Raw genomic sequence first — 72,089 nt, 5'->3', positions numbered from 1 at the left:
AAGCTAAATGACATGCTCACAGGTGCCATGACAGTTCCAAGACCAACCATAAGGATCAAAAAGTGGGCGGTGGCCCAATTCCTGGAAATCCCCGCCCCTTCCTAAAATAGCTGGAATACTCCTCCCACTCATTAGCCTATGAAATTACCCACTCCTATAAAAACTGACAACCCCATCCCTAGTGCCTTTCTTACCTTCCGAGATGGCCCACACTCTGTCTGTGGAGTGTGTTTTGCTCTAAATAAATCAACTTCTTACCTATCACTTTGTCTCTCACTGAATTCTTTTTGTGATGAGACATCAAGAACCTGAGCTTCATTAAGTCCTGAAACCAGGTGTGTGATCTCAGTTGGAAGACTGTGGCTTTTGGCCAGGTTCAAGCCCCAGCTGTGTGGGTTCAAGTTCCAACCAGGGTTTTGGCTGGGTTCAAGTCCCAGCATATGGGTTCAAGTCCCAAACAGAGGTGCACGGTTTCAATAGGAAAGGTGGCTTAGTTTAGAAAAGATAATTGTTTGCACTCATAAGAGGTCTTTTATATTTAGCCTTGAAGTACTTTACTGGCAAGATCTCATTAATCCCTATTTAACTTCTAAGGAAGTTCTACCTTCCTTATTTTGAAGAAGGAGGCACCAAATTCTCCAGATTCAATAGGGTACAAATGTTCTCCTGAAGGTCATCTGTAGAATCAGTGGAAGAAACGGAACAGACCCACTGATTCTTCTGTTGTAACATTCTGTCATTTGGTGGGTAGACATGTCACACATGTCAACGGGAGAGTGGACATGGCTGACAATGTGAAGTGAAAGTCATTGCTCTATGGTAGCCATCACTTTGCAATTCTAAAACAATCTCCTCATATTTTATTCATAGGCCACTATGAAAAGTAGAATTATTGAAGTATAAAAGAGAATTTCTTTTTTTAATTTTAGTTTGGCCCTATTTTTACTAGGAGAAACAAAGAATCTCACAGGAAATCTTCAATTCCCAGTTATTATCAATTCTCAATTATCCAAAATCTGAGGCTTGAATTGGTATAATATCAAGGGATTTTTTACATAGGAAAGTTTAGCCTTAATGTGAGAAATGCAATCAGGTATTTTCTGTGGTCTGGAACTGAAAGTACAGAGTATGGAAATACTAGTTGGGCTTTTGGTCAAAATATTTCTTTCTTCATCTTCTAGCATACAACTCAGCAAAATATCAGAATGAAAGTTTTTAGGCAACTTGAAATGATAGTCAACCTTCTCAATTTATGAGAGAGCCATTGCATAGTGAAATAGAATATTGTTAAGAAAAAGATCATATTTACTGATAACAAGTCAATAGGAAGGCACTGGGTTTAACATATAGACAAATAACACATTTTAACATGCAAAATTAATTTTAGTTTTTAAAACGTAGGTTTAAAAGCATATAAAAGCATAGATGGTGTTTATAAGAGCTCATATAAGCTGAGGGATTTAGAGTAACTCAATCTAAGTAGAACTATGCCTCCTGTGGTTTGTGGTTTGACCTAGTGGGGTGAAAAGAGACACATATGATCCAATTGCATAAGATCATAAAACTGAGCATGTGAGGACTATGTGGAGAACAAGCTAATAAGAAATGGCCACACCATAATGGCCAACATGCACATGAAAAGATGCTCAACATTGCTAGTTATTAGAGAAATGCAAATCAAAGCTATAATGAGGTCCCACCTCACACTGGTCAGAATGGCCATCATTAAAAAGTCTACAAATAACAAATGCTGGAGAGGGTGTAGAGAAAAGGGAGCCCTCCTACACTGTTGGTGGGAATGCAAATTGGTACACCCACTATGGAGAACAGTGTGAAGGTTCCTTAAAAAACTAAAAATAGAGCTGCCATATGATCGAGCAATCTCACTCCTGGGCATATATCTGTACAAAACTATAATTCAAAAAGACACATGCACCCCTATGTTCATAGCAGCACTATTCACAATAGCCAAGACATGGAAACAACCTAAATGTCCATCAATAGATGAATGGATAAGGAAGATGTGGTACATATACACGATGTAATACTACTCAGCCATAAAAAAGAATGAAATAATGCCGTTTGCGGCAACATGGTTGCTGGAGATGATCATTCTAAGTGAAGTAAGTCAGAAAGAGGAAGAAAAATACTATATAATATCACTTATATACGGAATCTAAAATATGACACAAATGAACCTATCTACGAAACAGAAACAGATTCACAGACATAGAGAACAGACTTGTGGTTGCCCAAAGGGAGGGGGAATGGGGGAGAGATGGAGTGGGAGTTTGGGGTTAGCAGATGCAAACTATTACATATAGTATGGATAAACAACAAGGTCCTACTGCATAGCACAGGGAATTATATTCAATGTCCCGAGATAAACCATAACGGAAAAGAATATGAAAAACAATGTGTGTATATGTATAACTGAATCACTTTGCTGTACAGCAGAAATAAACACAACATTGTAAATCAACTATACTTCAGTAAAAAAAGAAAAAAAAAAGATTAAAAAAAAGAACTGGCCACACTGTAGACTTTGCTATACGTATGTTGGTGGATTAAAGGACTAGAATTCTAATCCATGTGTGTGTCCTAAAGAAATCTGGCAATTTCTTTCTTACAGATTCTTGATGGCTTTCAAGAATGTAATGCTTGTTATTGTATATTATGGTATTTTAAAAGCACAAAGTGGATACAAACAAGGATGATACCATGACCAACTAACCTCTTTACAGCATTATAGAGTCAAGCTTAAACCAGAAGCTAATAGACACCTTCCCAAAGAGTCAAGTATTGCCCATTTCTTTGGGCAACCTCTAATTTCTATTAAAATTTCAATGCTCAGTGTAAACTTTGAAACACTCTACATATTGCCAAAAATTAATTTATGTTTGCATTTGCTCAAATCAATGTGTCTTTGAAACATGAAAATCTCTGATTAACACTGATATTTTTTAATATTTTCTAAAATCTTAATGTGTTCACTATATGTGAATATGTAAGAAAGAAGTGTTCACTTGATGAAGAGGGAAGTTTGAAAAAAAAAGGAGTCAGACTTATTAGGGATGTTTATAAATAGAAAATCAACTCAAAAGGACAGATATCTGTTGAAATTGGATACGTTTTATTTCTTCCCTTAGGGGGAAAAGAAGTAAATATAACAGTAACAGATCCCATCTGTAATTTTAGCAGCAACTCTGCTGGACAGTTCCGTGCAAACCTGAGACCAGGATTGTAGGATCCCTGTAACAAGAAAACCTTGCCTTTTCAATTTTTGCCCCAGCATCTTTTCCAAATTAAGGCATTTAATCTTCATAACAACTGTGGAGAAGGAACTAACATTATCCGTTTTATATAAGTAAGAAATGAAAGGCTAAGTACCTTACTAAACATTGGTAGAACAAGTATATAATAAAGCTGGAATTTCTATCCAGTAAATGATAGACCTGGGATTTTGACTTATCTCTAGAGATTGTCTGACAATAGAACCTCTACTCTTAATTCAGTGTGTATAATTCTTCCTACAGATAGACAAACCATCTTATTTTTCCAAAAGATATTTAAACAAAACACTTAGATTTTGTCATAATGATGTGTCATAATAACTTCTCTCTCATAGTGCCTACTACACTACATCTTGGTGGGGTTATAATCCATACAATACTTCTTGATGTTGAATTAGTATCGAAAAATACTCACATATATACAATGTTTCCACAGAAGGTCCTAAGATTCACAGTAATAATTTCCATTGTGAAGCAGTTCAGTGATTGATAATGATGCATAAAAGTCAATTTACAAACTATGTTTTGTGGGAACTGTCTCAATATACATAACGAGTCAGGGTTCTCAGCCTTCAGATATATGTATATTCTGGAAGAATGGTAACTGATTGTGCCAAGGGATTGACTGAGGGAGAATCTGGAAAAGAACTTGTCTTAAGATACATAGTAGAAACCTTGCAACTATTGCTCAATAAAATTAATCATGCCCCAGTTGTCAGCACAGACATAAGTTTTGCTATTTGGATTTGTCTTCCAGCCTAGAATGTAAGAATTTGTATTCAAGTCCTAGGAAAAGAGATTCCGAAGGAAAAAAAAAAAACAAAACTGAAAGGAATAATGCACACACACATTTAAGCAGAGGGATTCAGAGAAGAGCTACTATGTGAACAATGTTCTGGAGCACAACGCAAGGCTGGAGAAGGGGACTCTTTCCTCTCTCCAAGGGGACAGTGGGGCACAGGATGCTGAGAGCCCTTGAGCTCAATATATGACTGATAGACATACTAATAGTTTTGACACAACTGGAATCTGATCTCTTGACGGTAGACACTAGTAGTAAAGGCAGTGGTGGAGAGATTTCCCACAGATTCTCAAGCACATTTGCTTTAATGGGGCCCATTAATACAGAGCTTAAATTAGAGGAGGAATAGAGGAAGAGGGAAACCACAGATGCTAAATGTCAGGCCCTGACTTGGAATCAGTTCCTGACAAAGTTCTTACTGATTTCTTAAAAATGTGAAAAATGCAAAGAGTGAGTTTTTCATAAAGTCAATACATCTCAAGGTTTCCTTCAGTTTGAGATTGTCTTTCCTATTTTTTAAGTTTATTAAAATTCATAAAATGTTAATGATTACAGCTGATAGAGTGTTTAACTTTTTAATATACTTATACTGGAAATTTTGTAAAGTTCTTAACCATATAATAAGTACTCTTTTCAAAAGAAATATCAACTATGATGCTAGTATTTTAATAAATACCAGATTTTGGTATTTTAATAAACACTAAATTTTAATAAATAGACGTCACAGATGCTTTTCTTACATGAACTGAATTTCTACCTAAAAATATTTTCAGATTTTTTTTACATACATATTCGGCCGTTTATTTTTAAAAGATTTATTTCACCACAATCAGAATTCTTATTGGAATATTTCGGAGCCCAATATCCAGCATAAATACCTTAAAATGTAATTTAGTAAATTATCTTTAAAATATGAAAACAATTATTTATAATTCTTCTAATATAAATTATATAAATTAATATAGTTTTACCTAGGCAAAATATCAGCTTATACCTTACTCAGTAAATGTATATTTTTCAAAGACAAAATGTGAAAATAGGTATCAAGAACAGAAATAGCCACAAAATACAGTGTTCTAGGGTTATTTTCTTTTCTGAAGACTAACATTTTCAAGTAAAACCAATTCCTAACTTCAGAAATACTATCGTGTACTGAAACATATTAGATATATTTTTAAAATATAATTTTAAAGGTATATTCCCCAAGAGAGATTCTTTGAAAATGTATTTAGATAGTGTAACTTTTGTCTCTTTCAATAAGTCAATTCTTCCTCGCAATCTATTTAGATTTCAAATCATTGATATCTAAAAAATATATATATATGTATTACCTTTTACACGTTCTGTTTTCTGAATATATTCCCTTCTTCATTCATGAATTGTCTTTCTCTAACGCTTTTACATTAGCAGGAAATTAAACATGCTTATTATTATTTTTATTGTTGCTTACCAGTTTACCATAAGTAGACAGAATTGCATATATTAAAAATGAGAGAGTTAGATATGTTTATTGATTTTAGCTCCATTCTTCCATGGCTGTCATCAAAATTTCTTTATTATGAGAAATCAGCCTTAAAATAATAAGAGACATAGGTATATGGAAACTTAAAAATTCATTTTTAATCTTCTATTTTTGACTTTCCTTCAGCTTTTGCAAGACATGGAAAGAAAAGCAGTCTTTGTAGTGACAAAGCTGACCAATGTACCATTGGGGAAAAGACTCATTTTCTTCAAGACTGAAAAAGGCAGATTCTGACACTTTAACTGTAGGTGCAAAATTTATAATTAACCTCTAAAAATGAGCTTTACTCTCTTATTAGTGATAGTGAGATACACTGCACAATATTGACTATGGCATAGCTATATATACCAACACATCCATCCTTTTTTTAATTTGATATGTAAATCAAAAGGGACTTAAGTAATATGTAAGGGCTAATTACTTAGAGCTGAAAATGTGTAATTCAATAATGACAGAGAGTAGTTTTCACTTTTAGCTTAAATCTACAAATAAATGCTCTTTGCTAATTCAGACATTAAAAACATCCCTTTGTGGAATTCTTCAAAAACGTATTTGAAAGTTAAAAAGTTCAGGGGAAAACATATTATAAATGAACCATAGATTTCAGAATATCATGGAAAGATTATTTTCATTCAGGTCAGAGTTATTTCAGTTCAAAGTGATATTTGGAATTATTATCTACATTAAAAAAAAATCCAATGAATATATAGTTCCAATGCTTGAGAAAAATCTCCTTACAATATTGCAGCACTGAACTATCAGGTTAAATGGATTTCAGTTGGAAATCCAAAAATTGTAGAATAATATATACGTAAAAGAAAATTTCCAAGCATAACAAATTCAGCAATGCATTGAAAAGCTAATGTATCATGATCAAAAGGAAATTTAAGGGTGGTTCACTATTCATCTTTTGGATTTAGCTTATTTATATCTCTAGCTCCTTTTTCTCTGCTCTTTCTAATAACTTGATGTGTATTCTTGGAGTATTACTGTTTAGATAAATTAAATTAGATAGTTATATATTGTATATGAACAGGTCATTCACAAAAGAAAAAAAATCAATTTGAATAATAAACACAAAAGAATGATTACCTTCTCTAGTAATAAAAATGTGAAAATAATGCAACAATGAGAAACCACTAGGTTAGGGAAAATGAAAACGAAGGATGATACCAATTTCTCAGGAGGATGCATGAAAGCAGTTTTATCATGTACTGCTGATCAGAATGTGAATTGCTACACCCTTCCCAAGAATTTAGACAATTGTTATTAAAATGTAAAATACATATGTTCAATCCAATAGAAAAATTTTTTAAATTAATCAGCATTTCACAAAAGGGAAACATTGAATACTAAATAAACTTGGGAAATAGTGCTGGGAATATAAAGAGGAAAAATCACTTTAGAGAACAATCTGACAATATCTATTAAAGATGAGTGTGTACATACAAGTCCACTTTTATGTATATACTAGAGAAATTTGAACAAAATCACAAAGGGGTGTGTGATGGTTAATTTTATGTCAACTTGACTGGTCCATAGGGTGCCCAGATATTTGGTCAAACATTATTCTGGTGTGTCTGTGAGGGTGCTTTTAGATGAAATTAGCATTTAGTTTGTTAGATTGAGCAAAACAGACTGCCCTTCCTTATGTGGGTGGCACTCATCGGCTGAAGGCCTGAATAAAACAAAAATGCTGGCCCTCCCATTGGTAAGGGGGAACTCTTCCTGCCTAACTACATGAGCTGGGAAATCAGTCCTTCCATGCCTTCAGACTCAAATGGAAACATTGGCTCTTCTGGAGTCTTGAGCCTGCTGGCTTTCAGCCTGGAACATACACCATCAACTCCCCTGATTTTCAGGCTACAGAATTCAGAGTGGAACGACATCCTTGGCTCTCCTGGGTCTTTAGTTTGCTGACTGCAGATCTTGGAACATCTCAGCCTCCGTAATTGCATAAGCCAAGTCCTTATAATAAATCTCTCTCTCTCTCTCTCTCTCTCTCTCTCTTTCTCTCTCTCTCTCTCACACACACACACACACACACACACACACACCCTTCCAGTTCTCTCATACCTGCTTCAATCAGGTTGTCTCCAACTATTCCATCCATGCAAAATGCTCTTGTCGAGTCCCTAATGACCTCTGCATCATAAAATCCAACGCAGAATGTATTTCTTTTTTAATAGTGATACTTCGTTTGTCATTCCCTACTTTAGATATGCTCTCTGCACTTGGCCTAGTAAAAATCTTAAATGGAACAGATAGAAAACTAAACTTCTAATCATTTACCTCCCTCCCCACTCTACATGTTCTACCTACAGTCTTCTTTCCAGCTTGGTTTATGGCAACTCCATCCTTCCCATAGCTCAGATCCCAAATCTTGGAATTATCTTTTATTATTCTGTCTCTGTCAGAGCCTACATCTGTTAGTCCAAAAATACCAGAATCCAAACCTTTCTTTTTACCATCAACACCAAGCTGCTATTATTTCTTACTTGGATTATTGTAAGACTCCTAAACAGTCTTCCTGGTTCTATCCCTGCTCCTCATTAGATGACTATCTACACATCACCCACAGGGCCTTTTTAAAAGTAGACTTTATTTTTTAGAGTGGTTTTAGGTTCATAGCAACACGAACAGAAGGTGCAGAGATTTCCCATAAACCTCCTGCCTCCACACACGCACAGCCTCTCCTGTTATCAGCATCCCCCCAGAGCAGGACACTTTTTACATTTGATGAACCTGCATTGACACGTCATCACCCCTAGTCCATAGTTTACATTAGGGTTCACTCTTGGTTGAGTACATTCTATGGGTTTGGACAAGTATATAATTACATGTATTTTCATTGCCCTAGAAATCCTCTGTTCTGTGCCTATTCATCCCTTTCCCCAACCCCAGAACCCCTGCCACCCAGTGAGCTTTTTACTGTCTTTATAGCTTTGCTTTTTCTAGCATGTCATACAGTTGGAATCATAGAGTATGTAGCCTTTTCTGGTTGGCTTCTTTCAATTAATAATATGCATTTAAGATTCCTCCAGGTTTTTTCATGGCTTGAATAATAATTTCTTTTGATGCCCATGTCTTTTCATTAGTGCTGAATAATAATATTCCATTGTTAGATGTACTAGAATTTATTTATTCATTAATCTACTAAACAACACCTTGGTTGGTTCCAAGTTTTGGCAATTATGAATTGAGGTTTGTTTTTTCATTCTCTCAACAGTGTCTTTTATCAAAAGCAGAAATCTTTAATTTTAATGAAGTCCAGCTTATCAATTCTTTCTTTCATGGATCATGTCTTTGGTGTTGCATCTAAAAAGCCATCCTCATACTCAAGGTCATCTGGATTTTCTCTTATGCTATCTTGTAGGAGTTGTATAGTTTTGAATTTTACAGTTAAAGATTCAAAAGTATACAACTATTGAATGGTATGAGATCCATTTTGAGTTAATTTGGGGTGGAATGTATAAGGTCCGCGTCTAGATTCACTTTTTTTTGCACACAGATGTCCAGCTGTTTCAGCACCAAGTGTTTGAAAGATGATCTCTTCTCCATTGTATAACCTTTACTCCCATGTCAAAGGTCAATTAACTACATTTATGCGGATATTTTCCTGGGCTTTCTTCTGCTTCATTGGTCTATTCTTTTTTTTTTTTTTTTTTTGCGGTACGCGGGCTTCTCACTGTTGTGGCCACTCCCATTGCGGAGCACAGGCTCCAGAGGCGCAGGCTCAGCGGCCATGGCTCACGGGCCCAGCTGCTCCGTGGCATGTGGGATCTTCCCGGATCGGGGCACGAACCCGTGTCCCCTGCATCGGCAGGCGGACTCTCAACCACTGCGCCACCAGCGAAGCCCTATTTGTCTACTCTTTTACCAATGCTAAATGTATTTTAAAAACATAAATCAGATCATGCTTTTCCTGTGTTCAAAACCCTCCAGTGGCTCCCATTTGACTCAGAATGAAAACTGAAATCATTACACTGAATTACAAGGGTCAACATGATCTGAGTCTCTTCATCTTCTGAGGAATGTTATCCGATACTACTCTCTTCCCTCGCTCCCAACACTTCAGTCATATTGGCCTTCTTCAGTTTCTCAAACATGACTTAAGGCCTTTCACTGACTATTACCTTCACCTTGAGCTCTCTTCCCCCAGATATCAATTGTGTGATTCCCCCATGACCCTCTGGTGAGACCTCTCTCACCACCTTACCTGAAGTTGCAGGCCAGCTCATCCCCTGCCAGCATTCCCAATCCACCTTACTCTGATGTCTTCTTTTCTTTCTTTCATAGAACTTATTGCTTGCTAACGTACAATTACGTATTGTCTATTTCTCTTCACTGGTTTGTAAGCTCCGTGAAGAGATGGAATTTTGTTTTATTTTTTCCTTTCCAGGGGGTCATATCTTTAACATGATAAAAATAGCAATGAATAGAACTCCGTATTAAGTAAAACTAACTTTTCAGAATAAGGGCACAATAAAGGATCTTTCAGACATACAATAACTGATATAGTTGACTACTGTATTTGTTTTTTAGGGCCAGTGTAACAAAGATACACAGACTGGGTGGCTTTTTGAATAACTGTGTTTCTACCTTTTTCTCCAAGTGGGAAATAAGCCATGGACACTGTCTATGACAGGAAAGAACATGAAGCAATGATGCCAGGGTCTCTAAAGAATCTTCACATGCACTGATTGGACAATAAAATACCTAAGTCCTTCTTCTCTATGCAGTATTCTAGACCTTCCTCCATAAATTACCATACCTCTCATAGGCTCATGAATTTTGCAATACACTTTTCCATTAAAATTATTTAATAGGTAAGACCCCAAATCCTGCACTTTCTAGGATTCTTCAAAGCTCTACTGAAGCCATCCCAAGCCCCTTGAATCACTATCTACTCAACCACATCATTTGGCTGGAGTAGGAGAATTATCATTTTCATATTTGAAATGTGGGAACTGAAGCAGAATACTTAGCGACTTGTCCAAAATCATGATAGCCAATCTGGCCATGAAACAAATTTTGTTAATATTTGAATGTTTCTTCTATTTTCAGATAGTGAAATGGCATTAAAGTAACCTTTTATCTCAGACATAGCTAACAGAAAAGAGTAGAGCATATTTTAGTGAAATGGGATGAACTCTTAGTGATGTATTTGTAAGATTCACTCTCTGGCAATTTGAATGCACAACTGGGACTATATAATCCTGAGTGTAAGTGCAGTTGGAAGGCAGAAGCTATGGTGTGGGAAGAATTGCATCAAGTCTGAGATGCATTGGAGTGTGTGAAGGGGAGCCATGCCATCCTTTCTTCCTTTCTTTGTTGTGTAGGGTGACGAGGCTCCTCTATACTCTTAAGGCCTTCCACTTGCAGTCTTGAAGAAACTTCCTGGAAAATATCAATGTTTGATAGCTTTCTTCATGTGAACCTCTTACGCCCTTTAAGACAATTCACTGGAATCAACTTACACCCGCAAGAACTCAGATAAAATAGATGGCAATGACTATGGAGAAGAGTATGGAGGTTCCTTAAAAAACTAAAAATAGAGCTACCATATGACCCTGCAATCCCACTCCTGGGCATACATCCAGAGAAAAACATGGTCCAAAAGGATGCATGCACCCCAATGTTCATTGCAGCACTGTTTACAATAGCCAAGACATGGAAGCAACCTAAATGTCCATCAACAGAGGAGTGGATAAAGAAGACGTGGTACATATATACAATGGAATATTACTCAGCCATAAAAAAGAATGAAATAATGACATTTGCAGCAACATGGATGGACCTAGAGATTTTCATACTGAGTGAAGTAAGTCAGAGAAAGAGAAATATTGTATGATATCGCTTATATGCCGAATCTAAAAAGAAATGATACAAATGAACGTACTTACAAAACAGAAACAGACTCACAGACTTAGACAATGAACTTATGGCTACTGGGGGGGGAAGGGTGGAGGGAAGGGATAGTTAGGGAGTTTGGGATTGACATGTACACACTGTTATCTTTAAAAAAGATAACCAACAAGGACCTACTGTATAGAGCAGGGAACTCTGCTCAATGTTATGTGGCAGCCTGGATGGGAGGGGAGTCTGGGGGAGAATGGATACATGTATATGTATGGCTGAGTCACTTTGCTGTGCACCTGAAACTATCACAACATTGTTAATCGGCTATACTCCACTATAAAATAAAAAGTTTAAAAAAATATAATAGTTGGCATAGCGTTACAGTAAAATAACCATTGGTTTTAGAGTCAGAAAAGTCTAGGTTTGAATCCTGGCTTCAGGTGCTGGTGAGCTGTAAGATCTTGAATAACTTATCTAACTAAGTACCTTTTGCTAGGTACTTAGTTATACATGTGAAATAATAAAGTAACACAAGACAGAAAATGTAAGCAAAGCATGCAGCATAAGCAGTTGTTCAATACAAGATAGTTATGACTATTATCTCACTATATTGGTCCTTTGCTGATGCAGGTCATTATAATTAATAACGATTATTTTTAGTGTTCTTGAATTTAGGTAGAATAAAACGATGGATGTTTGGAAGAGAATTTGATAAATAGTTCACCACTTTTATTCCATGGTATAGTAATGACCTGAAAAAGTTCACATGCTTGCAAAGAGGCTAAATTAACTGAGTGGATTGGGGAATGCAAATGAGACAGAGAAATAGATTATAGTCTATCTAAGGTTGAAAAGACTTTCAACCATTTCTGCATAATGTTAAAAACTATACTTGGATGCTCACAGTCAAATTTTAGTGATAAAAAGGTAATCAAAACAGATGTTAGATTAAATTGGCTGGTAAACTTAAAGAAACTGATTAATTCATCAAAATCACTTGAATAAGCAGGCGGCCACAAGTACACATGTGGAAAATCTTCTTACAATATTCTCTTTTTTCCCTCACTAACATCAATTCTCTGCATTTCAAACTTTTAAATATCTTTTTATCCAAAGCAACCACCCAGCCTCAAATCGTATAACCACAGGATGACTTCTTACATCACGGGAAGGAAAACTAATAATCAGCTTCATCCATAATATATTTATTATAACAATGTTGACTGACGAGAGAAAGTTTATAAAAAATATTAATAGTATCTGGAGAATAATTGCTCCCTGGTATTATTGTACATATTATAGTCTCCACTGCTTCATTATTTTTAACATAATGTCCCAATATCTTTTTTGCAATATAAATGCCTTATCTTTTAATATTGTTGGTTATTTACCCGGAAAACATCATGAAATCATCACTGCATTCATGTTATTTCCTTCTGCTGCTAGTTATCATTTAGGAGTGTAAAAATGGAAGAAAATGACTTGAATATTTGTTGTTCATTCTAGTCTATGCCATATAGCTTTTTATTTGTGAGTTCATCTGCCTGGAAGGTGAACAATCATAACAGGGTTTCCACTTGTGGCTATAACTGAGTTATTGAAAGTGGCCCTGACTTCCCACTGTGGACAATTAAAAAACTGGGCAAAACATACTAAACAATAGTTTTTCAGACTGTAATCTCAAAGAGAAGAGAATCACAAGAGTTAGTTCTAAGCTTTCTGCCTTTAGGCACCAAAAAGACTGTGGCACAGGGAGGGCAACCTCAGGCAGAGTCAAGTTGAAGAGACAGATTGAAGTTCAAGGAGCCAGAAATGTCTGGACATCGTGGGGCAGAGCACCGAGAGAGTGGAGAGACATCGAAAAAGCTCCAGACATCTGCACTGGGGGCTTCTCGAGTCTTCCGCTGCTCGTGTGTAGAGTGAGACTTAATGCCAAGAAAGAGACCACTACTGAGAAAAAGAACTTAAAAACTAAACTATAACTTAAAAACTAAAACTATAAAAAACTAAACTAAAAACTAAAACCACAAAATGTATAGGTGAAGAAAATAAAAGAAAATCTTTGCTACCTTGGGATAGCAGTTTTTGTAGAAGGACACAGAAAGCACTAACCATAAAAGGAAAAAGTGGACATATGGATTGGACTTCTAAAAATTAACATCTCTTTAAAAAGACACCTTTATGAAAGTAAAAAGGCGTGCTATAGACAAGAAGGTCCTATTAACAACACATGTATCTGATAAAAGACTTGTATCCAGAATACCTGCGAAGACATCTTCCAGCTCAGTAAGAACCTAGGCAACTCAGTTTTTAAAAAGTGCAAAAGATTTGAAGAGACACCACCAAGAAAGGATATATCAATGGCTGGTAAGCACATAACATGATGCCAAATATTATTAATCATCAGTAGTCATTAGGGAAATGTAAGTTGAAACCTCAGTGATTAATCACTGAACACACTAGGAAGATTGAAATTTAAAATACTGATAATAACAAGTATTGGCAAGGATGGAGAGCACCGAGAAGTCTTGTGTATTACTGTTGGGAATATAAAATGGTACACACGCCTTAGAAAACAGATTGGTGTTCCTTAGAAAGTTTAACACCCACTTACCATATGACCCAACAATATTACTGTTAGGAATTTAACAGAAATAAAACCATTTGTCCACACAAAGACTTGTTCACAGATGTCTACTGCAATTTTACTTACAATAGCCATATTTGGAAGAACACAAATGTCCCTCATCAATGGATTGCTTCAGCAACACAGATGAGTCTCAGAAGCATTATGCCGAACAAAAAGAGTCAAAAACAAAAAGGATACATACTGTATAATGCCACTTACATGAAATTCTAGATCAGAAAACTAATCTACAGTGACAGAACGTAGACCAGTGAGTGGTTTCTCGGGGTGGGAGGGAGTGTGGTTGACAGAAAATTGGCCTAAGATAAATTTTGAAGGTAAAAATTGTTCCATATCCTACTCTGTTGTGGTGACAACAGAGGTGTACACATCTGTAAGAACTCTTTTCTCTCTATTCTTAAATTATACTTTATTAAATTTGTATTAAAAAGTAACAAGGAACTGTAAAACATAACTGCATTTACAGAACATGGTATTATATAAGAATATAATTTTTAAACATAGCTAAACTCTTCAGTGTATCAATTTCTTCATATTCATATATATACTCTATTTAATGAGATTTGAGCTTTTTTGCACTTTCATATTATGTAGAATGGACTTACTTTGTTGCTTGCATTAAAACTCTTTATCCTGAATGAATGCCTCTTCCCTGTAGGGAAAACAATGTCGTTATCAAATGTACAGACTAATCACCCTGAATTAAGCATTTTCTTTTGGATGATACAATTTAAACCATCTTGAATATTATACAGACTATTGGTAGAAGTAATTAAGGACTAGAAAAAAAGGTAATTATAATTTCTGATGGATGAATTGATAGGGATAAAGTAAGAACTGACCTGAACCCTAATCTAAAACTAGAACTAAATTAAACAAAATCCTAAAACTTTAGTTGTGTTTTTAATTGATTTTCACACATCAGTGCACTTCCAAGTACCCTATTTTTACTGAGGACTGTAAAGCAGGAAAGATATTATGGTACTTGTGACAAGGAAGGAGGCTTCCAGAAATATCTCCCAAAATATATATGACATGGTGGTCTTTTCTAAGAACTTGATTTCCAAACGAAATTTCTAAAGTTGTTGTTTATATGGATCGAGGAGAAAACAAATCTTTCTGGTATACTGGTTAAATAATAATGAAGGATCGATTCCCAATTGGGATTTATTAGGACTGGTTCAGGCAGTCTGATTTGCACAGTACCACGTTAATGAACTCATGTATGTTGGAACTGTGTATCTGCCTTGCACAAGTCCATGGTAACTGATGTGCAAAGCATGGACATGATTCAGATATGCACAAGTTTCAGTTAACAGTACTGTGTCTTTGATATTTCCCTGCTAGTGGAAATTCCGTCAGTGAAACTTAGTTCTCTTGATTAGAAATAGCTATGTGGATTTAGACATTAATTATTTTTGTTTTATTTTTTGTGTGTCAAAGTAATACACGTGTCTATTTTAAAACGTCATAAAATACTACAAGTCTTATTGTGAAAAATAGCATCTTTTCCTGCACTTCATGCCACTCTCATTCAATAGAGGCTATCATTTCTCACACTCTTTTAGCCACACCTTCTGGTATTTACCTCCATAATTCTAAATAATATAACATTATTTATAAATAATGTAGCCATTTATAATGGTATAACTTTATTTGTAAATAACATAATTTCTAACTTTATTTCTTGATTTAGTAAATTTTGGCCTCACCCCTGCTGGAGCTCTCTGTCCTCTCTTTTTATTTGGGGATTAGCTGTTTTGTCCACACAGCACTTATTCTAGGACTTCCCTCCTATTCTCTCCTGTGTGGGATCTTTTCTTTCCTGGACCTGATGTCTCCCTTTTCCTTGGTTTGCTCTCTCATGTTTTAGCTCATGCTGTAATAGCTTCCTGAGAGTTTGTGGGAAATATTCTTTTAGACATCTATCTAAAATGTCTTATTGTTCTCTGGTCACATTTTGTAGTTTGGTTGGGTCCAGAACAATATAAAACAAAAATTTCCGGGCTTCCCTGGTGGCGCAGTGGTTGAAAGTCCGCCTGCCGATGCAGGGGACACGGGTTCGTGCCCCGGTCCGGGAAGATCCCACATGCCGCGGAGCGGCTGGGCCCGCGAGCCATGGCCGCTGAGCTTGCGCGTCCGGAGCCTGTGCTCCGCAACGGGAGAGGCCACAACAGTGAGAGGCCCGCGTACGGCAAAAAAAAAAAAAAAAAAAAAAAATTTCCTTTAGAGTTGTGTTGGCATCATTTCCAGTGTTGCAATTAAGAACTCCTATCCCATCTTGGTCTTCATTCTCCCTATGGCCCATCTCCCCACTCCACAAGCTTGAAGGGCTTTCTTTGTTTAATTTCGATTATACTGCAAGTTTATGGTGCTATGCCTCGGCTTGTGTGTAGGCGTATGCCTTTCATTTATGTTTTGAACATTTGGCAATCTCTTTCCAGGAAAAGTCATGTTCTAGAGTTCTGAGAACTTTCCTTGTGTTATTTCCTTGGTATTTTTTTACATTTGCTCTGTTCTCTCCTCCAGTGAGTCACATGACACGTACCTGGTGAGATGCTTTAACTATCTCTTTCATTTATGTGTACGTCCTGGGAAATTTCTTTAACTATATCTAACCATCCTTCCATTGATTCTTCATTTCATCCAGCATATTTCCAACAGCTCTTTCTTTTTTTTTCACACACACACACATTGTATTTTATTTTTACAAGAGATAAACCCAAAAGCTCCTTCTTGCTTTCTGAGTGTTCTTTACTCTTTTTCATAGTCTCACGGTTTTCTGGCTATACCTTTCCTTTTCTCCTTGAGTCAGTTAACAATATGTTTTTGGAAGTCTCCTTTTTCTTCCAGGAACATCCCTATTTCCTTTGAGTTCTTTGTTTATTTGTTGGATTCTTTGTCTTTCTTTGGAGACTTTCCTCAAGTTACTGGGAATTCTTGGGTATGCATTCATATTAATAGTAAGACACTAAAATAGGTGTTCATGTGTCTGACTTATCAGATGATTACTATTGGTTAAGTAATAGGTAAGGAGTCAGTCATTTGCATTTAAATGATAAATGTTTAACAAGTGGCTCTCAAGGGGAGGAACCCTGATAGGTAGTGTGTGCTGATTTCCATGGTGTAATATTCCCACCATAGCTGATTTCAAGTTATCAATTTGACTTCAAATGGCTGTAAAATTCCTGAAAATCTAACAATTGGTCCTCGCAAAGCAGTAATAGCTGGCTCTCACACACCACAGGAGCAGTTATTTCATTGGTAGATGTCTCAGTATCAATTTCTGCTGGCCCTGTTTTCAGTTTCTCCAGAGAAATACTCAACAATCTACTGCTTCAGGGTAAGAGGCAGGAGTGATTATGCATGATTGTTGGTGTTCATAAACTCTGAGAGAAACAGTGTTTCATATGTAGGTTTTGACAGTCTCTCCTTGTTTTTGTACAGAGCTTCTGTCCTCCAATGTGCTTGGTATCTCTGATTTTGGGGATACCTTGGTTCAAACTTGCCATGGAATAATCCTTCTTTGGGGCTGGAGGAAAGGTAATCATGGGGACACAGGGGATGAGAAACGTTTCCTGTGAATCTATCTGCTTCTAATATAGATGGTTTAAACCAATCTTTTATTGATGCATCATGCTTCTAAGTCCCACAGTATTTAAGTACCACATCCCTGTTTTCTACCACAATTGGTATCTCTAATTCTGGAGGCTTTCCTAGGTACACTGGCATGATTTTGCATGTTTCCTGGAAAAAGTGGTTTTCAGATTATCCATCAGTATGATTTATTCAATCCATAATACTTGTCCAAAAAATGTATTGCATCTCTCCTCTGCCCTCTCCTCTCTCCCGATCCTTTTTGCACATGTAGGTTTTGACCAGTTTTTATAAGTTTGATTTTAGGAAGAGTTAGGGAAGGGGCAAAGATAGATACATGTGTATTCTCATATAATTCTTACTAACCAGAAGTTGTGTTTACAAATTTCATATCTGAATTATATAATTTCAGATGACCCATTGCAAATTCAAAATTATGACACAAAAATAACTTTACTCTTGAATTTTCTATTTTTATCATTACTTTAAGCCACATGAGCAGAATATACTGATTTTAAAAAACTAAAAAAGACAGAAGCATAAAAAAGCAGAATGTAAAAAGATCTCCTGAATCCTTATTTCATGCTTTTCTGTACTCTCTCAGGAAAACCACATTTACAGTGTGGTATATTTCTATCAATTTCCCTTCTGTTTATTACATATGTATGTATATATACATATATATACACACACGATATGCATATATACTACATTCAGGTATAACATATGTACTATATTTTTACATGCTATATATACCCTATCACTCTATCCACTATATGTATTTATATGATAGAGTCATAGATGAATTCTAAATTTACTTGCATTTACTAATTTTTCTTTTTAAAATTTATTTATTTATTTATTTAATTTTCTGCTGCATTGGGTCTTGTTGCTGTGCGCAGGCTTTCTCTAGTTGCGGCGAGTGGGGGCTACTCTTCGTTGCGGTGCGTGGGCTTCTCCTTGCAGTGCCTTTTCTTGTTGTGGAGCCCGGGCTCTAGGCACGCGGGCTTCGGTAGTTGTGGTGCACAGGCTCAGTAGTTGTGGCTCGCGGGCTCTACAGCCCAGGCTCAGTAGTTGTGACATACGGGCTTAGTTGCTCCGCGTCATGTTGGATCTTCCCAGACCAGGGATCGAACCCGTGTCCCCTGCATTGGCAGGAGGATTCTTAACCACTGCACCACAGGAAAGTCCCACTAATTTTTCTTGAAAATGAAAATGCACATGTAATATTCTTATAGGTAAAAATTTGTTGCATCCCATAAAGTTTCATTATTATCTAAATACTCTGGAGTATTTATAGTCTCTCTGTAGATTAATAGTGCTTTAAAATTTGCAGCTGTTGGAATATGTATTTTTAAAAATCAATGCATTAAACCAATCAAATTATCTATTAGTTGTGATGTACAAACTTTTCATGTTAAGGCATTTTCCTTCTAAAAATAATTTTAAAGCTTATTTTTAAAATAATGAATTGGTATTGAATTTTATCAATTATGATTTTAGTGTCAATTTTAAAAATCACATGGAGACATATATTAATGAGTTTCCAAAAATAAAATTTAAAAGAACCTAGCAAATTCCTACAATAAGCCTAGGTTGATAGAGTTTTATGTTTTCATGCTGGGCTAATTTTTAAATATTTTTGTAGATTTTTTGCATCAATATTGCAAGTGAGATTGGTCTTTTTCTGTGTTTTGGGATGTTTCTGCTAGGTTTTATTGTCAATGTTATGATGACTACAGAAAATGAATTGATGCATGTTCATTTCTTATTTCTGTCTCATAACAGGTTTACTAGCATAAGAATTCTTTGTTCCTTAAATCCTTGAAATGAAATGAATTGATAAAAATATCTAAATCTAGTAGTTTTATTAAGACTGGTTCTTGCAAAACTTTCTCAACATACTTTATGGTTATCTATCCACTTAAACTGTTTCTTAGAATTAAGTTTCCTAAAATATATGTACATACTATATACATATGTATATAATATATATTTACAATATGTAGCTTTCATATTTATCTGTGAAGAACTATGTTTTCTCATAGTTCTTTTAATTCTCACTGTACCTGTGCTTATGTTCTCTTTTCCTATTGCAAAATATTTACCTTATGTATGTAAGTAATTTTTTATTGTTAAATTTAACTATGCTTTATCTATGTATCTACATATCATCTATGTATGTATCTATGTATCTATTTATCATCTATCTTGTCACCATTGCTGAGTCCAGATCAGTTTTCAGGGCAATTATCCAACTTATAATTTTAATTCCAATCTTAAAATTCTTACGTTTAATTTATTCTTTTCTAGCTTTTTGAATTAAATGGTAAGTTTATTTACTTTTATTAATTTTGTTTAGAAATAAAAGTGCATATGGAATTTTCCCTTTAGTAAAATTATTTCTAAACCCCATAGTTAAAATTTTTTTTAACCTAGGCCTAATATACATGACATAAAAATCACCTATTGTAAGTTTATAATATATTTATATATATATGTGTGTATAAATTTATATATATAAATTTATAAATTTATATATATATGTGTGTGTGTGTATATATATATATATTTTTTTTTTTCTGACTGGCTTCTTTCACTCAATATTATGTTTGTGAGATTCAGCCATGTTATTGCATATGGAAAGAGTTCCTCCATTTCATTACTTTGTCCTGTTCCATTGTATGAATATATTTATTCTACTGTGGGGGGACATCTGGTTCTCTCCAGTTTTCTCTTACCAGCTATACTGCTGTGAATATTTTTGTACCTGTCTCTCAGTAAACATTTGCAGACATTGCTGTTACATATTTAACAAGGGTTGGATTTGCTGAGTTCTAAGGTATGCACACATTAAACTTGAATGGATAGATTCAAAAGGTTTTCCAAAGTTATTGTATCAGTTCATATTTCCACTACCAGTGTATAAGAGCAACAATTGCTCCACATCTTCAACTAACGTTTTCTAGTATTACCTTTTTAATTCTAACTATTTTGGTAGATGTATAGTAGTATCTCATTTTAGTCTTAATTTATATTTCCCTGATGGCAAGTGTGGTTGAAAGCTTCTCATATATCAATTAATTGGTCATTTGGATAGCCTCTTTTGTGAAGTACCAGTTTAAGTCTTTTGCATATTATTTTCTTGTGTGATCTTTTTTATTAATAACTTGAAGAGATCCTTTATCTTAGATATCCTTTATCTTAGATATATAACTATCTTATTAGTTATATGTGTGAAAATGTCTTCTACTTTGTGATTTATCTTTTCACTCTCTTTTGAAGAACAGACATTCTTAATTTTAATTTAATTGCATTTATATAGTTTTTCTTTTATGAATAATGTTCTATTTAGGAATTTGTTTCTACTTCAGATTATGATCATATACGTCATGTTCAAGACACTTCATTGTTTTGACTTTCATGTATAGATGTACAGTCCAACTGCAATTAATTTTTACATATAGTGTGAGGCAGGGATCAGAATTAATGCTTATTCCATATGGAAATTTAATTGGTCCTGTATCATTGAAAAGATCACCACACTACATCACGGTACTGTCTCAGTGCTACATCAGATAGATATTTACCCCTATGTATTTAAAATATTGATAATATTTTAAGTGTTATTGTTCCTTAAATTTTGTTTCTTAGTTTTGTCTTGTATTTAAAAATGCAATTTATTTTTTAACCTAAATGATATCCAGAATCTTGCTAATTATAACAAATGTTAGTTCTGGAGAAGTTTCAATTGATTGATTATTTTCCTTATTATAGGCTGTGTTTTTGTGTTTATTTGTATGCCTGGTAATCTTCAATTGAATGACAAACATTGTGAATTTTACATTGTTGTTTATTTTGTATCTTAATTTTCTTTGTACATATATCTAAATTGCTATAAGTTTCTCTCATTCTTTCTTTATATTGTCTACTAAATCCTGCTTTTCATTTCTGTTTCCAAAATGGCCTGTTTTCAATTCTGTGAATTTTCATTCATTCCTTTATCACCACTTGTTTAGGTTTCTTCAGTTTCTGTGTGTTTCCTGCCTCAGTCTCTTGTCTTCCTAACCACCTTATGTATAGCTGCTAGAACACATGCATATGTATTATATATAATGTGCTTATACACAGGATTACTAGGAGTAATCATCATAGTCAAAATTAGCAACTATGCACTTAGCACATATTATATGCCAGGTGCTAAAAATGTAGTGTTTCTAGTATTCAAAAAATCTCTTTGAATTGGATAATTGGATAATTCTATTCTCATTTTATAGGTGAGAAGGCTGAGTGTCAAAACCTTTCATTTATAGAAGGTCTCAGGCCTCAATAAGGAAAGAATGAATCTGACTTACACCTGCTTAGCCCCAAAGATTATAGTCTCTTAAGGTGCCACAGCTCACTTTTACAGGATGTGGTTTATATTATGAACGCTGTTATTTTTAACGTCTTTTCAAATGGACTGTGAGGCTTTGTGAGGTCTTAGAGTTCTTTTGTATCATCCAAGCACACATTGCCTCAGCAGACAATAAATATTGATCAACTGGTTGAAGTTTTGTGACAGAATTCCTCAAAATAAATAGGCAGGTAGCAGAAGTGTGTTCAACCTGGAGAGGCTGTAAGGCTCTTTGGCTCCAAAATTATACTCACTGGACAATGGTCCCTTGATGAGAGAAAATAGCTCTAGAAAAATGAGTTAGTAAAAATGAGCTCATTTTCTCCTTGAAAAAATGGCTTCAGTTCAATAATACCTGGACATTATATTTTACTAATATCCTCTGAAAAGTCAGGAAATAGGAGGCCATCTCTAAGGTTGTTTCAAAACTCATTCAGTGAGCTTTCAGCCTTCACTTTAGTCAAGGCTGCAGTCACGAAATGGAAGCATCCGTCAAATTATTGGACAATACAGACTGGAAGGACTTTTCCAACCCTATACACATCCCCTCAGAAGAAGAAAAAAATGAAAACTCTGATTAAAGTAAAAGATCTGTGACCTAGTTCATTCTCTCTATTCAGTATAGTTCCCATATATTCACTGCATAATTTTTCAAATCTTTCCTTTACTTTGGTTAAGGTAATGTGATAGCTTCATTATGAAGTGTAAGCTTTTTCATCTCTGGTTATTACTGGATTAAAGAAATTAGATAAAAATACAAGTAAAATGGACATAAATCCAGAAAAGGAATCGCTAACCTGAGGAAACCTATGTATTTTCCTGAATCTGGCAATGGACGTGGGGATTTATAAATAACTATTATTAAGCTATAAGTGGTCGTGAAGACAGTTGTTTGTAGGTTACGGGCATGTAACCACCTGAAATATAAAAGCAATGACTTTTGACTACAGTCAGATTATTTAGTCAAGACTTTACTAATGAGTAAAACTTGTCAAACTATGGCTTTCTGAACACTCATCCTATGAATAAAATAGGATTAGATTGGATATTTTAAGCTTTAGCTACTGTGACTATTTAATTGTATGCAATATATTCAAGTAAGCCAATTCCAAGTGGAACTGAATGATCTCTTAATGTTAACTGTGGTTTTTATTGACTCATTTCCCTCTATGTTCCTTAAATATTTTATCATTCTGTTTCCCTGTTGCTTTCTATGCATATTTTCAAATAGTTCAATAGTTGTCTTGCCCTATAATCTTTTAAATTAGACCATCATGTTACTGTACCTATCAATATTGGAAGTAAACACTATTATCCCTGTTAATATAAATCGATCATTTCATTTATGGTATAAAATTCTATTAACTGTCCATTAAACTCCCTAAACAAGAAGACCTTAATCTGAGACATCTTTCTTTTATATGTAGCTAGAAAATACTGCCAAATTCTCTTAGCACTTTAGCTCTGTGTTTAGAACCTGGATGTGATGAAAGAAAAACACTAAATGGATAGGATTTGTCATATCAATTGACAGAGCTTTAGAAAACACTCATAAAATGGTATATAATGAAATTCTCAAATAAAAGAAAGATATATTTTTTAAAAAGACTAATGCTAATTATTTTTAACTATTATAGAATAGTTTATAATCAAGAAATTTCTTATTTTATGATATTTTTAAGCTGAAATCTGAGGACAGTTTTTAAAAACTATGTGGGCATTTTTCTGGCATTTATATAACCTATAACTCAAATTATTTGAAAGTTCCTGTTACCTAGATTGATTCTGATCTGCATAATACTGATCCCTTGTTTTTTATTAAGTTCATTTTATTTTTTCAGATATAGAAGTCACTGTACAGCTCTTCTTACATGGCTTTGCTCTTGTAAGGAACATGAAATTAAGAGACTCTCTGGATAAACTCAGGTGTGATAGGAAACTGATTTCTGTATCAGAGTGGCTTATTGGATCTGTTTCCATGTTTGGTTTTCGGATTCAGTGGCTAATTTGGTTTCTAATCATGCTTTTGACCCCATTTCCAGACTGTTTGTGGTATGGGTAAAAGAAAGGCCCTGCAGTAGGTAATTAAGTCAGCAGCAAAGGCAGGGCTGCTTACTTTTCATTGCAGTAGATAATCAGAGTGCTGTTACTCAAGTGTAAAATGCAGAAATTCATGATCCTATATAATACAGATTAGGGCTTTCATTTTAAAAACTATCAGTGCAGAAGAACAAAGGTAGGAAGAACAGCATTATAGTTAGAATTCCAATATATAGTAAAGCTTGCAAATTTTGAAAGAGGTTTCTAAGCATGGGACTAATCAAAATTCGCCTTGTGTCCTAAGGTGATTGATTAGTTCAGAACTCACATATATGACTGACCCATTGCATCTTTGAAAAGGCACAGTTAGACATATTTGTCCATGTCTTTTCACTTGTAAACATGCCCTATTGTTCACTCAGATCAAAGGGCATATGTGAAAGCATTTAGCATGCTGAGTGCCACATAGTAGGTACTCAACAAATACAGCAGTGTTTGAATAAAAAAAATTCCATAAAGCGGTAACAAAGCGATATCCAAGAGCCATGAAAATAACATGTACACTTGTAAAGAACACATACTCTCAGAAAAACGTTTATGTACTATTATTTACCCAGATATTTCCACCGTTAGGGCTCAATAGATTGCAAAATTACTCCTGCTGTAGAAGGGTATCAGTTTACAGTGTACCCTTCATAGAAGGAAAACTGACTCTTCCAACGAAACCCCAACTGCTCCCCCCAAAAATGCATACATGGTACCACATGATCCAAAGATTCCATCCTCAGGGAGTATAAACATACTGACGTATTTCAGCAACATGATCAATTTAGTCAATGATTAAATCAATAGGTTTTCCATGTTCTTTTCCTAAATCGTTAGATCATTTGGATAATACATTTCCCCACGTTTTTCACTATTAGTCATTTTCTCAATGATTTTTTCCTACGAAGTTATTTCTCATTTGTCGTTGGTAATAATCTGGTTAATCTGGTAAATACTTCATTAAGGTAATGAGAATGATGCTATATTCTTCGTATTACATACGGAGACACTTAGACACAGAGTGAAAATAATAATACAATTGTCATTTATAGGAACGGTCCACATCAATTAAGAATGTATCATTTTGTTCTCTAATTTATACAAGTTCTCTTCAGGTCACGCTCAGTGACTCTTGGATCAGAGAATACAGTCACAGTGCCTCTGAAATATTACTTTAAAAGGTAAAGTTAAGATGAGACTTCCAAACTAAGTGATTCAGAATGAGACAGCATCGCTCGCTCCCTCTCAGCAGTTGGGAAAACAGTTGGTGTGTTGATCTGGCACAGTTCTAAGCTTGTATTAGAAAAATCATGAACACATGAAGAGCAGCATTTGTTGCATATTGGTAGCCATTCTAATCTATTTATAAAATATGCTAGGAAGCATTGTTTTCTAAACAGAGAAAAGTGGATCTTTGGCATGCCTTCTGCATCTGATTTTAAGTGACAAGAACATGGTTTGAAGCAACCCCAGAAGTTACAATAATGAACTCTCCGGTCAAGCACTTGTGCTTTGCAGTTCAATTTTCACATTGGCCAGGACCCACTCAAGGGTTTAGTGTTTATTCATCGTGACCAATAAATACAGTACATTTCAATACAATCTTGCCTTCCAAGTTATGTTCAGTAACTGCAATGCTGTCACCACTGACAACAGGAGGAACCAGAATCTCATCACACCGACACTGCAAGATCACGCAGATGTTTACAGCCAGCTGATCTATTCCTCCCCAGATAAATTACGCCAGTAGGTGTTTTGCCTTAGAGTTTTGCCAAAAGCAAAATTAAAATTACTGTTCAGTTATTTTGAACCAGAATGATGTTGTTAAAAGTGGGATACTACCGTATGCTAACACATATATATGGAATCTAAAAAAAAAAAAAGAAAATGGTCAGAAGAACCTAGGGGCAAGATGGGAATACAGATGCAGACCTACTAGATAATGGACTTGAGGATACGGGGAGCGGGGAAGGGTAAGCTGGGACAAAGTGAGAGAGTGGCGTGGACATATATACACTACCAAACGTAAAATAGATGGCTAGTGGGAAGCAGCTGCATAGCACAAGGAGATCAGCTCGGTGCTTTGTGACCACCTAGAGGGGTGGGATAGGGAGGGTGGGAGGGAGACGCGAGAGGGATGAGATATGGGGATGTATGTATATGTGTAGCTGATTCACTTTGTTATAAAGCAGAAACTAACACACCATTGTAAAGCAATTATGCTCCAATAAAGACGTTAAAAAAAAAATGTGGGATACTAACAACTATTGAACAAGCTGGGTTCTCAGCGAGTGTCTCTTCTTGCTCTGCTGCCTGGAAGTGGGTGGTCTGGCCTCTGACCTACGGAAAAAAGCCAAAAGAGGGAGCTGAGAGGTTGATGCTCTGATGATGAAAGACAAGGACCTGGGGTCCTGACTGACTACTCCAACAGCTTCTCAGGCTCCGTTTTATACTTTTGATATTCCCGAAAGATATTTTTAGTCAAAAAAAGCCCCCAGCCAATTATTCATTGACAAGTCCAAGCATGTGAAACAACTGCTCTTCCAGGGTCCAGCAAACAATTAGGAACAGTCAACACCTGGCAGCAGAGTGGGTCTGGATTCAGCCACTTTCATATGCAATATGAACTGGCAATCAGAGTGGACATAGGAGAGAACAGAGGATTGCAAGCCAAAGATAAAGGATTGAGGAAGAAAAATCATTCCTATTTCCCTCTCTTTAAGGCATCAGTTTATTCACATCATTTGGGTTGAGATTCAGGCCTATTTTTCTACTTACCAGAAAATAAATACAAGCAAAAAAAAAAAAAAGAACTACGATGTTGGAGTTGCTGTTTTGTTTTTAACGTCCACTGTCAAGGTTTTTTTCTTAGATCTAAGCATCCCTACAGGTGGACTTTAGTATCTCTACCTTGTAGATGAGGATAAAAAGAGTTAGGTTAAGGGACTGGGGAATGTTATTTGGCCAGTAAGTGGAAAAGCTGAGGTTGGAATGCTCGATTGGAAAACTGAACAAGTCCAAATAAAACTGAACTTCTTAAAAAGAAGCAGCATGGTAGAAAGGTAATGTCCAGTTTTGTTGGCACTTATAGCCACTCTCTACTCTCCCATAGTAAAGGCTACAAAAACTGTGTGAAGCTACTCTTTTTCACGCTTGCAATTTATCCTGGATGTTCCTCTGATTCTTAGCCTTGAACTTCTCTTTCTTTCTTATTGATTTGACTGTGTTCCCCAGCTAACCCTATGAGTGTATGACAAACTTGTATAGCCTGTCTTGTCTTTGTTTTCTCTTTTCTCTTTTCTTTTCCTTTCCTTTTCTTGTCTTTTCCTTTTCTTTTCTTTTCTGCCTCTATCAAGAAGAAGCTTCTCAGATCAACTGCTCTATATTCCATGCAATTCAAATGAAAGTAAGAGATACCCTAGATTGGACCCAGAATCCAGGCCTTCATATCTGTCAGTGAGATTGAATAGAATTTATCTTATTAAGTAATCAAACATATTTTAAAACTACTATAATTGAAAGATTTTGACCCTGAGGTAAGAATAGTCATTTCAACATCTCAGAATAATTAGACCACACAGATGTTACTATTTTTATAAGAATTTAATATTTAATGAAATTAACATGATACATCAGTATGGAAGAATAATATTCAATAAAGTATCTAAAAATGACTTTGAAGATTGGGGAAGGATGATATTTAAGATTCTAACTTCATCCTATATATTAAATAAACTCCGTATCTATTAAATAATTAAATAAGAAAAAAAATCATATCCTATCACAGAAAAGACTAAAAGAAGCAATGGGATATTTAGAAACTGCTGAAAAGTTGATTCTGAATTAAAAATATACTGAAGAAATTAAAAATAAAATAATAATCATACCAAAGATTGGTGTGTATTGGTGCTTGTTTTGTGTCAGGCTTGGTCCTAAGAACTTCCCTGTGCTACCTTATTTAATAGCCACATCTCCTATGACAAAAATAATATTACTATTCCCATTTTACGAATGAGATAACAAATGCTAAGAAAGGTTAAGTAATTGATCCAAGATTACCGAGTTAATTTCAGAGCTCATATTCACTGCTGCTGGCTCCAACCCCTTGGCACTTAACCACTACATTGTACAGAAATATTTTGAATATTAATGACTTCTGATATATATATATATATATATATATCTTTACCTTTGTTCCATTACATATGGTATGTCAGAAAAGATGGGGGAAATATCTTTATTTTGTAGAAACTTATTTTAATAGATTTTTAAAAGAGAAAAATACTTTTAATCTATCCAATTAGTGGAAGTAAATATGATCATTATTTCTTTGTGGGCATTGTGATAATGACATTTCATACATTAGGAAAGCTTCTCAGTTATATACAAAATTCTTTAACAGTGTTCACAGTAGATTTCAGCAGATATGTGTTTAAGAAATGGCACTTTGCTCAGTCTATCCCATCGTATAAAGATAACTTACATGGGGAAGAAACAAAATAAAAAACAAAAACAGAAAAAGAGACCAAAAGCTACTGACAGCCAACTGCTGGACAAAATCAAAGAGATTTTCATTAACCATGAAGTATATATCCACATAATTTTAGAATGAAACCTGATGACTCATTTAAAGTATTCCATCTCAAAAGAAATAAACTTACCAGTTTAAAGGAAGATGATGAAATCTAGTGTCTTTTCTGAGATGCCCAAGCCCACCTTACCCTAGACACCCATGTTTTTCTACTAATAAAGCCCAGCCAACCATCTCTCTCCTACTTTTTGTTCCCTTTCTCTCTTGGAAATTTTCTTTCCACGTCTATCTGGAGACTATAGTTTCCACAAAACGATGGGGCAGAGAGCACAGTCACAGCAGGGTTGTGTGCTGAGAGGCCTCATCCCCAATGAGTAGGTTGCTAGAAGGTGAATAGCAATGGAAGCAGCCCAGGTTTGAGCGCATCCCTGGGACTGTAGTTTCCCAGCAACTCCATTGCATCAGAGTAAGATACCCAGGCGATGGGAATAAGAGACAATTATACCGCGGTGCTATAGAAGCCACAGGATAAATGCTTGCCGATGCTGGAAATTCGTCTAGGAGGGAATGTATCAAACTGCCCTCCAGCCGCATTATGACAAGGAGACCTGCTGAGCACCCAAATGAACAGAGGGAGACTAGGATAAGCATGACATTGGGATGACCTTCTCACTTAAGAAAGAATAAGCCTCAAATAATGAACAAACAAAAAACAGCAGCTCTTTGAAAAAGAAAAGCAAAAAAATTCAGAACAAAGGAAAAGGCATATCATCTTAAAAGCCCCTGTGGACTACCAGGACTTGGGTAGGGGACAGCAATCCAGGTGACAGGAGGGACCAATGTCAACCAGCTGGGCACATCTCTTCCTTCCTCTGAAGTTCAGACTGGCTGCAGCAAGGTTTGCTCTTGAGCTCCGCGATGTGAAACATATGGAAAAACGTGCTTAGGAGAATGTAAGCTGGCTATGGGTTTTGATATCCTGAAATAAACACCTGCTTTTGACAAGGTCAAGACACAGTCCACTCCTGCCTGCACCAAAACACAAAACTCACAGGTGGACACACCCCAGGCAACTACATAGACCTCAAACTCAGCTCTGCTGTTCCGAGAAAAGCCTAATTTACCTACACAGCTTGCAAAGGAAACCCATGACAGCTACTCTAGCATCACTCTAGAATGCCAATATGTAACAAATAAGAGGAGTTCCAGAAAGAAACTGTAGCTTCCAGTTATGTAGATTGCTTCATAGTTACGACATAGCCACTAGGCATGAGTTACAAGGGAAAAAAATGGAACTACTCTAGTAAGAAAACTATCCCTAGAGGATATCAAAGGTTTCCAAAGACTTTCTTTCAAGAAGAAAACAGATTTTATTCAAAATGTTATATGAAGAATAAGCTGGAAGAGCTCCATGAGATGGTGAAGACGACACATACCTTCCCCATCCATTAAAAAGCAAGGAAATTGGAAATGCCAGGGAAAAAAGTTGTTCAATAAAGTCATGGTCCAAACATGAAGTGAACGAACTTGTGCCAGAATAAGGGTAGTCAATAATAAATAATTGATTGTGAATAATAAAGTGATTTCATTTGAATTTGATGCTTGGAACATGTTCTTTTTCAAGCAACAAAAATGGAAAGATGTGGAATTACATTCCCTCTGTACAGACCCAGCAGGTACTTTATTCTATGAAGAATATTGTTTACATAACAACTTTGGTTTATGAAATAAGATGGAAATTTTAAAATATTATTTAAAACCATGAATGAAATAATTTAGAAACAGAACATTATGTAACTAACAATTGTGGGGATGGTTTCAATGAGTTGAAAGAGTAGATATGTCTTAAGTTGAAAAAGTAAGACATCGAATAAGAACAATATTATTTAGAATTATGGTGGGGGCCAGCAGAGCAGCTAAAATCATGAAAATGATGGAGAGCGATGGCTTCTGAAGTGCACATTGGAGGGACAGGAATTAAAGCTTTTCTTTCCGTTTATATCTTGGGGATTTTAATTGTTTTCATGGTATACATGTTTTACTTTCATGATAAGAATAATTTTTATTAAAAGATCTTAACCATTCAGAATTTTAAATGGAATACATTGCTTACAAATCTCACAAAGACAAAAGGAAACAAGATATTTTGAGGAGTGACTTCCCTACCATTAATTACTACCCTCCAAAATATGAAATGATATCCAAAAATACAAAAGAAATCATTAACTCAACAGAATTAAAGATCAGTTTAGACTAGAAACCAAATTTTGTAGAAAATATGTAGAAAACATGTACAATTTAATATTACAAAAATAATATTCATTTTATTTATTTATTTTGTTTATTTTTTTGGCTTTTTTTTTTGTTGGAGTATAGTTGCTTTGCACTATTATGTTAGTCTATACTGTACAGCAAAGTGAATCAGCTATACGTATACATATATCCCCTCTTTTCTTTTTAAAACATCTATCATCTCTAATTTAATGCGTAAGAATTTTCCTTAAAAAAATCCAAGTATAGAAAAAGCTATATTCATGAAAATATGTATTGCATCCTTATTTAAAATAGCTAATCATTGAAAGCAACCTAAATTTAGAGTACAGGGAAATAGGTAACTTGTGTTAAAATGTTCTCCACGGCTGAGGAGAATCAGAGCTGGGGATGAGCAAAGAGGTAAAGGGTACAACAAGATTCACCTGGAAAGAGTAGATTCAATGGTACCCTCTGGATGGGGCTAATGCTCAAATACTTTCTCTCTTAGAACATCTCTGGAAGTTTGTAAGTTCTTTGAAGACATCACCTCTAATTGCTGGAAATCTCTACGGTTTTCTGATATGCACTGTGCCCAGTGGGATGTTGGTGAAAAGTTTAATAATTGGATCTCTGGGGAAAAAAATTCTGATTTCCAGGATATATATACTCCTGTCATGGTGGATTTTAACCCATCAACCAGATGTCACTAAGTGGGGAATAGCACAAAATTTTATAGTATTTCCATCTTAAACACAAGAATGTAGGTAACAGTAAAAATGTAATGAAATAAAAAGTAATGAATTTTGAATATGTATTACCTTTTAAAATAGATTTTATTGAATTGAAACCAATAATGTAATTGATTTGAGTATATAATTAGTTTAAATAATGGCCCTGTTTAACAATTAGCTCACAAAACTAAAAAATTAACAATTGGCTATTATGAGGCCATGGGAGCTGGCTCGCAGGACCACGTTACTTCTTATTCTTCAGCTTCTAGCTCCAGAAATTTCAAACCTATATTGTGCCTTTATCTGTTTGGGGGAGGGGTTCCTCTTTTTTAAAGTAATTAATTAATTGTTTTAATTGTGGTGAAATACAGATAACATAAATTTTACCATGTTAACCATTTAGAAGTGTACAGTTCACTACATTTATATTCACGCTGTTGTGCTACGATCACCACCATCCATCTACATAACTCTTTTCATCTTGCAAAACTGAAACTCCGCGCCCATTAAAGAATAATTCTCCATCCCCTTTCCCTACAGTCCCTGGCAACCGCCATTCTATTTTCTGTCTGTATGAATTTGAGTACTTAAGGTACCTCATGTAAGCGAAAGCATATTGTATTTGTCCTCTTGTGATTGGCTTACTTCACTTAGTGTAATGTCCTCAGAGTTCATCCACGTTGTAGCATGAAGAGAGGTTCCTTTTAGGATGACCAATGATCCTTGCCAAACTTCAGAAACACCAGGTATTCCCTGTGCAGCCCCCCTGTCCTGCTGGCCCTGCCGGCCAGAGGATCCCTGTCAGACGATTTTCTGGTGAGAGTCAGGTAGCAGCCGTTATTGGAAATACACATGCCAAGCTGTCGAGGTTCCCCTTGCTTGGGTTTGGGTTTCCCTCAAAGAAATCCTATGTTGTCCACTCTTTCTATAATAAATACTCATCTTCTCTGATATAGTCTGGAAGGGGTTAATGAATGAACTTGGACAAACCGTTTTGGGGCTGTTTGCTACAGAAATCTGGGAGCCCTGAAGGACCTACTCTTCTCACCTCTGAACCTCAATCTAAATTCTAACGAAAAAGAGTCCAATTTTAACACTTTTCATCTATTCTGATAGTCTTACATCTCTATCTCTAGCCCATGTTTCTCCTGAGTTCCAATCCAATATCCAATAGCTATCGCAAACAGTAATACCAGAGCAAATACCTGTACCCTCATAGAGTTCTCTACCTTATTTCCATGTCAATACGTCCAGCCACACGCAACATCTGTAGACCAATCTAACCAGAGTTCACGAAGCAGTTTCCCTCTAGTTGTGCCTCCCTTTGACCATCTGCTGCTTTCTTACCAGGGTGACGTTACTCAAATACAAAGGCGACTGTGCCAGCTTTGACGCTCCTGGTGGTTTTATAAAACCTCCTCATCATGCCCCTACTTACATTAGACCTCACCTCTTTTCTGCAAGCTCTCTCACACCAGAAGCTTCTCTGAGAATGACTGTCTGCAGCCCTTGCCACATTATGTATTCAGTCTCCTCGCTCATTCGCTCCTTCTGTCTGGAAGTTCAACTTCTCTCGCTTTTCCCCAGCATTGCAACCTCACAAACTTGTAATCGGCCTTCAAAATCAACTTTTCTTCTTCCCGTTTTATTGAGATATAACTGACATACTGCACTGTGTAAGTTTAAGGTGTACGGCATAATGATTTGATCTACATACATCATGAAGTATCACGGTAAGTTTAGGGAACATCCATCATCTCATACAGATACAAAAATAAAGAAATAGAAAAAGACTTTTTTTTCTTGTGATGAGAACTCAGATTTACTCTTCACTTTCATGTATAACATAACAGCAGTTAATTATGTTTATAAAGTTGTACATCATTGGTCCATATTTATCAACTGGAACTCTGTATATTCTGACTGCCTCCCCCCAGAAAATCAACTTTTTTAGAAAAGAAGCATGTTACCACCCTTTCTCCAAAAAAGGATGGACCATTTCTCTTTTTTTTCCAAACAACTTTCTCCATAAATCTACTATTGTACCTATACAATCCTATTGTACTTCCTTGATTATATGACTATTTTCCTCCCCCCAAAGCTATAAAATATTGGAGACCAAGAACAAGTTTTATTGTATTTTCATTCTTAGAGTGTAACATAGCACCTGACAAGCATTTGTTATTCAATTTTTTAAAGGAATAAATGAATAAAACAAGCTGTAGATAAAGTACTGTACAGCTATCAAAATAGATTTTTAAGGTATGAAATTATATTACAATGTATAAAAACTATTAATAGAGCAGGAAACGAAATTGTATTTACACCATGCATATAACTTGGAAAAACGCATGTACTTAGAATAAAACCTGAAAGAAAATATACACAAATTGCTAAAGTTTGTTCATTAGGATATTAAAATTTAAAGTGATCCTCATTCCCTCTCTCTCTCTCTCTCTCTTTCTCTCTCTCTCTCCACCTCACCTCCTCTCCTTTCTTTTTGTCAAAAGTTCACATTTCTTTTATAACTATATATATTTATATATAACTTTTTTTTTTATTTTAGGAGACAAATGGTTACATATGATTCTCAATGGTATACCTGTTTTTATATGTATCATTTCTTTCACAATCACATGTATATATAATCCTAAGAAATGCTTTCTCATAAAGACAAATTGAAAAATGGTCAAGTTCTAGTAAAACCACACTAACTCAATTATACTGGTTGCCAAAATCAGGTTATTGGTATCCCACCTCTGTTCCCTATGCTGTCCCCAGACATTCCAAGGCATCACCCACAACTAATCAGGTGTTTTTAAACTTTCCTTCCCAATACTTCTCATTCATTTTTTCCTAAACTTTTTTTCAAAGCAGTTCTTCATTTTACAATAATGCATTCTCACAGCTGCTATGTAGTTCAACTAGTAGGCAATAAAGCAAGAACACACTTGAATACATGGTCAAAATGAGATCTGGAACTTCATGCTCTTGTTGACTGAATAGCCTCTGTATCAGATAAAACCACATGGACAGGATTCCTTTCCTATCTGTAAAGGTAGAGCATTGACTAGGAAGCTCAGTAGTTCTAAACAGTGCCCTTCTACCCCAGGCTATAAGCAACTAAAAGACCAGAACGTAGATGAGGCATCCCTACATCTTTGGTGCCTAGTACATAGAAGTTGTGTAATTAACATGTGTTGAGTGATATAAGTGATAAATGCAGAGCCATATCACAGCTTTGTGAGATACAACAGGGGAAACAGCCACCAGCATCAATAAGAAAAATGGTGATTAGAAAAATAAAATTATTATTCACTGTTTTGGTATTTACTTTTTGCAGAAAGGGAACGGAAAGTTAGAAGAAGCTAGTTGGAACCCAATTTATGCTACGCACTATGATTTTTATACATATTCCTTATATATGTGTTAGATTAGTGATTCAAAGAGCAAACACTGGTGCCAAAATACTTGAATTTGAATCCTGGTTCTGCCACTGTATAACTGTGAGACTTTGGACAAGACACATGGTAACTCTACTCTTCAGTTTCATCACCTGTAATCTGGGGGTGATACTAACAGACCTACCTGATAAAGTGGTTGTGAGAATTGAATTAATACATATAAAGCTTTTGCACAGAGACTGGAACATAAATGTGATTTTTCTAAGTGTGATTTTTTAAAAAAATTTTATCATCAGTTAACCATTATATAATCACTTTGAGGTGGATATTACTACCACCATTTTGCATCTAAGGAAACTAAATACATAAACTTGTCATGCATTACAGTAAAACAAACTTGAACTCAAGACGGAGAGATTTTTGTCCATGTATCACAAAAGATGCTTTTATAAAGCACTCTTTCAGTAAATATAGGGGAAAAAAGTATATTGTATTTAAACGCTGGCTGAATTCCCAATGGACTAAGCTTTTTCAAATAGCATAATTTTTTGGATAATCAAAGTTTAATCTCTATAAACACAACGTTCTTTTGGTTTCAACTATTTATGTTGGTCAACATAATATAATTTGTTTTATTCTTTGTGATTCAGGTTCATCGCTATTTTTATCAGTTATTGTACAGAGCTCTAATAGCCCATGTTTCATGCCCCGGAGAGCTCGTGAGTTCTGTTGAGCCATTTGCTCCTTCACTTAATGGCCCTGCCCTGCCTACCTGTTCCAGTTCCTATATCTGTGGTTCTGTAGTTTTATTCTCTCCTCCTCCAGCCCGTGTGACAGCCTTCAACAGGTCTGGGCTGGCAGTGTGCCTGCCAATAACAGTCCCCTTCTCCTGACGATTTTTCCTCTGATCATTCTATGGAGTTGAGAGAAATAAGTATATACAACCAGACTGAGAATAATCATGTATGAAATCAGATTAAGCAGAATCTGAGTGAAGACCTGACGGGCATAATATGAGTAACATCCAGATGCTATATGCGTGAGCATTGTAGCATCTATATTGGCTCCCCAGAGACTGCTCGCTAGCTTGTGTTTCTCTGTACGTTAGTCAGGGTATTTGTTAACGTACTTAGTTAATTCATTTAACTATACCACAATGTTATTGGAATATTTACATCCCCAAGTGGAGATTTATATAGAAAACTGTTTGAAGCAAGAGGACTGTTACTTGAGTCTGAGCTGCCTGTGCTGCGGTGCTCTGCAAAGTTGGGTGCTAACAAGATATTGAATAGGTTCGTTATTAGATATATTTTCAGGAGTTTTACTTGTGTGTTTTTCATCTGCAATGTCTCCCTAGGAAGATGAAATAAATATTTCAGACCATCACTTATCTGAGAGGAATCTGTTGAAGGATGCTCCATGTAATGCACAAAGCATAATACGTACAATGAAATGTTACAACTTTTTCTTGCAATCCAATCTAATTCTTAATTAGAAGAGAAATGGTGACCTACTTTCTCTAAACTCTATCCCTAAATATTTTCTTTCTAATTTCTTTCTTTTCCCTTCCGGTTTTATTCAGCTATAATTGACATTCAGCACTCTGTGAGTTTAAGGTGTACGGCATAATGATTCACATACATCATGAAATGATTACCACATTAAGTTTAGTGAATATCCACTACCTCCTATGAATACAAAATGAAATGAAAGGGAAAAAGAAGTTCCTCATGATGAGGACTCCGGGTTTACTCTCTTGTTAACTTGCACTATAACATACACACTGGTTTGACAGCTTCACAATACTGAATCTTCTAATTAATTAACATGGTGTGATAGGCATAATTCTGAGATGACTCCAGGATTTCCGTTCCTGGTATATGCATCCTGAAAAATCTCCCCTTGAGTGTGAATTGATGGATTTATTTATTTATTTTTTAACATCTTTATTGGAGTATAATTGCTTCACAATGGTGTATTAATTTCTGCTGTATAACAAAGTGAATCAGCTATACATATACATTCATCCCCATATCTCATCCCTCTTGCGTCTCCCTCCCACCCTGCCTATCCCACCCCTCTAGGTGGTCACAAAGCACTGAGCTGATCTCCCTGTGCTATGCGGCTGCTTCCCACTAGCTATCTATTTTACATTTGGTAGTGTATATATGTCCATGTTGCTCTCTCACTTCATCCTAGCTTACCCTTCCCCCTACCCATGTCATCAGGTCCATTCTCCACGTCTACGTCTTTATTCCTGTCCTGCCCCTAGGTTCTTCAGAACAAGTTTTTCTTTTTTTTTTTTAGATTCCATATATATGTGTTAGCATACAGTATTTGTTTTTCTCTTTCTGGCTTACTTCACTCTGTATGACAGACACTAGGTCCATCCACTTCACTACAATAACTCAATTTCGTTTCTTTTTATGGTTGAGTAATATTCCATTGTATATATGTGCCACGTCTTCTTTATCCATTCATCTGTTGATGGACACTTAGCTTGCTTCCATGTCCTGGCTATTGTAAATAGAGCTGCAATGAACATTGCGGTACATGATTCTTTTTGAATTATGGTTTTCTCAGGGTATATGCCCAGTAGTGGGATTGCTGGGTCATATGGTAGTTCTATTTGTAGTTTTTTAAGGAACCTCCATACTATTCTCTATAGTGGCTGTATCAATTTACATTCCCACCAACAGTGCAAGAGGGTTCCCTTTTCTCCACACCCTCTCCAGCATTTACTGTTTGTAGATTTTTTGATGACGGCCATTCTGACTGGTGTGAGGTGATACCTCATTGTAGTTTTGATTTGCATTTCTCTAATGATTAATGATGTTGAGCATTCTTTCACGTGTTTGTTGGCAATCTGTATATCTTCTTTGAAGAAATGTCTATTCAGGTCTTCTGCTCATTTTTGGATTGGGTTGTTTGTTCTTTTGATATTGAGCTGCATGAGCTGCTTGTATATTTTGGAGATTAATCCTTTGCAAATATTTTCTCCCATTGTGAGGGTTGTCTTTTCATCTTGTTTATGGTTTCCTTTGCTGTGCAAAAGCTTTTAAGTTTCATTAGGTCCCATTGGTTTATTTTTGTTTTTATTTCCATTTCCCTAGGAGGTGGGTCAAAAAGGATACTGCTGTGATGTATGTCATAGAGTGTTCTGTCTATGTTTTCCTCTAAGAGTTTTATAGTGTCCAGTCTTACATTTACGTCTTCAATCCATTTTGAGTTTATTTTTGTGTATGGTGTTAGGGCGTGTTCTAATTTCATTGTTTCACATGTAGCTGTCCAGTTTTCCCAGCACCACTTATTGAAGAGGCTGTCTTTTCTCCATTGTATATTCTTGCCTCCTTTGTTAAAGATACCAAATATCCTATTTTCCTTGCATCTTCCAGTAAGCCTTCTTGGTTTAACCACACCTAATTTTTGCATATTTTTTAATGTGGCTCTGGATTATTTATATTATTTGTGCTGCTGAATATGTTTTAAGTTTTCTTTTGCCTTTCACATGAGTACATGCCCCCTTTTCAAAACAGAGAGATAAATCTATTGCCAATAAGCACTACATTTTATCAATTCATATTTATCTCTTTAGGCCAAGATGTATTTTCTAAATTTTACATTCTTAGTAGTGTTATTGCTTGGCTAACGATAGAGGAGCTTGGGAGAAAGTAAAAATGGTAACATTCTATTGTACATTTTACAAACTTCTATTTCACTGTTTCTTAGGTATTTGGCTAAAATTCATCAAAGTGAAAGTTGGAACAAGTGTCAGAGGTCATCAAGTCTGATCTTATACTTTACAATTAAGGACTCTGAGGTCGAGAGATGTTAAGAAATATATCTAAGGTCAGCTAGCTAGTGAGTAGCACGAAAATCTAGGCATTTGATTTTTAGCACATGGCTTTGGGCTCTGTAACAGTTTGCCACCCCATATTAAAAGAGTACTTGCTGTCCAAGTGCTATTTTAGCCATCCATATACCATGCCTGAACTCTGGGTGGCTCAGGGACCATGGCCCTGTTTCACAGATGTGCTGGAACAAAGAAATGTTAGGTGCTGACCAAGGTAGCAGAACAAATCTACAAAGGAGTCATAATAGAACATGCTTCTGTGTTCTACTGATATTTCTCAGTGTTATTGACAAAACTACTCTGCCTTTGTGAGAACAAATTCTGTCTTCCCCAGAGGCTACGTAACTCCCCAATGGTAAAGCAGTCACTGAGGAAGTACGTTAACTCTTCCCAGCCACTGGGGTATCATTACTTGGAAATCCTCTGTTTCTAGGCCATTGGCTGTGGTGATAGTAGTAGTCGGCGCTAAATGGGACCCCAGTGGCCCGAAAGAACTAATGCACCTTCCTTAGTGCTAAACTTGCTGCAAAGCTTAGGGATGTTCCCCAAAACCCTTCACCTCCCAGACACGTAAACATTTGTTAAGGTTTCTGGCCAAGGCTGGCACCATATCAAATCGTCTTTGAGTTTATTTTAACTTCAGAGGTCTCACATCTGCTCTCTCGTCCACCTAGTATCTAATTCATCCAGGGACCCAGAGTCCTCACACTGCCTCCCGGTGTTTATTCTTCCATGATGAAATATATCAAAATTCAGTCCCATTTCCATTGGAGTCAACAGAGCCAGCTTTTCTTTTTTAATTGAAGTATAGTTGACATATAACATTATATTAGTTTCAGATATACAACATAACGTTTCAGTATTTGTATATGGCGTAAAACGTAGAGCCAGTTTTTATTAAAAGACAAAATAACTCATATTATGGTTTTAATAGTGTGAGTTGCTTAATAATGGTTTAATAATTAATCATGAAACCATTCAATACAGTTAAACTATTTAATAATGGTTTTAATAGATAGTAGTGAATTTATGTATTCCCCTCTAAGATATGCTTTAAAATATGTAATTTATTTCACTAGACCAAGAAATGCATTGATATTATAAGAAATTCAAAAGGTACAAAAAGTTATATAGTAAAACGTAAGTCTCCTTTCCTGGCCCTTAGAGTCCAATTCCCCCTTCTCTAAGGCCACTTATCCTACCAATTAACTGTGCCTTTTCCCATGGGTAATCTATAATATAGATATGTTCACATATATGCAAATATATTTATATAATTCTTTTATACGAATGTTAGCTTTTTAGACATATTCTTATACACCTTGCTTTTTTCACTAAAACATATAAAGTGGGATGATTCTATTTTAATACATACTGAGTAGGAGCGTTATTTTGAACAGATACATAGTTTTCCTTAGGATGGAAATCTCATGATTTATTTAATCAGTCCCTAGTGATGGACATTTAGGGTTTTCTCCCCCAACCTTTTGTGATTACAAACAATGCTACACATGGTACTTAATTAATTTTTATATGTATGTATTTATTTTGCTGCACCGTGCCAGTTGCATGATTTTAGTTCCCCAACCAGGGATTGAACCTGGGTCCTAGGAAGTGAAAACATGGGGTCCTAACCATTGGACCACCAGGGAATTCCCTATATACGGTATGTTTAAAATCAGCCTTTAAACATAAGTGTGAGTATATGTGTATAATAAATTCCTAGAAATGGAATTATTGAAATAAAAGATATATGCATTTTTAATATTGATAGATACTATTAAAGGGCCATCCACAGAATCTGGAACAATTTACATACCTTGACACTATATTGTGATATCACGCTTTAATGTTGGTCAATTTAATAGGCAACAAAATGATTTCGCATCGAAGAAGTTAACACAGCCGACTCATGGAGTCAAAACTCACAATGATGACAATCAGATGCCTAAGCCATCTTAACCTAGTTACGTCTTAACCTAGTTACATCGTCTTAACCTAGTTACGGAGACATAGTCAAGAAAAGGGTTTTCTGTATAACCACACGAATGACAACACGTTTGTAGACACCTGTTTCCTCCGGCCTGAGAAGTCAGGAGTGAAAGGAAGCGGGGTCTGAAGTATGGGTAAGCACAGGTGTAAGAGAACAGCCAAAAGAGAACAGGAAGAGAGGAGAAGCAAGAGTCACCGCTGAAATAGCACAACGAAACTTCCGAGACACCATTAGGACACTCACCGAAAGAGGGTGTGGTGAGGCGGTGAGTGTCAGTTAACACAAGACGGAGCTTTGACGTGACTTGACAACCATAGTTACCTCTCCTTGGTCCGTCCTCTAGATTATTTATTCTTATTCTCACAATGATATATTTACAGGGTTTGCCTTTGAAACATTCATAACAGACTTTTCACTGTACACATTCAGCAGGATTTAGTAAGAATCATGTCTCTCTGGGGTTTGCCTTTCTTTCTTTTCATTCTTCCTTCCTTCCTTCCTCCCTTCCTTCCTTCCTTCCTTCCTTCCTTCCTTCCTTCCTTCCTTCCTTCCTTCCTTCCTTCCTTTCTTTCTTTCTACATTTCTGAATTATTGTATTTGAAGCGAAGTAAAGAGCCCCTTATTGCCCACCCAACTTTGTTTTCCTTTGACAATATTTAAAAGGAAGTGGATTTTGCTCGATCTGACCCAGGTGGGTGAATTATTGTATTTGAATCAATGGAACTAACGGTAAGTAAAAAGTGCCCCAAAGACTCTCTTTTCACTAAAAAAAAAAACAGTTAAATAGGATAAACTGATCTTTTCCAAGAAGAAGAGAAAAAAAATACCCAACCCAACATAATAGTCTTTATAGCCTCATAAACCACAGTACCACCCAAGATGTTAACAAGCTGGCATGTTTTGAGCATCAAAGATAGAGAGGAAACTGTGTTTACATGTTTGGCACAAAAACTAATGAGGAAAGTCAATTGGCCCTTTGTCTTGAGGGTCTGAAGCGCTGAGCTCTAATGTTTGGTTTCTTCGTTGGCACTTGTTCAAGTAATCACTCGTGGCCTGACAAAGCCGCACTTGTGTTTTATTAGTGGCCATGCTGAACTCTCCCGCTTGGGCTGTGTTGTCTCTCAATAGAGTGCTGCAGCCCAGGGCACACTTATTTGAAAACACTAAATCAGAGCATGATGATCTTTGCCCAACCAGAGCAACCCAGGGAACAACAAAAATGTGCAGAGTACTGTGCCTTTTGTTTGCAGAGGGAGGGAGGCGAGGACAGGAGGAAGGTAGAACCGGAGCCTGTGACTGAATAATTTGGAAAGGGGAGCTACTAGACCTACTTTGTAAAGGAAATCTGTTCCCCTCCTCATCACAGGGGCTACGTCAACATCAGAACCTGCCTTAATGCACCACGGGGCGTGATCCATGAGATCTCGACTCAAGCCTGCAGTGGCAGGAGATGTCAAGGTGACCCCAGAGGTCTTTTCTTCCTGGAATTCTAAGGTGTCGTGAAAGAGTAATCATGTTACTTGGTGAGGAAGCTGACTTTGTCTTTGAGAATATAGTCTGGTAGAAAGGGAAAGTTCCAAAGTAGGTCAAAGCACAGTGTTTGTAACGTTTCTCATTAGGTTGAATTTCTACCCTCCTTCTTGCCTTTCTCCTTCCTTTTACTATTGCTATTATTTTTTTCCATTTAGAGATAGGAATGCCTTGGACCATCCCGGAGTTTTTATCTGCATCACTGAACAAGTATCCAAACATTTGGCTGCTATTTTCAAAGTTCTGAACCAGAAACGAGGACTCCAAAATCTGGTTGCAAACAACATTTTTTAAGTGACAGTTTTGGCAGTCTTACCTACAGATCCAGTAAAAATAAAACTTAGAACAGTTTGTTCTTCAACTATTTCTAGTACCAGTACTGTGAAGAAAGTACTGAGCTCCACATAATTAAATTTATTTTTTTAAATGCCTGAAATTTTACATGTTCAAAAATGAGAATTTGGGATAGGTTAAGAGATGTCCTTGCCTTTGCCAAATCCTTGAAGTTCTCTCTGGCTGTCTGCCTCCTATCAGATCTTTTCATGAAGGGTGTAAGTGTACACTCAGCACAGTTTCTGCCACTGAATAAGTCTGAGTGATGCCTGCGCTGAGAAAATGCTAAGTGAGAGTTATTCCTTGGGAAATCACACGATGTAAAGTTAAAAGTTTAGAATATACAGACTTAATGTAACTAAAGTGTCATCTCTCTACCTTTAAATAAGCAGTATTTTCTTTGCTAATTACTTCTTAAATGTTTACTTTGTAAAATGAAGAGGATGCTCATCACAGTAATGTTTCTTCTGACAATTGTGTGGCACTTTTTATATAAGCCTCTCAAGCTTTCACGGTTCCTGCAGAAAGGAAAGCATTAATTTTACATGCAGGTAAGGTAATTCCAAATTCCTATTCCTGTTGTTAACAATATTTACTCTTATGTAATGACCAGAGTGTGCCAGAAACACAAATGACCTGTTGGTGGTGGTAGAATAAGTAAACATGTGGAAGCTTCCTAGAAAAAAGCAATCTGTAAGGGGAAAAAAAAAAGAAAAATGTTGGTGGGTTCCTGGCCTTTGAAATCCACCTAAGGTGATGGTAGTGAAGTCACCGTACCTGAAGCCCACAGCCCTAGCCGGTGGAGGGAAGCAATGTGTTTAAATAGGATGTGCTTGTATTAACAGGAGGTTCTATTCTCGGCCTTGAGATAAAGGGAGATCTCGTGGGAAGAGATGAGACCCCTCTGCACCCCAGGTCCCTGCCTGCCCGAGCTCCCTGCCACCCATCTCTCCCTCGGATCTTCCTGTCCCCTCCCAGCCCGCAGACACCAATATTGTTTCTTCCCGCAGGCTCTGCTGCAAAAATGTCAGACATCACATCGCACGCAGCTCACATGCAGAGCTCAGATTGCTAAACGGAGCCAGGGGATGGAGGGGGTGATGGAAAAGAGGGACCGCGATCCTAAGCTCCTTCTCCGCGGAGGAGCTGTCCACAGCCTGGGCTCAGGATGGATGTGCTGGTGCTGCCGAGATGCAGTTTCTGGGAACCGCCCCACATCCCTACCTAGGGAAGCCGGCTTCTCTGTGCAGAAGGACATGAGGGCGTCCTGACCCGCCTCCTACATCGCCCACTTTCTAGGGGTGATTCACTCAGAATCTATCAACGTGAACGTTAAAAGCTAACCACTATTATGGTCTTTTATGGCAAAAATTTTCCCCCACTGTAACATGTATGCTCTGCCTATAAACCATTTACAGTTTTTAATGCATGCAGGACTTTTTTTTTTTTTGAAATAACACACACTAAATAAACTTATTTGCCACCTAGAGTGGTATATGTGCATATCTATGAATACAGTCTAAACATATCATAATATGTATTGTATCTGCTATATTTTACAACATATATTCATATGTATCATAACGTATACTTACATGTATACTATTATGGTCCATTCTTTATGTAAACACATTAGGCTTCAGAATTAGCTTAGTCACTGAACAAGTGTTCCATCTTCGATACTTTTAAGTCATGGGGTGGGGGCAGCTTCAGTCACCAAATGTGTAAGAAGAATCAAAGCCAGCCACCTATAATAATAACAAAAATATATGAACCAATGTGAATTTCACAGTGGGAACCATACCTCATAGAATAAAGATGATGGCTTGGTACTTCAGAGTCCCTCTGTTGGCATGAGCACCATGCTATCGACCTTAGGATTCCCCAGGGATGATAAAACCTAAGGCTGATGTATTGCACTACTTAGATGAGGGCAAGACATTTAAACCGTGAATCAGGTGACAATGTAGTATTCACCTATTCAGAGAACTGGAGAGGCAAACTGTAGGCAGTGGGAAAAAGGAAGAGAGGGAATCTTGGGTAATTTCCCTCTAGAGGTGAAATATTTTCAGACAGTTGTTCAGATTACAAAATGAAAGTTGTTTAGAACCAAGCCCTTAAATTTGAGTAGCACTACGAAAAGTGACCCTGAATGGTAATGAAAAAGAAAACACCTTATCATCTCCTGAATGTATTTTCACAGTGATCAAAAGAATTATCTTGCTTAAATAACTTTTTTTTAAATTGGGCCTTTATCATAGTTATAAGAGAATGAAACCAGAAAGCACTGATGTATGCAATCAACAAACAGTGGACTGTGTACATCACAGAAATCCAGAGACTTAGTAAAACAGTTTCACAGTCAATTTTCTTGGAGGACCATTGCTCTCTTGTCTATCAATTTAAAGACACCAAGGTAAAGAAATAACCCAAAATCGTACGTGCTATTTAAACACAGATTGAAGATGTTGATAGCATCATTTTTTTGCAAATAAGATTTGTGCATTAATTTGTAAAATATGATTTTATAAGCATATAATGATAGTTAATGCATTTTATTCAACACTTGTCAAAATATTAACCAATAACATCTATTGTTTAGTTTGCAAATGCTTAATAATAGAATTGTCATTGCTACAATGGACCTGAATATCACAATTAAATAAGTTGGCTACCTGGTGCGATTGATACTGGCATATTGTGGAAGTCTATAGGCTACTTCATCACTGAAAAACATTCAACTTAAAAAATTTAACAGAGACTGAGTTTCCTCAGTTGTTTTAAAATAGTTGCAAAGATAATAAGTTACCATCTTGTAAAAACTTAGAAAGTTCTGGTAAAAAGTTAGAAATGTTCCTAATAACTTAATTTGACATAATTATGAACTGTCATTAGTCTCAATAGAAATTCAGAAACTATTACCAGAGATTTTCTTATTTAAAGTTTACAAATAACAAATTTATGACATATTTTACTTTTTAAAAAATAAAAAAATGATAAAAATGTTTATCATCTTATTTTGCTGAATTCTGCCTAAGGTCATCAATATTATTGTATTATGATATCCAAATAGTAGCAGTGGATTTCTCTCCACTGTCTCTGTGCTATTATATTGCTTCCAACTCTATTCTGAACTACTACATTTCTCAAATTAAAGCTTTTAAAAATGTTAGGCTATGAGCCTACTTTATCATTAATTATACTTTTACCATTTACAGAATTCTTTTAATTTAGGGATATACGGTATTGGGTGTCATCACTTATATACGTTATTTTCCCCTGTCAGACAGAGATGTTTGATTGCTAGGCTGGACATAAAGCAGAAGATCTGTTCGGTATATGGTTTAGGATTTTTGCTCCTTTGGTTTTATAATAAAAAAACAAGTATAGGGCTTCCCTGGTGGCGCAGTGGTTGAGAGTCCGCCTGCCGATGCAGGGGACACGGGTTCGTGCCCCCGTCCGGGAAGATCCCACATGCCGCGGAGCGGCTGGGCCCGTGAGCCATGGCTGCTGAGCCTGTGCGTCCGGAGCCTGTGCTCCGCAATGGGAGAGGCCACGACAGTGAGAGGCCCGCGTACCAAAAAAAAAAAAAAAAAAAAAAACCAAGTATAGTCATCCCATCTATCAAAAAAAATGTGAAAGCACAAATATTTCTGAAACTATTCAGAGAAATCATCACACAGTCCCATTCATAGCTCTTAGAAAATAAAAATATGGCTTTAAAGTTGTTGAGTTCTTCCCTTAATTTAAAAACTGATGTTTTAATATAGATCTTGATGACCCGATGCTGTTATCTCTACGTGGTACAATTATTTGACCTTCAGAATTATTCATAAGCCTCAAATGTAGCCCTATGTCTTAAGCATGACTTTGAAGTCTCTGACTAGATTCAATGTTTACAAGGATTCTCTCTGCATGAATTGGGTCCTGTTGTTACAATACCATGTCCTAAAACCAAAGAAAAATGTCACCATGTATCAACACATATATGATTCACCCTAGTTCTTAAGGATGAAAGGATAATTTGACTCAGCATTTTAGGAACTGTTAAAATATAGTTATAATTTAATTGAATTTTTCTAGGTTGACTTTTTGCAAGTATCTAATGTAATGTTTCTTTGGAAAACTTAAGACCCTCCCTAAAAATCCAAGAGGCCAATTTGGTCATTTCAACCATGCAAATAGAAGATAGATTTTCCTGTCTCTAATTTCCAGCAATTCCAAGGGTTCCACTGAATAGTGAGATAATGCAAATGGACCGAAGCTCCAAGCCAGGCTTCTGCAGAGAAAATCTGAGTCCTGCAAGTTCGATTAAGCTAGTTAATTTTCAGTCCAACAAGCTAATTTCCAGACAGACTCTTCTGATGTTTTCCCTCTGTTTGTAATTTGCATCATTAAATAGCTCGGTGTTTCAAAGCAGCCCCAGTACTAAGGTCACAGGGCTTTGTGCTAAATAGCAACCACCTCGATTTTTTTTTTTTTTTTTTAAAGGAAGGAACAGAAAGCAGCTGATCTTGCTGTAGCATGATTTTCTTTTTTTTCTTAGTGGGAAGAGGTTGAAGTGTCTTGTGGATCATAGAAATTTCGCTTTGGTTCGGGGAACAGCTCTCCTCAGTGCCTTTGTGTTCCAGAAAGCAGCCCAGGATCACAGGTGGCCTTGATTATCAGGATTTTTTTTTTTTTTAAATAGTGTCCCCCTCCCTTTCGTGGAACAGCAGGACATCTCCCTGACATGAATATCTCATTTTTAGTGGCACAAAATTCAAAAATCTTAAAGAGCTATCCAAAACCTAAATTAAAAAAATAAATCTACCCTTGAATTTCAAAGGGTAAAATTGGTTAAGAAACATTACTGGTGCTACAGAAGGGTTATACGGGCAGATGTGTAGAGTTATGGTTTCTCATGCCCAATTTTCCCTAGAAGGTTTTCAAAGGACTGCTTCTAAAATAACACACCAAATACAGAGAAAAGCAGGAAAATACCTCTTCACCCTTACCTGTACCTCTCCAGAATAAAATCATTTCACTTTGTCTCTCTGGTCACAGGAGTGTGTACTTTGGCTCACTGGCACTCCGGGGCACTGTTTCTACCCTACGTGCTGACATGGGTGCTAGTATTAAAAAATCTTCAATCATATAACTCCAAGCCATTCATATTAATGTGCCTGAGTGAAATTACCCTTTCTATTCTGCAGGGGGAAGAAAGACCATAAAACGCTCTCTGCATCCATCAGGGCAACCCCACTGGCACAGATGGGAATTTTGCTCTGAAGTGACAGCAGTGCTTTCCTGAAACATGACCTACTGATTGCAGAGAGTTTCTTTGGAAACCCCATGTTTTGTCATTGACCCCTCTCTACCATATCACACACTCCTGAGCCATCCTAGAGCAATGTTCCCGGGAAGTTACAGATGGCTCAGAAGAAAAACAGTCATCTCTAACAAAGAAATGCAATAGATGTTTGTCGCAGGGAAAGGCCTAATTCAATCGGCAGTATCTCCGGGCTTCTATTTTGACTCGAGTTGTTTTCAGCACATTCCCTCTGCATTACCAAAAGTTAGAAAGTGTATTTTAAGAAATGCCACCATTTTTGATATTGACTGAGAATGACGCGCTCAGGGATTTATTTCCCTGAAAATACAGCCCAGAGAATTTAGAAACACACAATGTAGAAGATTTCAACATGCTGTAGGGCACCACAAAAACGTAGCAAAGCTTCGGCCAGTAATGAGACCTGAATGTTGTGAGGTATATACACGAAAATGTCTGTCTATGTTCTTTCATTGACACCAGTTTTTATTGTGACAGGTAAACTTGGGGATTATAAAACATTCCACTGTTAAAAGGAATACTTTCTTTTTTTTTTTCTTCTTAACGTATAGTTCACGGATGCCAATCTCTTTCAAGAGTAATACTGTTCCCTACTCTCTGGTCCCTCAGCCATTGGCTTCTGGATTAAGTGTTACACTTACCCCTTTGTATCATACTATCCCTCTGTGGAGTGTGATCAGCTCACGGGAAGGGACTGGTTCATGTACAGCACTAACACAATACCTGGCACATTTGCTGAACAAATCATACATGGCATTAAAATATATTTTCTTTTTCTTTTCAGAACTGTGTCATAGTATCTCATGACAACGTTTCAGTTATTTTGAAATTCCTTAATTTGATGGGAGAAAGGGAGGAAATGTCCTTCCAACAAAGACAAAGTGTTAACAAAATCCATCAGCAAAGTCTGAAGAAGCAACAGAAGCCAAGTATTCACCTATCAGCAGTGTATACAAATTTTGGGTGCAAACACACCTATGGTTATTTAAATGGGTGGATTCTCACATGAATTTACTATCCATCCTACTCTAGGGATGTTAGGAAAATGGGAACAGATTTAGTTATCTATCTTTACTTGCCTACTGAGATCCCATGGAAAAAATATGAAAATACTTCAATAAGTGATGCAAGAAAGTTTCTCTGAGTACGTTCCAATGTGTGCAAACATGACATATTTGATTAGTATTATATTCCATCTTTTAGAAGACACCCCAGATTTGAGATATGATAATTACCTTTTAACAACTTACAGCTGCTGACTTCTTAGGTAACCAACCATAACTGTTAACGGTTCTCGGTGCACACAGCAATGCAAGTCACACAATAACAAAACCAGAACTGGAAACTTACTGTTTTCATACTTCTCCATGGAACCAGGCTAACGAGCGGTACACCTATGTCATGAGTTCATGTGGCTCAAAGCAAAACAAGCTTGAACAGCTGCTTAAACAGATCTCGAAAGGACTTGTGATAGGTGACAGATGTGTTGTAAGGAGGTTTTGCTTCTCCGTTGCACTTAGGTTGAAGAGAATCACCAGGCTTTTAATTTTGCTCAAGAAAACTAGTTAGTCTTCAAAACGCAGTTTTGTGGCCCCTACTCTGTCTGGTGGCACAGAATTTTCAAAGCAGCACAATGTTGTAAAAAAATGCCCTTTTAATCAGATTACCCTTGGCGAATGTCCCAAACCCAGGCTGAAGTGCAGTGCTTGTGGTTTTCTCAACAGCTTACACTAAGCCTGCACCATGGAAATAATCTACTTTTAAAACCCAGGAAACAAATCGACTGCACTAAGGACATAAGTCGCTGTCATTAGGGAGTGATTAGGCTAAACATTTTTATACACTCCACCAGCCCACTTTCAGATTCTGTATCTCTGGCCGATAAGAAAAACGGTACTTCAGGTTAGTGTTCAGAATGACCATGAAGAAAAGTTAATAAATCCAAATGAATAGAACAGCAAGAAGAAGAGTTAAAAGATCAGTTTCAACTTTAAACTGTTAATACCTAAATCAGGATCTTCCGAACCGAAAATGGAGCGTTGGGTCATGTATTGCACACGCAAAATATTTTTCTTTTCAGCGTAGAACATTTTCAAGACTCAACACAACACATGTCCCTCATTTATTTTCGGCCAACATGTTTCCTATTGCACACTTTATATAGGAAATTCTGTGGGGATTAAGAAAATACCATTTTTAGAATTTATTGTCAGACGATTCATCTTTTTATGTATTTATTTTTAACAGGGAGGGTTAGGTTGGGGGATTTAGTGACCCATCCTGATGTTATACTGTGGAATATATTCAGAAGTTACAGCAGGGTCCTAAATACATCCACTCCTCTCTTCCCATAAGTCCTCCTTCCACACACACGTACCCCAGTGAAGTGCTCTGGAAATAGAAGAGTTAGGATCCTACGTTATATTTGGTGTCATTCTACCTGTTAACATGTTTATACTCACTAATGAAATTCTTAGCATTGAGTTTCTTGGTTTTAAAGTCACTTTTGAGGTTGTTTTCCTCTTTCTTGTGCTTTTAGTTTGTTTTTGAGAAAGATAAGTGAAAAATATTCTGCCAAAAACAAGTAGAAAACATAGATTTCTTTAAGGAAAGAAGCTGAATATATGTTCTCAGCCAGTGGATATGGGAGGTTTATTTTTTCCCCCACGAGATTGAAAGGGATTGGATTTAAGAACGGGCTATTCTACTGGTCCAAAGCTCTTGCTTGAACAATGTTTGAGTCCTACTTTGGACATTCTGCTGATAGTTTCATTTCTAATTTATGAAACATTTCATTAATCCTCAATCTGTCAGCTCTTTCTTGATAACAATAGAGGCTGACAGACAAAAGATTAAAATTTATTAAATACTCTACACTTTAGAAGTGTTTGAAATGCTCTGTTCATTTTTGTCCCCATTTCACCTAATTTTAAACAGACTATGCTCTTCCTAATTTCCTCGGAAAGCAAGCAGACAGCACAGCAAAGCAACGTTTAAATACCAAAATATATAACACTGAATCCAAACATACACCAAAAGATCAAAATGCAGCTACTCTTGAGCAGAATTGCTGGCATTCACATTAGAAGCGTCTCCCATCCCAAGTATTTCAAGCATATATTTTTTGTATGTTCTTCTTCTTCATCCTCTCAGTGCTTCACCCCCCAACCTTTTCCAATCTCATAAATAATTCATGAACTGATAAATATGCAATTTCAAAAAGTGCAGACAAGGCAGCACTGCATTAAAAAAAAAAGAAAGAAAGAAAGAAAGAAAAGAAAAAGAAAAAGAGCTTGTGCTTTTTACACACAAGTCCTGTGCTGCACTTTATGGATGACAAATTTCCTAGTATTCAAACCCTGTATTGTATACATGATAGGAGTGTGACTATGTTTCTGGTCAGATACCTTGCTAGATACATTATAAACTATTTGAAGAAGGCTGTAATACATAACATATACACATTTAAAGAAATTAAGTGAGCAGTGTTTTAGAGCCTGGCATTTTACAGTGGAATTTTTGAATAAATAGTTTAATTGTTCACGCTATCAAGTAAGGAGGGCAAGGATGTGCAAGACTTGCACAGAGGATAATTCTCTACTGATAACACCACAGAGATCTCGAGCTCTAAGGTTTCTGCTAAGCGAGAGTCGTTTCTTTGATATCGTAAGAATATTCTTCAGAGGCCAGTTTAACCAGATCAACAGTAAACCGTTCTGCCTGGGCTTTCAAACAGGTAAAACTACCCATCTGAGAGCCAGGATATAGAGCAGAGCTGAGAACCTCCATTCTGTGGGCTAATTGCGTGATTTTCAGCCTGAAACAAAATGGAGGCGAGACCTTTTTAAGGCAGCTCAGGGCTGATGTATCAGAGGGAAATGTATGAAGGGGGTAAAAACGTCCCTTAAAGAATATTAGTTATCCAATCAGATAAATAGCAAAGGTAAGGTAATCAATACAGATGACACTGTACTTATATACTGCGAATAGAGATACTAGATAGGAATACTCACTGAAAGAGAGAGATTCTAGTATAGCAACAGTTAAGTTTTTGAAAAAGAAACCTGATTTCCGCCTGAAATGTAACCTTTCAAATGAACACTTAAATTGGAAAACACCATGGGTAAGAAATAGACCACAGCATTTAATTTGGACTGGCTAGTTGGGAGCCTATATTTACTGTACTATAATTTCAAATTTAATTAAGTCACACTGCTGACGCCAGTAGCATCAACACAGTAAAGATGATTAATTGCATGCGTAAATGAAATATAAATAGCCTTAAAAGTAACATTAATGCAGAAACTTGCATACAGAAATGGTATGATAAATTTAAGGATAAGCGCCTACCTGCGTCTTTGAAACACATGCCAGAATGGCGATGAGGGCCCTGCATTTGAATGGAATCACTGTACCAAAAATATAACCTTTTACGGATCATTATTTTTCTAAGACATGTGTCCAACCTCCCCTTTTCCTCTCCTCGCACACCTCGACCCCCAACATGATTTGTTATCTTCCAGAAGACTCTTCACACTATTTGCATTGTCATCTTATGGACTGGCTACCGGTACACAAACGTGAGCTGACACACAGCAATGGTGGGACTGGGCTGTCACAACAAGGCAGCTGGACTGTTATATATTCCACTTTGCTCTCATTGTACTTCCATTCACAGCAGCAGTGGGACAAAGGGCCTGACAGAGCTAACCACGGATTGTCACCTTGATTTGTCCAGTCTAGCAGATATGCAGAAATGAATTATATTTTCCTGCTTTATGAACGCAACCCAGAAGCAAATAAGCTTGCAAACAGCATCTTCCAAACCACATTATCTAAGAAACATCAAGCATCTTCATAGATACTACACGCTGCCTTGCTCAGTAGGTGAGGAAAAGCAGAAAGAACCACCCGATTAGTGAAGACACTAAAAGGCTTTCCTCCAATAATATATTCCTGACATTAGAGCCTCAACTCTCTCTGATTGAGAGATACGTAATTTGTATTCTGCTTAGCTTTATTTTTGATGAATGCTATCACAATGCTTCAAACGCAAACTTGAATCATATTTTTCAAAAAAATGTGCTATGTGAGACCTAGTTAATAAAGCTGTTGTTCTTTTAAGAAAAACTGTGTTAAATTGAAATACTTTTCTTAAAAATGATAAAATGGATGACTACTCCATGTCTGTTATAATACACTCTTTGCTAAACTCAGAGCCTGTCTTATTAAAATTTTGTCGAAGCTCTAAGCCTGAGACAACTATTTTGGGTGCAAAATATTTGTCTGCTAATGAGAAAATTTACCGGAAGGTTTTTTTTTTTTTTTTTTTTTAAATGCCAGTCATTTAATTTACTACTTTATTGACAAGGTGTTTGTGTGTGTTTGAGATCTAGGCAGTTTTAATAGCCACACATGGATAAATGAAACAGACAGGGTCTGGTCATTTCTTTATGAAAGGATGCCTTCAAAATTGGAGAAAAGGGGAAAACTGTTTTTCTTACCAGCTTTTTGAGATAAGGATGGTAAAAGAACATTTCTCCATGAAGCAAGGAAAAAAAAATTGTTGACCTTTTAATAAAAATGATGTAGATAAAGATTATTTCACACACACATATACGTGCCCTTACAAATTCTTTCCATTTCTGTACACAAAGCAGTGTGCTTGCTGATCCCCACAAAGACAACTTTTTGTAAAACCAGAGCTTCTTGTTTAAGAACTCTTTGGGCTACATAATGTAACGTAAAGTTTGTTTATTATTATTTCTTAATGCTACCCACCTTGACGGAACATGCAGAGTGCTTGGCTCTGAAGAAAAGCCTTGAGAAGCATTTCATTTTTTGTTTTTCCTTTTTTAAAAAAAAAATTTAAGAGACAGGGCTAATCTGAAGATGCAGCATTTAAAAACCAAAATATCGCGTTTTGTATCTGAGCATATATTTAAAATATCCACAGTAAAAATATGTTCCATTCAAAAGACCTATTAATTTTGAATTTTAAATTGCACTATCCTATTGTCTTCTGCTTATACATATGGATTCTGTTCACAAGGCGACACTTGGTACCTAGTGTTTTAAATGGTGACTAGCACGAACCAACATGATACACGAACCAACATGATACACGTAGTAGACAGTATGCATGAAAAGAACACAAAACCCGGCCCCATACAGAAATGCAAATGATACTTGATCAAAAGGCTGCACGTTCTTAAGTGAAGGATTCAGTCAAAATAAAACCTTCACTTTAGGAGAAGGCAGAAGAAATTCCTGCACGCTTTGTTTCCAATTGATTTAGGAAAAATCTAAATGTATCAAAAAGTACTGTTGATTATTGTCCAAGGAAAAATTGCACAAATGTGTCTTTCCTCGGAATTCTCTGCAGCCAGCCATCAGAGCTCTGCGGCCGTGCACCTGACTGCAGCAGAATCAGGCTTGATGGTTACGGTGGGTGACAGAAAGGGGCCACTGCAAGTGCTATTATGCAGTTTGCACGGGGAGATTTCAGCACATTTCAGCTTTGTCTAGTTATGCTAGGTAGTTGTGTGTGTGTGTGTTTTCCTTTTCTTTTACTAATAGTTATGCATGGCTTCCAATACTGAAATCCAACTTGGACTCTGTGACCACCATTACAGCACCCTGTGTTTAAGATTTAGCATTATTTGACAGATTTTCAAGTTGCTTTGGCATTTCAATCTGCTTTAGAGTTGTAAATAAAATTCACACATTCATGCCTTTGTGCCTGTGGTCCTCTTTGAAAAAGATGTAATTCCACTTTATCCCTTTATTTTAATTGTAAGCTCTGAGAACATTTTACAAAATATGAAGGTTTTCTCCTAATTTATAGTAGAAATACATGCTCAGTGTAAGGCTTTTGTGAAAATTATCAATATTTAGGACTAAGTGGATTCCTCAAAGCTTGTCTTTTGTGTTTTGAAAATATAACATGTACATTTTTCTTTAAAATTGAGTGTGTCTTATTACACATGATTCTGAAATTTGGAGTTATTTGCAATTATTTTATAATAAGTAAAATTAGATCTCTGCATAAAAGGTGGAGGAACATTCTACAGACATCAAAGAGGAGAAAAAAAATGCCAAGATTGAAATTTTAAAGGGTTAAGATAAACACATACAACCAGTTATTATTTTTTTTTAAAACAGTAATTACACTTAAGAAAAAAAATGTTTTAAAGCATTTCATAGAGGACACAAATAAAATATTTGGAAAACTAAGATTTTGTCCCAGAAAATCTTAATTGGTCATCTTCTCTCCCCATTGCATTCTCACCCCACACCAGAATGTTCTTTTGAAACATAGGTTAAAAGGGATGATGGGGCCTCACATCACTGTTCCACATTGCCCTAAACTTTCATTACATTTAAGAGAAAGGCAAGCCACACAACTCTGTTCCCTGATATATTGTTGAGTGGGCCGTCTAAGGTTCTATTTTCCACGTAGGGTCAAGACTGCTGACATGGGATTAATCAGCTACTCCTCCTAAACCATGAATCAGAACAATTGCTTTCAGTTTCATATGGTACAACTGCCTGGAAATAGAAGAGTTGGAAAGTGAGAGAACATACCAGGAATGTAGAAAAGAAAATGTTAATGGATAGTTGTAACTCCAACTTGGCTCCTTGTGATTTGGTACAGTAATCAAATTAAAAGGATGAAATATATGTTCAACCAAGTGATTTTGGAACATCTTTCCCACCTTTTGTCTTTTCCCTTCGAGATCTAGTTCTTACCTCAATTGTGACATTTTATAAAAACTTCCCCCTCGACTCTCTTTTGGTAGGCACCATTTATGTTCAAGTCCACATTTAAACATGTCTGCTGACCCAGGGTTAAATTCAAGGAAGCCTGTGCAAAATGCGTGTCGCTCTTCTGCATACATATTGCAAAGCCAACACTGTATTTAACCTCTCTGTGAATGTTTGCATTACAGAATTGGAAAATACTAGGTGCAAATGTCTGTGTAAAGGGAAACTGAAATCCTTCACTATTAGAGAGGAGTGTGACAAGCTTATTTTCATACAAGGACACACTTACATTTAAATGGCCTTCCTCCTAAATGAGATTGCTTCTTCTACTAAAAATGATACGTAAATGGATACTTAATGATCACGTTTGGAAAAAATAACCGTCTTTTGCCTTATACATGATATTCAGAGAAAACCAAGAATTATTTTTCTTGGGGATAAAATATCACATGCAAAAGCTTTTTCTATTTGTTAGCATTAGAATTGGATTTTCTCAGGAAAGCAAGTGTTAAGACTGTGTAATATAATATACAACCAGGCTACATGGGCAAAAGTGATTAAGAATTGTGCCATAAAAATGAACTAATATTTTATTAGAGAATAGAAAAACAGAGGGAATTTTTCAAAATAAAAATTTATTCTCAATTATTAAATTTAATATTATTCAATAGCAATATTTGTTAAATTTTGAGATAGAGTTCCCTAGAAAATAGTCCTGCCATGATTAAAAAAGTGAATAGATGTTTTTATGTTGACAGATTTTTTAAAGTTAAAAGAATTTGTTATTCAAAATGTTAGGAAAAAATTATATATAAATATAATAATGTGCAAATAGTCATTTATAAATGTAATTATTTCCTGTGTACCCTGAGATCTACTTTTACATAACTGATTGAAGACAAAAACTTATTCTGATGTTTTGTGATGCTACCACAAAGGTTCATAGCATAAAATATAACACAAAGAATATTCAAATTGGTAGTAAATACTGCAAAAATTATGTCTAAGAACCAAATGCATTCACCATAGACTCGAATTGTATTTTATCTTAGCCACATACATAGTACATATGGCAATTAGAGGTATGTAATTATTAAAACATACTGCAGAATTAATGCATTAAATGAAATGGAATTATTCCAAACGAAATGTATGTAACATTAAAATTATATATTTTTATTTTAACATGCAATAGTAAATACTCATTTTATACCAAAAAAATTCTATAGTTATTTTAAATGCAATATTTAGTCTATCTATATTAAAGAAGATAGAATGACATAAGAAAGACGTGGAAGTATCTGTAACCTTGTCATAGGATTTCTTCTTCTCCAAAAGAATTTTCCTATAACTCTAAGACATTACTTGGAAACAAGTGTATAGCTGTCATCATCACCTCTTTAAGGTTAGAAGAGTATTCAAAGTATTTTTGTAAATATAAATATTTATTCAATTAAATAGTATGGGGATTGAAATTAAAGCTATATTATCTCTTCAGTGAAAAATACTTTTGTTTGACAGAAAAAAGTACAAAATGATGTGAACATAAATTAGCCCTGCATAAGTAATTACAAGAAGCACTGTTTTTGGAAATAGCTGACTTATTTTTATCTAAATGGCATAAAAGATTAATGCATTTGATAATTGATGAAATATTTGATTATAAAAATAATTGGTTATAATGTAATTCAAAATGACTGTTTAACAGAACTCTGACAGTGATTTATAAGATGTTTGATAAAATTACTGCCAAGTTTTCAAATTGTACAACGTGGTCTAAATAATTGGTAAAAGGCTATTTAGAATGATTTTAATCTTTCTTCATGTTTTTATTAATATTTGTAATAAAAGTAAAAACATGATAAAAGTATTTCCAAAGAACTCCATAAATGGACCTAGGTTCTCTGTTCTCTCTCTCTCTCTCTCTCTCTCTCTCTCTCTCTCTCTCTCTATATATATATATATATATATTTTTTTTTTTTAACATTTCCAGGATTCATTCTAATTTGGAGCATTTAATGCTGTTCTTTTTATTTCAAAAGAAAATCCATAGTATCAATATTATTGCCCTAATATTTGAAGGAAAGCATCATATGAAGTGATTTATATAACAAATGGTATTCTGATCCTTTTTTTGAGAATGAGAATATTCTGCTTATCCAAAATCAAACAAAACGTGCTATACATATTTTTAAATGATTTGATACAGTTGGTCAGAGATGAAAACACATGCCATGAATCTCAGAGTAAAATCAGGGTAACCAGGTACAAATAAAGATGAACAGGTTTAAGGCTTCGTATTATACCTGAGTACAATTTCTGCCAGACAAAGTCAAACTGCTGCAGAAATACAGAAGTGCTCACAAAGGGTGTGGTGTCGGAGAGGCAGCAGGAGAGAAGGGAAAAGGGGGCCTTGATAACCTTTAGGAAGGCAACCAATTCATTGATGTGACTCCTACCTTCCTGCACAGAATGATCTGCACTGAGAAAGGCTGGATATCTAGAGCAAAGCCACACTCAGCCTCTAGACCCTTCCTACCTTGTCCTCAATTATAGATGACCTTTAGGCAAAGAAGGAAAAAGAAATAATTCTTTACCATTCAATGGAACAAAATTAGTATTTGCAAATTGTTGTGTATACATGCACAACTGGACTGCAGACCATTTTTACTTGCTGTTTCTTTACTTACATTTTGTCTGCTTTCTGCATACAATTTGGGAAAAGAATTTTTAATTATCACGTATACCTTTAGACAATATAATCAATACTTAATATGCTTTACAAATTCTGTTTTAATCTACATAAAAGAATCAAGAAGCATGTGTGAAAATGATTTATAAAGCAGATATTTTTCCTGTAAATAATTTAATTGGTGTAAAACCTTGATTTCTTCTAACGAAAATAATATCAAAAGGGTTGCTAATCACAGTAAATCCAAAATATTATTATCTCTACTTGGGAAAAAAATCCCTTAAACTATTTGTTTAGCAAATAGATGCATGATACCTTGCAATTAGAAAACTGTACAATATAATTAGAAGAAGAGAGAACTCTGCTGGCCAACTAAGAATCTTTTAAATATGTATCTAAAAAGGACTTTAGTATTATTAAAATCACCTTTAGCTTTATGTACAATTTTTTATTTGTAGCACAAATAAAAAAGCTTTTTAGTTAAATGCTACTCTAAAAATCCATATGAAAGAATCAGAACTATCACCTGAGAATAAGTGTATTGTCAAACAGGAAGAATTTTTAAATATCAGCACACTACATATAGGTAGTATTTGGTCAATACAATTCCTCTTATAATTTGGAATTTACTCTCAGAGACTCTAAATCACATAAATTATCTAGTCTGTACTAAAATCATTGTTTGAATCTGTTAAGAAAAAAATTTTAAAGGTTTTATATCTTTAAAAATCATTTATGTCTTTCTTGCCTTATACCAGAGAGGTAACACTTTAAAAGTTTTCACAGAATCCCTTTTGTTCAAAGAAAAACATCTTTGTAATTATTTTTTCCATTTTTTAACCCACTGTGTTAAATCTGAAAAAAATAGAAAAAAAACGTGTAATAAGAAAACACGTCATCTACGATCCTAACAACCATAGGCAACTACTGGAAATATTTTGGAATATTTCCTTCCAGTCTTTTTTTTTCTAGGATTTTGCTTTTTATATAAATTTAATATAATAAATTTTACCTAACTTAGTATCCTATGCTTTTATTCCAAAGTATGTTATTAGAATTTTCCCACATCATTGCAAGCCCTTTATAAAAAAAATTGTAAAGATTCTATGATAGTCAATCATATGAAAATGTTAGGTAAATCACTTTTAAGGGAATAAGGAAGGACAGTTGTTATTTGAACAATGTTATGGTAGATACTTTTGTGAAGATAATAATTACCCCGGGTTCTTTTTTTTTCTTCCTTTTACTTTTACAGTTTAGAATTTTGTCAGTTATTTAAGACAAAGGGGAAAAATTAAAAACACTGAGTTATAGTGAAAATGTTTATCAGATAAATAGCTCAGCTTAAACAACACATCTTGCCAAAAAGCTTGCAAAGCGCTCCTCAATTGGGGGCATGTGAGAAGGCCTGTAATAAGACGAGCTGAGATTTGCTGGAGCCAAAGCTTACAGAAAGAAGAATCTGCAGGTTTAAAAGGTAATGCTATAATCTTACATTTATTCGGAGCAAACCACAGATGTGCAGTGTGACCATTTGCAAATGTCATTTAAAAAGGATACATAGCTATGAATTCCATATTCGTTTCAGATAACCTTGTTGTTTTGTATGCTGAGATGATATTTGTGTGTGTGTGATGTATGTATATTCACCTTAAAATGTTGTAGAGAATCAGTCACAGGAACTGCTAAATGAAATAATGAAGAAAATGTGTAATCAGGTGTATAGACAATGTGTCCATTTTTAAATACTTACGAATGTTTCAGGTACATAAAGATCTTCTTTCCTTGCCCACTTTCTCACTATAAAAAATTCCCCGGAAGAAAGCAATGGCCCATTTGTATCAATATAGTTTCAGAGATATTTAGGAAACATCTTGCCAAAAAACCAACCAAATCCCATCTTTATTAGATTGTATTTATACATATGGGCAAATATTTTTTTCTCCTCTTTCACTGATCACTCTAATTGACTGAAATGACTTGATGCTAAAGATACGGTGGAATATCTTAAAATAAATGTAATGATCAATTTAACGATTTGATTGAATTTTTGTTTAATTGAACAGTTATTTTGCTTAATTGATCATCTTAGTTTGGGGGATGTATTGTCTGTGTGTGTGTGTGTGTGTGTGTGTGTGTGTGTGTGTGTGTGTGTTGAGAGAGGGATGATGGGTAGGAAAGCTTCATGCCTAAGGAGAAGTAGAAATGATCACAGATGCAGAAAGTATTTAAAATAACGCATGCAGGCATCTCTGAAGCCTTGATTACAAGTGTCAAATGTTTCTCACATGTTTCAACTATAAAATGATCCTGGCTCCATACTTCAGAAAGCCAAAATATATGGTATTTGCATGTTTAAGATCTAAGTGAGGTATTAATTGTGCTCTTTCTCATTGGAGTTTATTTTCAAAGCAAAGTGCACAGGATATATTTAGAAATATGGTTCGATATATCCATGCTTGCAAAGGGGAATTAGGTTGATTTAAATGATTTTATAAAAATGAATATGTCCTAAGATGTGCCCTCTCAGTTGTTTTGCTGGTTTATTTTAATATGAAAAAAGTAATCTAATCTCTGCTTGTTAAGAAGATTATGTAATGTATTAATTTATTTAAAATCAGGATACTCTTGATATCATGTGAGTTCCAGACATGCAAAGCAGAGAAAGAATTATCAGCCCAAACACAAAGAAAGGGTTTAAGCTTGAGTATCTGTTTTATTGCAACCCTCATTTTGTAAAGTAACAAAAGTTGTCATTCTTCAGTTAATGAAAAAAGTAACAGTTGCCATTTTTTTCCCAGCAAATCATCAAATTGAAGAATGAGGCGTACTAAATTTGAAGGAAAGTGAAAACTAAAGATGTTCCTTCCTGTTTTCTTTGGGGGTGTAAAGACAGACTGTCCTTTTCCAATTTATTTTGTACCAGGAAGTTAACCTTTTTTTGTGGATAATTTAATTACCTTCTATACCTCATGGATTTAGAACATTTCGAGGAATGTCTCCACTTTCCTTGTCCCCTCCATATCTCACATAGGATGCGTGATAGAAATCTTTGAAACCCTAGTGTTTTCACATGAGGCTAATTCCTTGAAATTATAATCTTTGTCTTTCTAAGGGAAAGTATGTGTGAATTAAAAATTCATATCTTAGTCTAGTAAAATATATTCGACCCTCTTAAAACACTCAGCATATACTTGTTTTCACTTAGTTACTTCCTTCTAAGATACTACGATCAGTTCCACTGGCAGATCCCATTCAAGCACCATATAATCGTTTCCTAATTTGGGCACCAAAATTATATAAAACATAGAGGCCCGAGTATAAAGCAATAAAAGCAATCTAACAGAAAAACCTCAAACTTACATTTTCAAATAAGTCTTTTAATTTAGAGGCATCACATCAGGAGCCTGTATTTATTGCATTTGTGTGGTCATTCTTCTCTTTAAAATTACATTCTTGGTGGGCATCCTGCTTGTAAGTCTGCAGTGAGGTCAAAGTATTGTGTATTGAGAGGATTTGTAATATCATTCAGTGCCAATACTGGTGGACAGATAGGTGATCTAGCTTGTTTTAGGTCATGAAGCAGAAGAAGAAAAGAAAGATTTTAAGAGGCTGGGTGATAGAATCAGTGACCAGTCTTCTTGTGTGAGTCATGAACATATTCAGAAGATAGTTCTAAAAGATGAGTTTCAAAACAAGTTAGGAACAAAGACAGTAGAATGTATGGCTCCAGGATGGCTCATTTAAAGGACAATACTCATTTGGTTATGTGCATATTAATTTGCTACTTTTAAATGTATCTACTCATTACTTTACCGCAACACTTTGTATGACTTTCACTGCATTTATATCTTGAAAGAGAAAAAAATGATGAGCAGAGAAGTTAGAAACTGGAGTGACAGTATATTCTGTAGCTTGGGTTCCAGCCAGTTAACTATTTTCTCCCAGGACTGCCATTTGTAAAGAGTGAGCTTTTGCACTTCGTCCCACCTCACTGGTTTTTGCGTACAGAGTTCTTTATTTGGTCATTTCTTCCATTAGTCACACAAGAGAGTCAGTCTTATTACCTAGGCATCACAGTTTTAGACCCCGAAAATGGTATTACCCAGTTTGGAATGTTTGGTTTATGGATTAGACTTGCTTTGAATGAATTATCATTCTTCCTCAAACCAAAATAATCCTCAGAGAAAAAAGGTTCTCAGTCTTTGATGGTAGTCTATAATTTGAAGAACATTTCACAGGTTGTGAAAAATAATTCCAAAATTCGCTTTTAGTAATATTTTGATCAATGCCAACTCACTGGTTTTAGATGACTTTTTGAAGGGGATAGAGCCCGGAGTGTCCAGTTCCTGATGTGTGTGTCTAAAACATTTTCACAACATTTTATTTTCAAACACCTATTTATTGCAGAACATACAGTTATGAAATTTTAAATGTAATAACTGTAAATCATATGATTGCTTTGTCTCTATGAATAATCCCTTATTTAGGGCTTAAATTCAATTCAGAATAAAAACTAGATTAAAGGACATACTAAAACTAACTTTAATTGTAAAGTAAAATCATTCTAGATGTAATCTTTTATTACCTTTTGCCCCTCCCCCCATGCCAGGAAAATGGGTTGTTAAAAATATCATTTCTTGTTGGGCTCAATTGTTATTTTTGACCATAAAAGTTTAGAATACGAAAGAACTAATGTATTTCACGAAGCCCTGTGGGAGACGAGTAAAAAAAAAGCACCTCAAACTTAGAAATATTAGGTTTATCTACATATAATTATGAACATTTTATCTACTGACTTAAATTAGTTAAATGTCCATGTATATAGGACGCTGTCTGTCCAGGGAGCCAACAAATCCATTGAGTATTCCCCTGGGCCAATTTCTTTTGCGTAAGTTTGGATATTTTGAAAGGTAAATATGTGGAACATTTTAATCCTTTTTAATTTCCTCTTGCTTTATTTTACTTAGATGGAGAAATCTACAAATTACATTGGAAGAAAATTGCTGTGAAAATTCTTGTGTTAATCCATTATTCTACCTCCTAACCATTAAGGCTTAAAAGCCAACTTCAAGAACCACTTCTACTATGTGCGGGGCTCCAGAATTTTCTGCACATCCTGGCAAAGCTTCCCTCCTATCTATCACCCCCCACACACCCTGCCCACCCCACCACTTTAGATTTCCTATAACACCAAACATTATCAGGCAAAGTTCTAAAAACTTTGGGTAGGTTATTTTCAGAGCGAGAAGAATTTAGTCTAATTCCATATTCTGTATGTGAGGTAACCAAGACCCAGATGTGGAAGAGGTGATTTGCTCAAGGTCACTTAGTTGGTATCTTTAAAGTGTGAAGAACTTTTCCAAACAGTATCTCTTCGGACACATCACCCTACTCCGTGGATAGTGGAAAGAGAAATATAATCTCTCTCTTCTTTTGCGTGTATCTCTTTGTATTTAGCTGATCCAATGCTGTTTACTATCTAAAGAGATTTGGAACTCATTTTGGCTTTTTTTTCCCCCTGATCAGGCAAAGATACATTTTTCTCAAGGGAATAAGAAAGAAGTCAAGACTAAAATAGGTCAAGCTTTGAAACCACCAAACTGGAGCTGATTCGAAACTTTTCCAAAGCAGTCAGTGCCCCCTCACTACCAGTGGTGATGGTAGCCAGGAGCAACTTGTCTCAGGAGCCCCCACCAGCACTGCGGCAATGCGGGCGGGGGCTGGGGGGCTGTGACGGGGCAGCGGCTGCCTGCGCAGTAAATCCTTTAAGGAGACCACAGGGCTTTTCAGGATGTTCATTGCGTGCTTCCTTATTTGGCATTCTGCTTATGCTGCTAACATTAGCATAGATTTTCCTTAATGAATGCTTTCCAGCTGAAAGATGGTGAAAGATATACTATGTGAATCTTTTTAATATTAGTTCATTAAATTAAAACAGTTCTGACTTGCAATGAGGCCTTTTCCTTTTGATGTTGTGCTCGGGTTTGCAGATAATGTCCATGACAATACATGTGTGTCCTACAAAGATGATTTTTTTAATCAAAGTCATTTAGTGTTAGCATTCTTGTATAATAATTTGAGAGCTTTTCTGTCAGGTAACACAAAAGTTATGAAATAAAACCGTGGCTATTCTATAATGTGGATCCAGGCAGTTAGTTGAAATCATTTCTTTCCCTAAAACTCGTTCACCAGCTGCCAAAAATATATATACTTTGCTTCTTACCAGCATTAAGTTAAGCTATTTCCCCCACTTGCTTGTAAATTATGGTTGGGGGGAGACTTTCTCAAAATCCCCCTATGCAAAACCAAAGGGAAAACATCACCACATTCTTGATGATTGTATTTACTAAATCACTCCCAAATTAGACGCTTTAGAAACCACATGCTACACAAATAGCAAATATTCAATTCATGCATTGCCTGAAGGCTTTGGACTGCATTACCCTGAATATCTATCACAGAAACAATAGAATAAAATGATTCTGCAAGGTTAGAGAAATCAAACCCACTCAGCCACTTGTCACAAGGAATATTTGGATAACCAAAGCTTGATGCAAATATTTGTTACTAGCCATTATGACAAGCTGGGGACATTCCATGATCTTATTAGTATCTAGTCATTCACAGTTTTCTTCTTCTGTATCAAAACATGCACACAGATAATAGGAATAAATTGTTTATTTCCCATGTTACTAGGCAATTATAAATATTTCAGCAAAAGGGTTATATGGTGCCAAGGTTAGAATCTAATAGAATAATTCAAGATGCAAATGCCATCGTCTAGTAAACTAATGCCAGTGTTCCCAAATAGTCCTCATTTGATTGGCTTCTAGAGAAAAGACTTAGAATAACGTATGCAGTAGCTTTTAGAAAGCTACCAGCCTATCACATCACTTCCGTGGCATCTCTTTCATTTGTTCTTCCCTGGATAGTATTCATAGGCAATCGTGTTATATACTGCCCACAGCTATTAACAGCTGAGAACTACTTATTTCAATTCTAGAATATTTTAAACACAAAATTTAAAGAGTTACCAAGCTACCGGTTTATCTCACCACTTCTCTTATATAAGAATTTTAGGAAACTCTGCCTAATTTAGCATGGTAGGCAACTTTTGCTTCTATTGTTTTTCATAATTTCTGGAATGCTTTGCAATAGCAAATATGTAAGGATTTATTAACAGGTTAGATAGTCTCTGAAAAATAAAAATATTGTTACAGAATCATGGAAATAGAAGGGGCTTGAGGACTTACTGAAGCCAACCAGCTCACTCTGCAGGTCAAAGACAACGTGCTGGTGAAATAAAACAAAGTAGATCTTTGGCAGTCGATCCAAGAGCAGCACCAAGGCCACATGATACAGTGGTGGATGCAGTGGTTTTTATACCATATTACTTTTTTGCCTTTTTCTTTCCAGAACTAGTGTTTGTGTGTTTGTTTATTTGTTTGCTTTTTCAGGAAGGGTGAATAAGGAGAGGCTATTTAAGTGACTACCTACCCCCTTTCACATTCAGCTGTGTCACTCATAATCCCCTATCCCTATGGAAACACTCAGCTCTTCTATGCCCCACAATCATTGCCTTTATCCTCTACCCTTTTCATGACATTTCCTTTGGTGTTCTTTCCATTTTACAGATTATAAAAAGGATTCTTAAAATGCTGTAGTTCTTTTTCGGAGGTTCTGGGATACACAGGAAGGATTTATGATATTTCAAAACAGGAATCTTTCTTCAACTTCTAAGAGGTGGAGCAGACAGAGGACAGGACATCCTTCTCAGCAGTCACTGGGATTTACCTCCAGGATGAAAATCAGCGGTAGAGTTTTCCAGAAGGCCTAGGCTATTTTGTGATTAAATTTTAATCAGTGAACTCTTTATTAGTTAAAAATAGTATGTCTTGTGCCCATTCTGATAGAAGAGTTATAAGAGATGAAGAACAAAACAAACTCTCCTCTTAGGCAACAGTTGAAGGAAAGAAAATAAAATAGAGGACCAGGCCAGTTGTCCTAAATCGTAAATCTAAGAAGCGTGGACAGAAACAAAGAGTATAGTTGTGTCACTTTAGTATTCATGTAGCATTAATTAATAACTCTCATTAACACTCATATATATTAGTTCAGTTGGTGTGGGTGTGTGTATGTGTGTGTGTGTGGTGATAGTAGTGAATATCTCATGTGTGTATCTTGGATTTACAAAAGTTCAGAGCTACTCCAAGAAAGAGCACTTTTTATTTCTTTCCAAAATATTATTCCAAAAAGTGAAGGAGGCAAATATGTCACTCGTGTGCAATCGTCAAAATGAAGAAAAATCCATTTAACTGGTGAAGGTTGTTCCGCTCAATACTGGTAGATCCCAGATGGGAATACAAACTTCTGGAACACATCCTTTAAAGGGATAGCATCCAAAATTTAAAAATATTAATTAAAACAGTTCAGCCTTTGAGATTCACATTTTTTGCATTTTTATATAGTTTGTTTATTAGCATAATACTTTTTCTGGGCATATCAGTATATATATATATATATATATATATATGTAAAATATGTTATAAATGCAAACACAATTGTTAATCAACATAATAAGATGCAAGAGCTAAAACTTTATAGAATTTTATTCCACCTCTTAAAGAAAAAAAAAGAGATTCCAGACTAAAGGCACAAATGGTACAAAGTAGGCTACTATGGAGTACTCAGAAACTGCGCCTGAAGCCCATTGTATTTAACATTTCCCTTTAGAGTGGCAAAAATATTTTAGTAGGGGTGTTTCTTGATTTTTAAAGGCATACAAGGGTTGGGACACCCAATCTTTAATGCTCAATAAAATGAAATGGCAATTTTCCAAGAGCTCTAAGACTGCTGCTAATTAGCACATTAATTTATATAAATGAAATTCTCTTTGCTGTTCCCCAGTGCTCTGCCTGAGAAATGCAACAAGATGAATGAACATGACAAATCCAAGTGAAATTTACATGCTTAAAAATAAAAAAAGATACAGAAATAATCCCTTGACCTTATTCCAACTTTTCTGACCCTCCGTCATGGGTGACATTTTTCCACAGAGCCCCTAGATATGAACTTCTCATTCTCTCAGACTTAAATTCTAAAGGCAAGTTTACAAAGACGAGTACACCCATCTCTTTACTCCTGGAGTTGGACACTCCTGGCTAGAAGGGCCAAGGTCACGACTCAGGGGAATGACTTTCATTTATTCTTGCATTCACTTTTAAGTTTTGTCACATACATTTTCTTAACAAAAATAAAAACTTTTATTTCTGTTTTTTTTTAAATTTTTTTCCTTCATACAAAACCTATTAATTATTTTTAGTTTTAACTAATTTTTATGGTTAACCCAATTAAAAGAATGAATCTTTTCTCAAAGCCAAGTCAATACTTCAAAAGAAATTGCTGGTTGAACAGAAAAGCAAGGCTCTAATTTCCAGGAACGTTAAATTCAACTTACGTTTTCCTATAACCTTGTTACTCTGAAAGTAAATTTAATATAATAAGTACTTTCAGATATGTGTGTATGTACCCACTCTTATTTTTACATAGATACATACATATATACATATATCTGGCTATAACCCCTTGGGAAGGATACAGCCTGCGAAACCATAAGTAGTAACCCTGGTTAGAACCCATTACTAAGTGGTAAAATCAATTTTATGAAAAATAGAATAAAACAGAAAATAAGAGAATTCATTTCATGTAGTAAAGATAAGAACTGTTCTGTGAGATGTGTTTATCAGTTACATGAATGTGTCTCAGTGTGTGTATCATGATGTATTACGTATCTGTTACTGTGAATTATGGTCATAACAGTTGGGAAGATCTTCTAATAAAGCAGCATAAAAGGAGCATAGAGGGCTTCCCTGGTGGCGCAGTGCTTGAGAGTCCGCCTGCCGAGGCAGGGGACACGGGTTCGTGCCCCGGTCCGGGAAGATCCCACATGCTGCGGAGCGGCTGGGCCCGTGAGCCATGGCCGCTGAGCCTGCGCATCCGGAGCCTGTGCTCCGCGACGGGAGAGGCCACAACAGGGAGAGGCCCGTGTACCGCAAAAAGAAAAAAAAAAAAGGAGCATAGAAAAAAACAGAGTCTAGATATGAAATGCATCGCTTAATTCACGTGTTCAATAAATATTTATCACTGGTACGACAGTGAAGAAGACAAAGTTTGTGGAATCATGAAACTTATGTTACAGTGAAAAATCAGAAAATACACCGGTAAACAAAACGTATGTGTGATATAATCTTTAGTGATAAGTGCCATAAAGAAAAGAAAGAAGAGAAGAGGCTTAGAGAATGAAACCAAGGGTAGGAAGGGGGTTATTGCAATACAGCTGTAAAGGGGAATCACGGAGGTGATGTCTGATCAGGAACCTGAACGGTGTGAGAGCATTTCAACCGAGGGCACAACAAAGCAAAGTCCCCAAGGTAAGAAAAAGATTGGCGTGTATTGAGGAACTGCAAGAAAGTCAGTTTGAGTGGACTGGAGTGACTAAAGAGGAGAGTGGTTGAAATGACACAGAGAGAGATGCAGCTGACGGCTCTGTGGACACTTGTTAGCTTTGCAAAGAACTCTGGATTTCATCCTGAATATGACGGTGAAGTTGCGTGTAGAACTAAGGCAGGATTTCCATTTCTTATAGAGCTCTCTAGGTACTACGTGAAGAATAGACTAATGTGAAAATGGTAGAGAAAAAAGAGAGAGAGAGAGAGAGACTAGTATGAAGCCTATAGAAGTAGAGAAAAAACAAGATGACGAGAGCTAGGAGGGCAATGATGGAAAAATGAGAAACAGCTTGAGTCGGAATACATTTTGCTCAACAGGACCTGCTGCCAGAGTAAGTGATGAATATGAAGGAAAGAGAAGTAACAACAATGAAGTTTTGATTTTTGATCCTAACAATTCTGTAAATGGTGGTGGTCTCATACTGATATGTAAAAGGCTTGAGGAAGATTGGATTGGGGGTGGATGATTGGGTAATTAGACACATGTGCTTTTTCCTCCTCTTAATATATTATCATTATGATAGTATTCAAATAAATACTGATTAAGAAATTGCTAGGATCCAGGCTCTGTGATAAGTGTTGGGAATATAAAGTCAAAATAAAACCACTGTTTATGCAAAGAAAACAAAAACAAAACTAGAAACTTTAGTATGACATAACTTGTACTATCTTAAGTATATGAAGAGGATATTTGAGCAGCAGAGAGTAAAGAATTTATATGAGTTTGAGAGATTATCAAGTATCTCCAAAAAAGATGAAACTGGAGCTGCGTTTTAAAAGATGAGTTGAAATTAACAAGAATAACAACTCGTAGGAGAGACAGAAGGGTGCTGGGGATGTGGAGAAGTGTATGGGCAAATGCATACAGAAATAAGGTACAACTGTTTGGAAAACTAGAAGCTCACAGGATGGAAGGTCTGTGCTGAGTATTGGCAAACGAAGAGCTGAAATGCTGGGCAGGGACAAGATCGTAAAGAGTTTTGTCTAGAGAGACAGGAGTTTGATTTTTACTGCAATCTATAAAAACGCATAACAGGATTTAAATCAGGGGGAAACAGTATGATTAGGTAACCTGAAGAGGATGAAGCTAAAGTCAGATAATACAAAAAGAATGCTTTTACATTAATCAAGGATAGAAACGGTGAGATCCTAAAATAAGGCCCTGATAGCAGGGATTGGGAAAAAGGAAATTAAGTTCCCACTCTGTTTAGGAAAATAGGCACTGTAAGATGAGTGATCTATGAGAGAGATAGATTATATCAATCAGTGGGCATTGAGAGTGCAAGCAGATTACACTTCAGATCCATTTTATGCCTGGTCAGGAAGTACTTAAAGAGGTCCAATCATAACTACCTAAACAGATCACTTGCCTAGCTCTAGACTTCTCTAACTTAGATTCTTCCTGAGTCCTAGAAACTTGACACTTTGGGCTCTTAGGTCCTGATTTCTGCTATAATAAGCTGTCTGATCTTCATTTTTCCTTTGATCTGTACACTTCCTGCTGCTCCATCACAATTAGTGTGTGGTAGAGTCAAGAACAGTGCCAGAGGGCTTCCCTGGTGGCGCAGTGGTTGCGAGTCCGCCTGCCGATGCAGGGGGCACGGGTTCGTGCCCCGGTCCGGGAAGATCCCACATGCCGTGGAGCGACTGGGCCCGTGAGCCATGGCCGCTGAGCCTGTGCGTCCGGAGAGGCCGCAGCAGTGAGAAGCCCATGTACCGCAAAGGAAAAAAAAAACAAAAAACAGTGGTGTAGACCTCACACCTGGTTGCCAGATTAGCCAACCAGCTATTTGACCTTCAACAGATTTCAACCTTTTCAGAATATAAGGGTTTTCATCACAGGGTTATTTGTCACTGTGAGAAATTAGAATCATTCAAAATGCCCAATAACATGTGCCCAATAATTTATTTAAATAAATTTTTTTAAATCTTAAAATATAATGCTGCATTAAAAGTCATATTTTAGAAGATGTAATAATACAGAAAATGTGCATGACATAGTCTTACATAAATACAAAGTATATTTTGCTTTAAACTATGAAAAATAGATATATATTATAGACAAAAAACTTTGAAAAGATATTTAACAAAATATTAATGCTTATATCTGTGAAAAGTGACTATGGATAATTTTTATTTTCCTCTTTGTAATTTTTCTGTATTTTTTATATTTTTTCTAATAAAAAATAGGTTAACTTTATAATCACCAGAAAAGTCATTAAAATAATCTATGGTTTTCTCATCCCAAAGAACAATTTCAAATACAGTGTGGATCTGATTAGGGTATATTCAGCAGCAAGTCCCAGAAAACTCACCTAGAAGTGCCTTAGACTTCCACTCCCACTCAGGATAAAGACAGTTGCAGGATAACATTGCTTCCATTCTAACAATGAGAATATCGCAGATAACCTATACAACCATAACTTTGGTTTTTTGTTTGTTTGTTTGTTTTTAATCAGACCTCAGGATGCAAAGGAATGTAAATAACTGATATCTAGAAAGTGGCAAGCTCTTCCTAGGAGAAAAGAGATCCAGAACCACTTTAATACTTGGAGGAGCAGTGAGAGTAGAAGGACAGGGGTAAAGAAAAATCACTAAAATTTTTAGAAATTTTTAAGGCCAGTATGGACAGGCATGACAGTTTAGAATTCAATGGGCAGTAGCCGCATACGGAATCTGCACCCACCCACCAACTCTTTCACTTAGGCTCTCCTTGAACACTCACATAGAAGGCTGAGTGGAGACAAGGGCCTGATGAAACATTGAGGGCAAGGTAGACTATCCCGTCCCCCAGAGAGTATGAATTGGTGGCTGCCTAAGGCTTGGGGAGGGCAGGAGAGCTGCGAGAGACCACCTTCTGATGACCAAGCAGGAAGTGCCAGCCAAACCTGGGGGCAGCGCCAGAGAACTGAGAACCACCCCTCATGGGCACTCCAGGCCTTCACCAAAACTACC

The sequence above is a fragment of the Grampus griseus genome, assembly GCF_964374135.1.
Source record: "Grampus griseus genome assembly, chromosome: 17".
NCBI classification, from domain to species: domain Eukaryota; kingdom Metazoa; phylum Chordata; class Mammalia; order Artiodactyla; family Delphinidae; genus Grampus; species Grampus griseus.
This window is presented reverse-complemented; position numbering follows the sequence as displayed.